The sequence below is a fragment of the Zalophus californianus genome, chromosome 14 (assembly GCF_009762305.2).
Source record: "Zalophus californianus isolate mZalCal1 chromosome 14, mZalCal1.pri.v2, whole genome shotgun sequence".
NCBI lineage: Eukaryota > Metazoa > Chordata > Mammalia > Carnivora > Otariidae > Zalophus > Zalophus californianus.
Genome location: NC_045608.1, coordinates 81520274 through 81592362, shown reverse-complemented (window position 1 = coordinate 81592362; position 72089 = coordinate 81520274). Strand labels below are relative to the sequence as shown.

The window sequence follows — 72089 nt, the reverse complement described above, 5'->3', positions numbered from 1 at the left end:
GAAATATGGAGCTGGATATATACATTTGGGTGTTACAAATATGTGATGGCAGTGGAAGCTAGCAGCAACATGAGATCACCTATAGAAAGAGATAATCAAGGGAGAGAATTCAGAACTCCAGTATTTAATGACTGGCTGTGGATTGCGTCTTGTCCCTGGTCCGTATCCAAGATTCTTGGTCTCTTATCTAAAATATTTTGTATTCTTCTTAGACGCTTTTCTCTCAAAGTTAGGTAAATTGTCCTTCCCTCAACATAAAGAAATATGTATCCACTGACTCACATTGGCTACTGAACTAAAACCTCTTCTCTTTTTTGAGCAAATATCAGGTCCTGTAATTTCTGTTGTATCTTTTGAAATATCTAGTATTGGGCTACCCATGAATTATATAATCTCTTTCTTCATTTCCATGGTAATACTAACATTTGTTTGATGTCAACTATTGCCAGACATTGCTCTGAGTTTTTTGTCACACTGATCTTAAAACACCATAGTGGCCATGGTCATCCCATGATGAATGCAGATATCAAGAAATAGAAAGCTTAAATAATTTTCCCAGGGCACCAACTGGTAGGTTGCAGAATAAAGATGCAAGTTCATATGTGCTTAGCCCCAGTGTTCATTTCTCGTACCAGTGTATAATATTGCCTCCCTCTTATCAAGATATATCCCCATTCCCGTAACAGTTCTACGTGGTTGTTTTTGTGAGTTTTTTTTTTACCTACAAAGGCCGTTATGTCATTGGTTTCAGTCCTTGGCCCTTTTTTCTTAAGTTTATATATTCTACTTACATGACTTCTTCCTGGGAGAAGGGTAATACCCAACTGCAACACATTCTAGCCATCCTGTTCCACTTAAGAGGTGCAGTACTGAGAAGCACATGTAAAGTTCATGGAAGGAGGCACAGGCTTGCCAAAAGGTGAAGACCCAATCATAATCTATAGAATGCTACCCCTACCATACACCTTACCACCCCATTACTGAAGGTCTATTTACGGTAGTTCCTGTTACACAAGACATCATCTCCAATTATCAAGAAAAAAATACAAGGCATTCTAAAATGCAAAAAACACACTCTGAAGAGTCAGAACAAGCATCAGAACCAGACTTAGATATAGCAGAGACAATGGAATGATCAGACTGGGAATTTAAGATAACTTTGATTAATATGTTAAGGCTTTTAGTGGATAAAGTAGACAGCATGCAAGAAAAGATAGGCAGTGTAAGCAAAGAGATGGAATTTCTAAGAAAGGACATAAAGGATGTGCTAGAGATCAAAAACACTATTACAGATATGAAGAATGCCTTTGATGGGCTTAATAATAGACTGGACACGGCTGAGGAAAAAAAAAACCTCTGGTCTTGAGGATATCTCAAGAGAAGTCTCAAAAACAAAAAAGCAAAGAACAAAGACAGAAAAACAAAAACCAGAATAGATTACCCAAGGACTGTGGGATGGCTACAAAAGCTACAACATACATGTAATGAAAATATGAGAAAGAGAAGAGAGAAAGGAACAGACTTAATACTTGAAATTATAATGGCTGAGAATTCCCCGAAACTAACGTCAGCCGCCAAACCACAAATCAGGAAACTCAATGAACACCAAGCAGATAAATGACAAAAAAAAATACACACAAGCATATAATTTTCAAGCTACAGAAAATGAAGATAAAGAAAAAATCTTGAAATAAGCCAGAGGAAAATAATGTCTTACCTACAGAGGAAAAAGAGAAGAATTATATCCATCTTTTTCTCAGAAATCATGGAAGCAAGAAAAGAGTAAAGTGAAATATATTTAAAGTGCTAAGAGAATAAAATCTAATAATAGGATTCTGTATCTTGAAAAATTATCCTTCAAAGGTGAAAGAGAAATAAAAATTTTCTCAGCAAACAAAAAATAAGGAAATTGTTACCACTAGACCTACCTTGCAAGAAATGTTAAAAGAACTCATTTAGAAAGAAAATGATATAGGTCAGAAACTGAGATCTATATAAAGAAAGGAAAAACATCAGGAAAGGAATAAGTGAAAATAAAAAATGTTTAACTTTCTTATTCTTAAATGATCTAACATATAACAGTTCGTTCAAAATAGTACTAGCAAAAATGTATTCAATTATACATGCTTGTGTACATATCTTATATGATGCAGTGAAAGTAGTGCTTAAAGAGAAATTTGTAACATTGAAGGCACATATTAGAAAAGAAGAAAGTTCTAAAATCAATAATCTAAGCTTCCACTTTGTAAAACTAGAGAAAAGGAGAGCAAATTAAATTCAAAGTAAAGAGGAAAAAAAGAAATAATAAGTGAAATTGAAAACAAGAAATCAATAGAGAAAAATCAACAAAACCAAAAGCTGGTTCTTTGAAAAGATTGATAACCCTCTAGCTAGGCTAAATAAGAAAAAAAGAGATAGGACACAAATTACTAAATTAGAAATGTAAAGGGGGACATTGCTACAGATTCCATGAGTTAAAAGGACAATAAAGAAATACTATGAATAGTTCTATAATCACAAATTTGATAACTAATATGAAATACACCAATCCCTTGAGAGACACAATTCGCCAAACTCTCAAAAAGAAATAGACAATGTTCAATAGGCATGTGCCTAGAAAAGAATTGAATCAATAATTAAAAATCTTCAAAAATAGAAAAGATTAGCATCAGATAGGTTCACTTGTGAATACTACTAAATGTTTAAGAAAAAATAAAAAATACACACACACACACCGATAATCTACAATCACTTTCAGAAGATAAAAGCAGAGGTAGTACTTCTAACTCATTCTATGAGGCCAGCATTACCACAACACCAAAGGTAGACAAAGACATTACAAGAAAAGAAAACTACAGACCAATATCTCTCATGAATATAGATGCAAAAATCCTCAACCAAATATTAGCAAATTGAATCCAACAAAGTATAAAAAGAATTATACACAACAACCAAGTGAAATTTATCTCAGCTATGCAAGACTGCTTTACACATTCAAAAATCAAATGTTATCCATCACACCAGTAGACTGAAAAAGAAAAATCACATGCTCATATCAATAGATGCCAAAGAGCATTCAACAATATCCAACACCCATTTCACAATAAAAAATATCAACAAACTAAGAATAGACTGGGAATTTCCTCTACTGGATTAAAAAAACAAACAAAAGAAAACCTTAGGGCTCACATCATACTTGGTACTGAGAAACCTGAAGTTTTCCCACTAAGATCAGGTAAAAGGAAAGGATGTCCCCACTTGCTACTGGTTTTCAACATTGTACTGGAAATTCTGACTAACTCAGTAAGACAAGAAAAGGAAATAAGAACTGTATAGGTTGGGAAAGAAGAAATGAAACTGACTTTGTATGCAGACAACATGAGTATATAAAAATGAAAAGAATAAACAACAACAAAAACCCTTCTGGAACCAATATGCAATTACAGCAAAGTATCAGGATACAAAGCTAATATACAAAAGTCAGTCACTATCCTATATGCCAGCAATGAACAAGTGGAACTTGAAATGAAGAACAGTATCTATAAAAGATACTGTTATATAACACCTAAAAAAATGAAGTAGGTATAAATCAAAAACAAGTACAAGATCTATATAATGAAAACTATGAAACTCAGATGAAAGAAACTAAAGAATTGAATAAATGGGAAGATATTCCATGTTCATGAGTGGGAAGACTTAACGCTGTCAAGATGTCAGTTTTTCCAATTTAATCTATACATCCGATATAAAACCAATCGAAATCACAGCAAGTTATTTTGTGGATAGTGGCAAACTGATTCTAAAATTGACATGGAGAGACAAAAGACCCAGAATAGCCACCACAATATTGAAGGAGGAGAACAAAGTCAGAGGACTGACACTACCCAACCTTAGGAATGAAGCCACAGTAATCAAGACTGTGTGATATTCGTGAAAGAATAGACAAATAGATCAAAAGAATAAAATAGGAAGCCCAGAAATAGATCCCCATAAATATAGTCAACTAATGTTTGGCAAAGGAACAAAGACAATGCAGTAGAGAAAGTGTAGTCTTTTCAACAAATTGTTCTTCTGGTAAAACTGAACATCCACATTAAAAAAAGTAAATAAAAAAGGGAATCTGGGCACAGAATTTACACACTTCACAAACATTACCTCAGAATGGATCAAAGACCTAAATGTAAAATACGAAACTATAGAACTCCTACAGTGACCTCAGGTTTGGTGATAAGTTTCCAAAAATAGCGTGAAAGACATGGTCTGTGAAAGAAAGAATTGATAAGCTGGACTTCACTGAAATTTAAAATTCCTGCTCTGCAAAAGACATTGTCAATAGAATGAAAAGAAAAGCCACAGACTAGAAGAAAATATTGCAAGAAAACATATCTGATAAAGAAGGATTATCCAAAATATGCAAAGAACTCATAAAACTTAACAATAGAAAAGCAAACAACCCAATTAACAAATGTGCCAAAGACCTTAACAGACACTTCACCAAAGGAGATTTCCAGATGGCAAATGAGCTTATGAAAAAAGATGCTCCACATCATATGTCATCAGGGAACTATAAACTAAAACAATGAGATACCACTACACACCTTTTGTGTGGTAAGCATATGGAGCAATAGGGATCCGAATTCATTCCTAGTGGAAATAAAACATGGTACAGCCACTTTGCAATAGAGTTTGGTGGTTTCTAACAAAACTAAACATACTCTTACCATATTGTTGCAGGATTGCAGGGTTCTTGTCTCACAGAGTCAAAGAATGAATCTCGCAGACACAAAAGGGTGAAGTGAAGTGAAAGTTTATTAAGCGAAGGTGAGAACAGAAGGGAAAGAAAAAGCTCTCTAGAGTGACAGGGGTCCTGAGTGGGTTGCAACTGAAGGTTTTTAAGCCAGTCTTTTATTGAAAACTTGACCAGGGAGCTTGGGGCCTTGAGATTCTTGTGCCATCTTGGTTTGAGCAAGGACTATTGATATCACCCTTAATGACTTACTTCTTTGAGGTTTGGTCATTTTCTGTGATTACACTGTAGCTGCCAAAGAAAAATACTCCTTAACATCCACGGCCAGGTGGTCTGGTCTATTTGCTTATCTCTTGTTCACTCTGGCTTAGTGCTCTTGCCTGCCAGGAATAGTTTCAGAGCCTAGTTAGGGGCTCCCTGCCTCTCCCTGCATATACTTTAACCCTTTCCTTATTCCAGCAAGCGGGCTCCCTGGTATTTTTCAAAAAGAGCTGAAAATGTACGTCCACAGAAAAACTTTCATGGGGATGTTTATAGCAGCTTTATTCATAATTTAAACTTGGTAACACCCAGCTGTCTTTTTTTAGATGAATGGAGAGATAAACTACAGTACATCCAGAAAATGGAATATTATCCTCTGCTAAAAGGAGATAAACTATCAAGTCACGAAATGGAATAGAAAAAAATTTGTATGTATGTTACTAAGTGAAACAAGCCTATCTGAAAAGGCTATATACTATATAATTCCAACTATACGACATCCTGGGAAAGGCAAATCTAAGGAAAGATTAGAAAGATCAATGGTTGCCTGAGAGAAGGAGGGTGGAGTAGTCAGAGTACAGACGTCAGACTACTCTGTGTGATAATATTGCAGCGTATACATGTCATGGATTTGACCCATAGAATGTACAACACCAAGAGTGTACCTAAGGTAAACTATGGACTTGGGTACTAATGAAAATGATGCATCAATGTAATTTCATCAGTTGTAGCCCACATCTAAAAGCTGGAAAACCACGAACAACAATGGTACAAGTCAGGCTGACACCAGGAGACCAGTGCTCCAGCTTAGTTGGGCAGAGAGAGTGAATTCTCCTTTCATTCACCTTTTTGTTCTATTCAAGCCCTGAATTGATAAGAAGGTACCCATTGACACTGGGGAAGACACTCTGCTTACTCAGTGATTCAAATACTAATCTCCTCCAGAAACATCCTTATAGACACACCCAGAAATAAGTATTTAGCCAACTATCTGGGCACCCCATGGCCACACATAACAAAGATCCTTTAGACTGAGAGCTGACTTCTCATTAGAAACCGTACGATGACACATTCAAAGTACTGAAAGAAAAATACCATCATTCAAGAATTCTATATCTGACAAAATTATTTTCAAAAAGAAAGGACCAAGGAAGATATTCCCAGACAAATAAAAATTGACAGAATTAGTCCTAGCAGGCCATGGCTCACAAAAAATACTAACAAGAGTACTTCAACTGAAATAAAAGAAAACAAGAGAGTAAAATCAATCTACAAACAAATAAAGAGTACCAGTAAAAGAAACTGCATAAATAAAAGTAAGAGAAAGAATAAATTCATTTTTATTTGTAACTCTTTTTCTCCAATCTGTTTTAAAAACCAGTCATCAAGACTGCGTGGTATGGACGTAAAGATAGACATACTGATCAATGGAATAAAACTGAGAATTTAAAATAAACTTTCACACTTGCAGTTAAGTGATTTTTACCATGGATGCCAAGAAATTTCAATGGGAAGAAAGAGTAGTCTTTTCAAGAAATGGTGCTGGGACAGCTGGATAGCATATTCAAAACAGTGGAGTTGGAGTCTTAGCTGACACTACATACAGTACACTATATACAGTAATTAATTAAAAATGGATCAAAACCTTAATATTAGCACTAAGCCTATAAACTCTAAGAAGAAAACATAGTAATAAATCTTTGTGAGTTTGGATAGGCAACAGATTCTTAGATATGACACCAAAAGCACAAGCAACAGAGGAAAAAATAATGCAATGGACTTCGTCAAAATTAACAGCTCTTGTGTATCAAAGGATACTCAAGAAAGTGAAAAGAAAACCCAAAGAATGGTTGAAAATATTTGCAAATCATGTGTTGGATAAGGTGTAGTATCCATAATGCATAAAAATGTTTACAACTCAGTAATAGAAAGTACAAACCACCCAATGAAGAAATGGGCAAATGACATGAATCGACATTTCTCCAAAAAAGATACACAAATGGCCAACAAGCGCAAGAGATGTTGCTCAACATCATTAGTCATTGGGAAAACACAAATCAAAACCACAATTAGATACCACTTCACACCCACCATAATGGTTATAATTAAAACTAACAAGTGTGGCGAGGATGTAGGCAAATTGGAACTGTCAATACATTATAAGTAGAAATATAAAGTGGTACAACCACTGTGAATAACCATTTGTCAAGTCATCAGAAAGTTATCATATGACCCAGCAATTCCACGTCTAGGTATATAACCAGAGTATTCAAAAGGTATATTCAAACAAAAACTTGTACACAAATGTTCTTGGCAACAGCAGTCCTAATAGCCAAAAAGTGGAAGCAATGCAAATGTCCATCAGTTGATGAGTGGATAACAAATGTAATATATCCATACTGCAGAATACTGCAGCTTGTCCTTTTGACAGTTCAAAAACTGCAGTATTGATATATGCTACAACATGGATGAACCTTGAAAACATACTTATAAAAGAAGCTTTTTACAAAAGACCACACATGTGATTCCATGGATAGGAAATGTGGAGAAGAGATAAATCTCTGGAGAGAGAATGAAGATTAGTTATTTCCAGGGGCTAGAAGAAGAGAATGGCGAGTGATCCCTAATGATTAGGTTTCTTTTGGGGGTGAGGAAAGTGAACTTAAATATTTGGATGTCTACACAACTCTGAGAATATACTAAGAAGCACTGAATTGTACATTTTCAAAGGTTGGATTTTTATAGTATGAGAATTGTAACTCAATAAATCTGTTATTTAAAAAGGTATCAGTAACATAAAAAAAAAGCCCTACATATGAATTAGATAGATTTTCTTTCCCCTCAACAACAACAAATGCAGCAGGAAAAATCCTCCTACCATCTGTAAGGAAAAACTAATTTCCATGAACATCACGCCTCTCATGTTTTGTTGTTTTTTTTTTTTTTAAACTGAGAGAGAACCTGCCAGGGGGAGGGGCAGAGGGAGAGAGGGAATCCCAAGCAGCCTCCACACTCAGCATGGAGCCCAACACAGGCCTCAATCTCAGAACCCTGAGATCATGACCTCAGCCAAAGTCAAGAGTCGGATGCTTAACCGACCGAGCCACCCAGGTGCCCCTCATGTTTTATCTTTTAAGACAAAAGCAAACATAGAGTAGTTGATGTGGACATTGAATAAAAAATAAAATGGAAACGCTCTGCTAAATGAAAGTCAAAAGAAAAAAATACATCAGACCATTTTTTAAAAGAATGAAAATAAACTGCTTAATAAATGTAAAAACAAAAATATTTCAGAGGATAGTACAATGTCAAAGTGGATCATCAACAATTTTTTCAACAACACCAAATTGTTGGAAATCTGGCAAGGACCCATTATCCTCTTCAGAACATACTAGTAATGTATGGCAGAATGTAACTGGGCCTGAGTACCCTTGAAAATGTATCATAATCTATGCTTGTTTAGCAGGTGAGATGCCATCTGTATAGTGCTCATGTATCATTAACTGCCATGCTGTAATAAATTACACAATTAAACAGTTTTGCCCAATGTATTTTTGCTAAAAAATGAATTCCACTGATGGTGCCTGAAGATGCTACAGGATGGATTTTGGCATTTGTCCTCAATGTTGATGAATACAGGCATAAAACTGTCCCCAGTCGCCACACGCTGGGCAGGCTGGAGTGAGGAAAACAAAAGCAAGGGCCAAGTCATCCCCTATGAAGACAAACAGGAGATTCCACACTCCTCTCTGTATACAGGTGTGCAAAATTACAGCCTCCTTACTTTCCTGTATCAATTCGCCTAGCCTCCAGACCTCTGTTCAGGTGTTAGCAGGATAAAAACAACAGTATCAACAACTGAAACTTGCCTAACTTTGCCATTACTGGCTTTAAATCTGCTCAAGTATGGATTTCAGTCCAGTTTTACCCCCGTTCCTGCCTCTTGTCCACATCTCTTCCTGTTCATGGTGCCAATTTCCACACTGGTGGGTTAGAAGAAATCTGACTTAGCATCATGGCCTTGAGTGTGCGTTGTCTGGTCTGAGTAACATCCTTGAGTCCTCACTGGTCTCCATGGAGATACAACTTTTCCCACCTAGTCCTGAGCATCTGACGGCTTTTGCCTCTACTGCCGATTTCTCAATTATCTGTCTTGTGGTCTGTTCTTTTAGAACAAGCAATTTGTTATTGCTTTTGGAAATATAATGGTCTGTCTGCATTGCCTCCTAGCACCACAGCCAGCACCAACACTGACCTGGTGAACCCTCCTTGGCTCTCCCTGGTATGGCTGGTTCTCTCAGAATCAGCTATGTGCTCCCACTTGCTCTGGATATGTATGTGCTGCCCAGTCCACAGCCTCTGCCGTGGGGCTCCCTTGCTCCCTCCTCCTCTCTAGAGCAACAACCTAAAAAAGCAGACAAGCACCAGAATTCTCATCTATATTCTTTGTGTCTCTTGTGTGTGTTTCTTGGATGGAGTGGGAGGGCAAAAGATTCAGAGAACATAAGATAGTTTTGTTTGGGTACATCTTTCCATTCTACAGAAACCAAGACGCTCATGGTGGTGAGCAGTGCTGTCCCAAGTCCCCTAAGCCACATGCAGCATGCTACCTTTTCTGTTCCAGCAACTGTCACAAATTAGCAAGGGAATATTCAGAAAGTCACCTCATCCTGGGATTCCCATTGAAATCACTTAATTGACTTAGATTATTCGTCACTATCCAGAAGGATAGGAGGAGCTCTCAGTGATGGCAAATGATGGAAGAAGAGTAATGCATAACTAAAATGTCTCATAGATTAACATAAAACTCTGATATATTCTATGACAAATATCACCTATCATTACCACTAGTATTACTGCCATCATTTTTTTTTTTATTACTCTTATTTTCTTCTACCTCCTTCCCAACATGGCCATTGTCGGGATGACGGCAGAGACTCACTGAGGATGCTATCAGCTCCCAGTATCACAGAATGGGAAAGGCCTAGGCCCACCTCCCCCTCCCTCTGGGACAACCCAGGTAGAGAGAGCAGAACATTCAGCTCCACACATGCACTGAAAAAATAACCCCATTAGAAGAGTAAGTTAAAATAGTAACACTTGGCTTACCTAAAGGTCACGTACTGAATGTAGATAAATTAGGGGGAAAAAAGTCTGTATGTGAAAAAAGTATTGTGGAGCCCACAAATTTTGCTCATAAGACAAACTGAAGTTCACCTGAGACAAGGGGATTTTCAGTTACTCACAATATAAGATGTCCTGTTTCCTAATTTTTTCCCGACTTTACAGAGGACAGTGGCATATAGGTCTTTATTTATCTTGGTACTCACAAGTCTCCAACACAGCAATTGAAATATATTAGGTATTTAGTAAAAGTTGCTGCTTCGGTTCTAATTGAAATGAATTGAAACTTAGCTGATAGAAACTAGCAAATTACGAGTAGACATAGAAAAGGATAGAAGAATCAGGAAAACCATTAGCGGGAAACATTTCGTCCGAAGCCTTTTAATGTTGGAGGAAAGATCTTCATGGACAATAACTACTGTATTACAGGACTGTACGATGATTCACATTGATAACGATAATTCTGAGTTGCCAAGAAAAAGCACAATCATGAGCAAAACTTTAAAAGGCAAGCGTGCATTAGAGAGTTTTAAAAGTTTTCGTTGTTGTCATTTCTTTGTTAAATATGCAGTGGTTGACAATAAGAAGTTCAGTTTCTGGAAGGCATGCTTTAGCTCTCTGGCAATTTTATTTGTGTGTGACAGTTCATTCTCTGAAAACACTAGACAGACAAAATCCTATTGTGCTTATCTGGAAGGTAATGCTAGTAAAAATGGGAAGTATTATTCTGGAGAAACTCCTGTTCATAAGAACCCTGATGACAATTGGTCCCGTGACATTTATAAACCAACTCCTGTAAGCAATATATTATCCTTTGCTCCTAATGAAGCAAAGTTCTGGTAGTTACATGTATGTGGGGGGAGGGAAAGTTCCTTTGATGTGACTGCACTTGGCAAATAAGGCTGGAGCTCTCCCATGCAAAGAGGAAGATGAATTATAAGGTTAAGTTGTGCTTTTAACAGACTCAAATATATTGAAGGTTAAGTTCCGATGTGAAATACAAAAGCTATATCACATATAAACTATCCAAAATGTTTTTAAATTATCAATACATTGATCGGTAGACTTAGAAACCAACCAGAATTTAACTGTGATCAACTGGAATATACGTGAAATGATGAGAAAAACCTGGGAGTTTTTCCTAAGATCGTTATTATAATTTAGCTTTATTTGCATATTAATTATTTTAATAAATGTCCATTTGATGTTGTCCTGTGATAGGCATTGTGTGTCCCGCTGCATATTAACAAGTCAACGAGCTGTAGCCATATGGCCACTGACTACATGAAGATATAGAATGTCTTGCTTTTCCAATGACATTTTTTTAGAGGTGCCCTGGACTTGAAAGTACAGGGGATACTCCATGAGAGGATTTTGGAGTTTTTTAGCAAGTTTCTTAATGACTTGAATTAGGGTTCAAATAAAGGAAAATGATCAATCCTGCAGATCAGTCCATGGGACAACACCTTCATCATCCTCTCAGGTGTCCACAAGTTAGTATGATTTCTTCTTCCCATGCAGCTTTGGCAAAACTGACTAATCCTTGAAGGCTCAAATCAGCTATAACCTTTTCTCTGAGGCTCTCTCTGAAATTCTCTTCATCAGGACAAATCACATCATAATATACTTCTTTACAGCATTCCACCCATGCCTTCTTTATTAAAAGCCCTTAACAGCTTTCAGTGATTGGTTATTAGTTTGAGTTCATGGAAGCTAACAACGGTGTCTTATTCATTTCCATGTCACCATCTTCCAGAACTATTTTAGCTTACAAGAAATTCCCCGTAATATGGAATTAATTATGAGAATGCACTCTGGACCGGGGGAGCATAAGGTTCTGCTCAAGTAAGGAAGTTCAAATTTCTTTTCCAAGGATGCTCCTTAAAAGAGCTGATGAGCACCAAGTTCTCATCAGAGGAATGAACAAAGCCTTGATTCTCTTTAACAGGTATTCAAGGGCTAAAACAAGGCTATTTTGCCCCGATGGGCCCATAGAAGTAAGAAGACCCATACAGAACCTCATTATATGATGGATGTCAGACAGAAAGAACTATTCAGCACTAACTCTCTAGACAGAGAGAGAGAGAGAGAGAGAGAGAGAGAGAGAGAGAGAGAAGCCCCCAGGCTGGAGAAGTGAGAAATGGCCTACGGGACTCAACAGGAGGATACTCTGGTTGAGGGGAGGAGTTTAGCCCCAGGTCCCACTGTATTGTATTTGAGTGAGCAGTAACACCGCAACTGTAGTCAGTTGAAAAAAAAAAAATTTAAACCTATTTCAAATCCTCATTTGTAAATTATTTTATAAGTAGTTTAGGGGAGATAATTTACCTCTCAGAGACTCCTTTTTCTCACTTAGAAATGCTGAAGATTTTCTTACATGATTTTTGTGAGGATTAAATTAATATATATGAAAGTTTTGGGTGCACATCCATAGTAATAATGCAGTGGATGTTGGTTGGATCTGAGTAATTTGGCAAGGATGAGAATTTTTTTAATCATTGCATGGAGGCCTTGTTGACATGGAAGAACCTAAAACCTAGCCAAGAATTCAAAATGCTTCCAGACACCTTGAAACAAGCTCCTCCCACCCAACAATAGTGGTTGGGTCTTCCAAAGTTAGGTTTAACATCACCAGAGGATGAAAACCAGAGCTGGGAGCAATCTTGAAGATGATTAACTGATGCTAACTAATCTTCTATTTTAAATATAACATAATTAAAGGAACACTTACTGAGAGCTTTGCAGTTCTTTGCAATGAACTGTGATCACCACTTTTCTACAATGAGACTACCCAGCCATGTCTTTCTATTTTTCATGCTGTTGGAAATCTTCCTAAAATACATTTGTCCTCTTTTCTGCCTTAGCAGATGCTGTCCTGCAAATATAATTGAATCTTTCTATGATGAGTGAGCATCTTGCACTGCCTTGGGGGGGATCATTTGGTGTCTCCAGAATTGCAGTATAGTGTTGTAGTTGTAAATATAAAGAATAAAGAAGATTGGTCTGTGTCTATTTGACCTCAGGACATACCTTGGTAGTCAGTCTTTTGAAAAAAAAAAATCCTTTCTTACAGCTTATTTTCTTGTGAATTTCCTCTTTACTAAAATTAAGCACAGAAGAAACACAATCTTAGTTAATTGAAGCTTTATGGGATTCCCATTGATGGGTGGTGTAATGTACCTTATTTTAGAATAATAGCTTTGGGATGGGAATGTGGGAAATGGTCTTGCAAATGCACCCCTGGGTTCTTTATCACAGAGAGGAATTTCATATAAATGTTTTCTATTAACTGTTCAAGGCTTGGAAACACTCAGGGAGTTGCTGGTGAGTTTTGATGAACATCTTTTTCAAATGTATTGATAAATGCCTGTGTCTTTCATAAGGGGCTGGCATCTTTTCCTTGTTCTTGTGAAAATCTTTGGATTCAGAATATGAAACTGCCATGCCATGCTTCATTTATTTCAGCCTATTGTCTACTAAGTGTGACTTGATAATTGGAAAGCCCTTGATCTTTAATGATTACTCTAATGCCTTCATGTGCTTCTCACAGCCCCTCTGCGCCACACAGCAGTCCAGAAAGCATTAAATATAAGCAGCAGGGCTATTTTAATAGAAATGCTTTGCTACAGTGGTTTTGTAATGTGAACACATTTTTACTTTAAAAACGAGGCTGTTCAGAAAGATTGCATTTGCTTCAAAATGAATCCAGCATGTGCAAGGTCTTTACACTAGGAAATGACCAAGTATAGGTGCTGCAATTAGTAAATAAAAGTTTAGAGTCTCTGCCATAGCGATAGGTAACCACTGATTTGATTGATTAATTGATTGATGATTTGCTACATAGAATCTAGATAAGCGGGTTAGAAACTACATTAACTTGAAGCACTGCTCCTCACCTCGCCCTCCTCATGAATCATTTAGTTTGCTAATGGTTATGTGCTTGATTAAATTACGCACTTGATTAAATGATTCTCTAGGTCTAAAGTTTTAATACAGAAGTGTTTAACTTGCTTGAATGCGGCTTACCCTAACAGAATGAAGGCTCCAATCTCTGCTATCACTCACTCATGTACAATCCTGTAGGGCTACATCTCTCTCTTTCACTAGCATTTGTAAAGGTTGCCTCTGTACTTAAAATTCTACTGAACATGATTTCACCTTCTACAGCATTTCACTCTTACCTCATAAGGGGAATGCATTTAACTCACATACCTGGAATCAGGGTTATTTTATTGGATTCTTGATTTCCCCCAAGGTAGGCCTGGCCTCAATTCCTTCTCCTGTGAGCTCAGAGGGAGCTTACAAACGGCTGATTATGTCCACACTTACGTACACTCCTTCACAGACTTTACACGCCAGCAGGACATCCCAGTTAGAGAGGCAGAAATCTGACCCACTTTGCAATCTCTTCTTTGTGACTCAATGCGTTAGCGTACCCAAGTGAGTTTGAAAGATCTGCGATTTCATAGAGTGGCCCCAAACTCTCTTCCTTCCCTAGTCCCTCACAAGTAGGATGTCATGGTGGGTTACTTCCCACATTCCCAGAGCAATCAAAGTAATTAGTAGCTCCTTTTCTGGGCTGTTGAAATTCTAGATTTTCCCACTATTCTCCACCTCATAAAATAGACACAATGGGGAAAAGTGGCATTCTTTAGATTTTTAGGCCACTCTTCTTAGAGTTTAGGATAGTGAGCAGTTGTATGAAAAATTGCCTTCTTTTACAGTAAGCTATTCAGAAAGGGAGTAGGCTTACAATTCAGAATCAAAGCTAAGGTAATCAAAGCAGGAAAAGACATTCTTCTTTTGGTAAGACTTCACTCACTATTTCAGATCCTGAGTTGACAAAGCACTCTTGCAGATTTTTATGAGGAAACCTGAAAAGTCACAGAGAAATTAAAAGAGAACTAATTGCCAATTGTAAAAATTATAATGCAAATTTGGCCTTCCAGGCAGCCTAGGGCAGTGGTTCTCAAAGTGTGACTTTCAATCATCAGCATTAGCATCACCTGGGAACTGGCTCCAGGCCCTACACCCCATGATTTTTGTGTGCTGTAGGTGAAACCTCCTAATCTGTGTTTAGCAAGTCCTCTGGGTGATTCCAAACCACCCAAAAGTCACAAAACCACAGCCTTTGTGAAAATGCCTTGCACTGTTCTGTAGCAAAGCTGCTCCTTTAGCTCTGGGGAAAACTGTCAGGATCCTTAGCTCCTTGAAGTGCACCACTGGGAAGATTCAAAGAGGCATCCTCTAACAGGTGAATTGTTTACAAGCTGTTGCCTTAAAGGGAATGAGGGGGTGGATTTAGGAAATAAAGTTCAATGTTTACAGGCAGGAGTAACTAACTGAAATTTTAGAACCATTCTTTTCTATAAGGATGAAAATGAGGTAGATGGAGATACCACACATTTGGAATTAAATTAAATACATTCTTTACATTGGAGTGTACCATAACTGTGCACCCTTTCTTCCAGTAGAGAAAGTTAGAAGCATGGCGAGCCAGGTGAGAAAATAAGTGTTTTTCTTTGAAATGTCCTTGCTAAGAATTTCACCCTGTAGGGTGATCCAGAAATGATTTCAGTGTAGGTAAAGTTTAATCCACCTCAGGAGTCTCTTCAGTGTTGTAATAGGGCCAAGAGAATGTGCTGGCTTTAGTCAGAGCCCATGAAGCAGAATTTTTAAGAAGTTATTTTATATCTTAAAACTTCAGAATCTTCCTTGAATTCATTTCATCTAGTGAAAAGCACTCTTCATAGCTCTCAGAAAGTGTTCCTTTGTAATAATCATAACACATCTAGATACAGTGAAACTTTGGGGAAAGAAAGGACCAATTACTATTAAATCTGCAAATTGCCTTAAAATTAAGAATTAAATCCTAGGGATTAGATCTTGTGTGGAATGTTGGGAACCTCTGCATATTGGAGGGAAAAACTGCATACAGCCTGAGTGTTCTAATTGTTTATGCATCCTCTAAGAAATGTTTATTGACCACTGACTTTAGGAAGCTATTTTGGTCCTTCGAGCATGGCAGTGAACAAAACAAATTCCCTGAGCTCCTGGAAGTTAATTTTAATGAAAGAGACAGACCAAAATGAATAAATACATAATATGATATCACGGAGTGATGAGCACAATGAAGGAATGTGAAGGAGGGTAAGGAGAGAGTAGCATTGTTCTTCTCATCTTGTAACAAAGATCATCTTCCTTGCGTCTGCCATTCTCAGATTCCTCCTTTAGAATTTGGCAATCTCGTTTTGGAAAATATTACAAAGCTTTTTTTTTTTTTAAGATTTTACTTATTTGACACAGAGAGAGAGACAGTGAGAGAGGGAACACAAGCAGGGGGAGTGGGAGAGGGAGAAGCAGGCTCCCTGCCGAGCAGGGAGCCCGACATGGGGCTCGATCCCAGGACCCTGGGATCATGACTTGAGCGGAAGGCAGACGCTTAACGACGGTGCCACCCAGACGCCCCACAAAGCCTTTTTTTCTTACTCCAGTAACTGGGTCAGAAATGGGCATCCCACCCAAACATAAAGCCCCATGGGCTGACAGGCAATGGTAGAATCGTCTGACATGAAAATTCTCTAAAGCAATCAGGCTCCTTTCTTTCCTCATGTTTCATACTAAAAATACTGTTGCAGGAACTCTCTGCCTTTAGGGCCTGTGGTTCTTGGTCCCGCCACTTGGAAGAATGAAGAGGTCGACGAGAGAAGACTGGTGGGCAGCAAAGCAAAGTTTATTGAGCAGGAGTATAATGCTCCCACAGAGAGAGGGGGACCCAAGAGGGCTGCCCCTGGAGTTTCTAAGTTTAAGGGTTTTTATGAGCTCTTTGCGGAACTGTCTTAAGCAATCAGGATGCGCTGAGCCATGCCAATCAGGGCTTTGGTCATGTATCTGTCTACCTATTAGGTTAATGTGTCTGTGCTGATGGTCTTTTTTTGCTGACATCCGGGGGCTTAGGTCTTAACTGCCCCTTGCCCGTGATACTGACAATACTGACAGATGCATTGTGGTTAATCATCTTATTTGAGGACGTTTTGCAGAAGTCATTTCTGCAAAGGCTGCAAAGCGGAATGTCAGTGCTGTCCTGTCTAAGCTGTGGCACAGGGTGTTAGCGCTGTATGACCTTAGCTGTCCTGACTCCATATTTTCTTGTTGGGGACCCCGGCCCTGACTGCCTACCTGTCCAACTCACTCCTAACAATATGAGAACTTGCCACTCTGGAGTTTAAGAGATAGCCAACCAGGAAGGGGCCTTTAACAGCTATACCTGGGGCCCAGTAGAGCCTCAGGAAACACGTGGAGGCTTTGTTACTGGTATGGATAATCAGGCCTGTTCCTGAGTAAATCTCCCCTAGGATAAGGCACTGCAAGGCATTTCCCCCACATACCCTCCACTGGGCCTGGAAGTATCTCAGCTGTAGAAGGAAGGTGGAGCAGCATATCAATCCGGGTTGCCCATAGATAGCTTCCCAAGAATGGAACTAGGATGCTTTCTTAACCCCTGGAATAGGTTAATTTCTTCTGTTCTGTGTTCTCGTAGCTCCTTAAACTTCACTGCCGTTTAACATCGCTGCAGAATGACTTGTTCTATGTCTGCACCCCCCCGCTCTACTGTAAACTTCACGAAGTCAAGTGCATTGCTCTGTCTTGTCAATCCCTATATTTCCTGTCCTCCATAGAATTCCTAGAAGATAGTAGGTACTCAATAAAGATGTCTTGAAATGTATTCAACTAAAATGAATTAAATGTGGAGCTTGTTATTGTTGTTATTGTTGTGATAAAGATTATCTCTTTACTTTTGTCCCTTTTTCTCTCAAAATGAACAATTGGAAGCGTTAGATTAGTATCTGAATGCACTGGCATGTCTAAGGTGTGGTTGGGGTATGGTTGGAATAAAAAAAAATTTTATGCTGTTCAGTGCACACTGTTGCCTAGCTTTTATATTCCTATCTATTGCTATGAATTCTTTATTTCTTCTGCCTCCTTCATGTACCTGCATATATGTTAAAGGTACTTACACTTTTCAAAAGATAGGCCCAGGTATTTATTCAGTGGATATGCTAAAATTAGGTTTAGAAAAAAATTCTCAATCAGAAATTCCCAATTGAAAAAATGTCTCAATTTCTACTAGAGTAGGCACCAGTGTATAAGGAGTCGAAATGAGAACCAGAACAAAAGATATGGCACTGCAATCATTGAAATTAGTGACCAGACAGCCCCCCCCAAATAAAAAGTACTGTAACTTCTCCTTGAAGAATACCCTCTTACATTCACTCCGTTGTTTAAATTTCAGAACAAAGGCGGTATAGCTTGCCCTTGTAATTTTCCCAAAAATTGTGTTTGGAGAAAAGCAGCCTGGGTAGTGTATGACAATCCTTTCTGGGGTCAATGTGCATTAGAAAACATGAAATAACAGAGGAGTTTTTCGTGACTACTTCTAGCTTCTTAGGGGACAAGTTGTTGGCGATATTCAGCATGCATCCCACATAATGCACATGTAGCAGGAGCAGAAAGCCAAAACACCACATCCCACAATTTCTGATTTGAGCTGGCACAAGGACAGAAGGCACCCAGAATGGCAATTGCAAGGCCTGCGTTTCACCTGCCCGTGGGATTCAGATTCATCCAGAAGGCATAGGGATTTCAATAAGCTCTGGGAGGGGAGGGTACATTAATATGTTTTTCAACTGAATGAGAAATATAATTCACAATAGGGGATTTCCCAGTACGGGTATCCCTCACTTTTCAAAAGTTTGCATGTGCCACTTCGCCTTTACAAAAGACCTGCATTGGTACCTTTCTTGCTAAGCAAAAGAACTCCCAAGATTTTTGCTTTAATGAAAAAAAAAAGGGGGGGGAAGCAAAAATAGCATGTGTTTCAAAGTGGGCCATGATAGAGGCAGTAGGCACCCTAGCAGCAAGAGGGGCACTGCCAACCTCCTTCCCTGGGAATGACACTGAGCATCTCAGCATCAAGCTGCTAGAGCTCTGAGCTGTGTCTGTGAGCATCTGTGCTTTCTCTGATTTACTTGGTGCATCTGTTAGCAAGATGTATCCTGAGGTATCAGAAAAGCCAAGGATAGGGTAATTTTTTTGCGTCTGGGAATGCCCCCAAATTTTTCCATATAAATTAATGGTAATTGCTTCTTTGGCTTATGAATGGTTTCATAGGAACACTCTACTTCCAGATGGGGGGGAAATCTGTATTGCCATATAGAAGTGATAACTCCCTCATGCCTATCTAAAAAGAGCTTGCAGGGATGCCTGGGTGGCTCAGTTGGTTAAGCGTCTGCCTTCAGCTCAGGTCATGATCCCAGGGTCCTGGGATTGAGTCCTGCATCAGGCTCCTTGTTCAGCAGGGAGTCGGCCCCTTTCTCTCTCTCTCTCTCTCTCGCTGACAAATAAATAAAATCTTTAAAATTTTTTTAAAAAAATAGAAAGAGCTTGCAGATTGTTCACACTACTAGCCTTTCTTAAAGGTTACATCTTACAAACACACAGGTGTGTTAAATCCACCTTCCCATGTGTGGCACCTGTGCTATGTGGTGGTGACCCAGAGGAAGGAAACATACCAGTCAGAAACTGCACATCTTTTGATAAAAACAACTTATGTGCTGTGGCTCTTTGATTAATTCTTTCATATAGAGCGAGTGATTGGAAAAGGCAAGAATGTGAAGATATGGTCCATGCTGGGCTCGGTGGTAGCAACAAACGTTGAGAGTTCCCTGGTTCTATCTGTCCGTCCCCCTCTCCAACTTCTGCTCCAGACATACATCAGAGCAATGCCTGCATTAAAGAGTCAATCTTTACAAATGCCATAACTACAATCATCAAACAAGCTAAATGAACTCTTTATACCCTGTTATGGACTGAATTGTGTCCCCCCAGTATCCATAGATTAAAGTTCTAACCCTCCAGAAGACTGGTTTTGGAGATGAGATCTTGAAGGCGGTAATTAAGGTTAACAGTAATTATAAGGGTAAGGCCCTAATCCCATAGGTCTTTATAAAAAGAGGAATCCCAGGAATGTATGTGCACAGAGAAAAAAGGTCGTTACTATACCCCTATGCTGCTCTGTTTGCTTTAGAAAATTCAAAACTTCCTGGCTCCTCCTTCCACTGGTCCACCTTTTTTTCCTTCAGAAAGAAGGAAAAGAAGAAGGTCCACCGTCTTTCTTCTCCCCAGGCAGAATCCACTCTACACTTCCCTTCCTAACCTGGTTCCTGATCTTTGCTACTAAGTTTGATCTGTAGACAAAGACCAGCAGGACTCTGAGTGGAACGCAGAGACGGAGCGATTATTTCCCAATGTCCAAGCTTCTATCCATTAGTGATGGCTTTCTCCATTCGCGATGACCATATACCCCCTAATGAAATGGATGAATCTTCATAGTATCTGTCCATGTGGGTCTCAGAGTCCTGAAATGATAATAACTAACATCTATTCAATTATGTCTGTGTTCACTGAAATATTTTTGTAGATTTACGTTTATTAGCTCAGTAAACACTTATAATCACCTCATGAGGTAAATTTATGATAAATGTGAAAATTAAGGCACAAAGAAGTTAAGTAACATGCCCAAGGTCAGAAAGCAAGGAGGTTGGGCGCCTGGGTGGTTCAGTTGGTTAAGCGACTGCCTTCGGCTCAGGTCATGATGCTGGAGTCCTGGGATTGGGTTCCGCATCATCGGACTCCCCGCCAACGGGGAGTCTGCTTCTACCTCAGACCTTCCCCCCCCATGCTCTGTCTGTCTCATTCTTTATCTCTCAAATAAATAGATAAAACCTAAAAAAAAAAAAAAAGAAAGCAAGGAAGTTGTCTGACCTTCAGGCAATCTGTGTTCAAGATCTGAACCTAGTGTGGAGCAGTGCTACCCTAGAGTCTAAATCTAGATTTTAACCACCACTTTTTACTTGCTCTAAGAAGCCATCTGGGACATACAGAAATAACAACAAGGTTTTCAGTCAAGAGGCTTAATTTCGAGTATCAGCTATATTCCTTATTATTTGTCAAATCTTAGGAAAAACACTTCACTTCAATTACCTCGTCTTTCTCAGGGAAATTACTATCTCTCTGATAAGGTTATCATGAGGATTAATTGAAATAACATGTGTGAAACATTTTGCGAACGCTAAGACCCAAATCTGAATGGTTATTAGAAAGTATTGTGCCAAGTTAAAGGAACATACAATTTGGAATTCAAAGACCTGAATTTGAGTTTTTATCCTTTCTAAACTTCACTGTACTTCACCTATTAAGTGGAAATAGTAAATGATGGGTTTCTTGAGGACACCACTGTGTTGTGGTTATGTTTCTATCCTCACAAGCTAGCCTAGTAATTTCCGTGGGATAAGTTAGTGCTTTATGCACATCTCTGTGATGAAATAATACATGGTATTTAGAATGCTGTTGTGAGGATTAAATGACAAATAGATTTTAATGTACTTTGAAAAACTTAAGGGATTATGGACATATTATTTGAAGGATGATCATATGACATCTAAAATAGGACAGCTAATCCCTTTGGGATGACCCTGACCATCAAGCTCTAAACTAAATCAAAGAAGAGAGGTGGGGTAGATGTGATCCACAAGAACGATATGTATGACATTCTTAAGTTATTCAGATTCTGAACAAGAGAAAGATTACTGCTACTGTTTCTCGATTCCTAGAAATAGCATTCAGGAGGTCATTCTTCAGGATGCCAAGCAAATTAATGATTGCCCTGAGAACACATTCAACCTTTTTTTTTTTTTTTTATAACAAACAGCTCTAAGAAACCAACTATCTTGCAAATAAGCCCGATGATGATTCTGCAAGATCAAGACTGTTTTTGATTAATGTGTTTGGCAACTTATAAACTCTCCACTAATGTTCTGGTCATCTATTGCTGTGTATCAAACTGCATAGTATTAGTTTAGTGTCTTAAAACAACCACTTTATGTACTTGTGATTTGGGGGTCAGGAACTTAAGAAGGACTCAGCTGAGTAGCTGGTCTTAGATCTGCGTGGGGCTAGTACAGCCAGAAGATCTGTTTGAAGATGGGTATTTCATTCACATATCTAGCACCTCAGTGTCCCTTGGCCTATGTCTCCACCTGATGCTTTATTTATAATCTGCCATCATCTCTTGGTCAAGGCAGACCCAGGGCCTTGGGTTCCAGGGGTACAGAAATGGATTCAATACATGGTAAAGGAGCAGCAAGACCAGATGACACAAGAGTGTGTGGGATAGGAGTTTGTTGAGGCCATCTTTGGAAATTAAAGTAGGCCACAACTACCATGAAAAGTTTAATTAAAAGAAACAACCCATATAACATCATTGTATGCTGACTATTGCTTTGAAGCATGTAATTACTGACTTGTAATCTAAAAAAAACAAATTTTCCGATATTGATTCATACATTTATTCATCAAATATTCATGGTATACCTGCTATGTAGCTATCACTAGACCAGCTCCTCAGGATAAAAATAAGACTCAGTCTCTGCCTAAGGAGGTTCAGAGTCCAGTGGGAATGCTGACCTATTCAAATCATAATACAGTATCACTTGCATAAATAGATGTATTTAAAACTTCCCTAGTAGTTACTAAATGATAAATAGTAAGAGTTTAAGAGTGAAAATGGGCTCTTTTCCATGATACTGAATTTCTACCCATACTGGTCTTTCTTTCTGAGTTACTCATAGCTACTAAAATCAGTACAGTAGAGTTAAATTTAACTTTCTAGTTACTGCATGTACTTTAGCTCTACCTAATAAATATAAATACATTTGAAGTCAAACACTGAGGCCCTGGATAACTCTATCATAATTATGGGCACATAAATTGTAATCAACAAATATTCACATTCTCAAAATCTGAGCTATTCTTTAATATTCGGATGTGTAGACACCTGGTTACATAAAGCTTGGTGAAAAATCTGATATCTATAAAATTTTTCTTTCTTTCTCTTTCTTCTTTCTTTCTTCTTTTCTTTCTTTCTTTCTCTTTCTTTCTTTCTTTCTTTCTTTCTTTCTTTCTTTCTTTCTTTCTTTCTTCTTTAACAAACTGTAATAAAGGTCACAACAGTGACAGAGAAGCACAGGAAATTTCTATCAAATCACACACACAAAGGGGAAAAGGTCTCAAGGATATTTCTAGCATTAAAAATACCCTCAAGGGGAAAGAGAACTCCGCTTTTATGTTTCAGAGTAAACACTCAAAGACAAAGCAAAATACACAAAAGTGTTTCAAATAATTACACACACACAACTAAAAAGTATTAGAAATGCGATTTAATGACAAATTTTCCAGGAGAAAAGTTATATTTTCAGGCACATTCCATTTGTGCATACTGATGGTAAATAGTTTCATCATTATTATAGTTTCATCATATATATTATATTAACATTTGACAAAATCATGGGTGACTAGACAGTGGGTCATGAGTTCAAGCTATTTTTTCTCCATAGGTACAAGTATCTATGTGAGAGTCAGGCAAGAAAATGGATTTAATTGAATATTAGTGTGTCCTTATTGTAAATTCATTTCCTTCTTTTTTGCAAACTAACAAAGCAATGAACTTCTTGTCCAAACAGTGATCTTAGTGGACACTCCTGGGGATGGTGTGCATTGTAGCATAACTGTAACAGTATCAGTCCTGTGGTTTTTGCTTTATCTTCCACAAAATATTTTATATAAATGTACATAAAATGATGTTATGAAACATCATATTTGCAATTCCATACAATGGAATCATTTACATAGCGTATTTTAAATATTTTGATAGTTTAACACTTTTTGTGCAGGTGCGTCTTCCTTTTTCCTTTGGAACACAGGGCCCTGGGAGGCTGAGATGTCCCCAACCAAGTTATACCTAAGATTTAGTACTTTATTCTTTTCTTTTGTACTAGAACAGTACACATATTTTTGAATATTAATTTCCTATTAAAAAAGCGTCAGAGTTTTGCACTTATAATTTATCTGCCTAAATTCAAGATGGCTTCCAACTTGTTTTGGAATTAATTTCACTCTCTTATGATATCGGAAAGGTCCTGACTTCAAGTCAGAATGAAAGGGGCCACCTTCAACTATGAGTGTATATAGCTATAGAGAGAACAGTCCATATGTTTGTTGGAGAGAATACAGTTTCTCCGAGAGAGAAAAATGTGTCTTCATATCTGAAATCTAATCAGTAAGAGAGCCCAGGGTATAAACAAACATCTCCCTCCATCTCCACCTGGCTCCTGTCTCCCTGGCGTTCGAAACCTCCCAGTTAGCCCCCCCTAAACAACACTGCCTTTACATCTGCCTTATTTTCTATTTCTCCACACACATATTTTTCTAAAATCAAGTGCTTTCCTGCCCCTGCCATAATTCCTCTGGTTTCAGCAGTTGAGGTTCTTCAGGACCCACACACTTTGGGGAGATGAGAGAGGTAAATCTTTGGAGGGAAGCCCTTTTTTTGTTTTGTTTTTATGATTCTCTTACAAGTTACAGTTTAATATCTGTAAATTAAATACATCCTCTCCCATGATCCCTGTAAAAATATGCCTTTTTACATCTGAAATCAAATAATTAAATTCCTTATATCAGTCCCTGCTGCATTCTGAAACTCAGTCCTCATGTTGGATATTATAAATTGAACTTCTAACTCCAAAATAAAATGACATAAAAACTTTATTAAATAATGTAATTTAAGATGCCTTGTTTGCCTTGAATATGGTGTCAAATATTTTCAGAAATGGAACACAGGAAACTTTTTGTTCAAGGACAGATTGACAATGGGGATGTGAGTATATATATTGGTGAATTGTGCATTGTCCCTCTATATATAAATTTACCAGCATATGTGTGTGTGTGTGTGTGTGTGTGTGTATATATATATATATATATATATATATATATATATATATATATACCTGTAAATAAATTGATGCCCAATAGTTGAATCTCTGCCAGACTTTACATCGACAGTGGGTGACTATCTTAGAATCTCCTTATGGCAGGGCTCCATCTGGTTGGAACAATGAGCTTGGAGGCTTGTCTAGAGCTATATTTGCTTAGTAGGTTCACTTTGTACTTCAAATTTATGTTTCTTTGGACTAGTTGGTGAGGGTCCAATGTAGACAACAGTAGGGAGCACACCACGAAAGTGCTGTTCTTGTCATCTTGATTCCTTGGTGATTAACCACTGATTAAGGTGGAAAGAACATCCCTTCACCAGCCTTACATTTGGTATCCACCGCCCTTTCTCTTCTGCAGGCATTTCTAAACTATTGATCCGATTGATGTTTGTTCCCATTCCTTCCCTCACCCCCCACCCAGCCGCCTAAGGAACCTCACTGTGAGCCAACGCATGGAGGATAAAGTGCCCAGTCACAGCCTTCTGCACTTCTTTCCCTCTCTTTTAGTGCTCTGGCTTCAGGAAACCATTCTGAACCACAGAAAAACCTGAATTGGTGAATCCAGTCAGGCAAGTAGATGAATGAAACTTCATTCCTTTGTCTAAGAAGCCCACCTGGGGTTGTCTCTGTCTTTCTTGACCCACAATTCTAAAGTCCTTACCTTCCAGGGCACTCTTTCAAGTCTGTTTCTCTGTGTCATTGGAGGAAGGGACCAAAACTCAGGAGATTCCAAGACACTGGTGTGCACATGCCTCTGAGGAAATAGGGTAAATAATGCAGCTCTTAGATTCTGTTCTTTCTCCATTGGCAAAATACAGACTGTTATTAAGTAGCAATAGGTGGTGCATGAGAAAAGATTATAGACCAATCCTTGTGATCCTTTGATAACAATGAAGTAGCCAATTAAGAATGAGTTTGGTTCAGGAAGTATCATAGAAAATTTACAACTGACAGTGCACCAAGCCTCCCTAGACTCAGTTCCTCTTTTCTGGTGCCTGTTGTTACATCTTCCTTCCTCTTTGTTCTCATTTTTCTTCCAATGAGTCACTGCCCAGTTGTGAGATCCACTGTCTTGGAGACTTTCACCTAGTAGACGTAGGAGGTCTAGGTGGCACCCTGTGAGAGCAAGACAGGGTTCCACGTCCATGGCTAGAGGTGTTGCCCTGTGCAGCCAAGACAAACCAGTGAGAAGTGGTAATGCACCAAGGAAATAATACTGACTTTGCACTCCAACAGACTTCAGTTCAAATCCTGGCTGCGTCTTCCAGGTTGTGTTCCTTTGATAAGTTTTCCAAATTTGTCTGGAGTTCAAAACTAGTCATCTGTAAAAGATGGGTAATAATATCTTTGTGGTGTTATTTTGAGAAGTATAATACTGGGTATGATGCTTTTGTGTATTATAGAAGCTCAGTCGCTACCATATTAAATAATGCTGTCATCATTTAATAAATATGACTATACTTGCTCTCTGTCCTTTATCTCTGTCCTTTCTAGTCTCTGATCTATTACTGCCATGGTCTGAAGAAAACAGAAGGTCAACCACAGAATTCTGTCCCAATTCATTTATGCTTTGAAATAGCAAAAGACACTATCAAAAGAGACTTCTTTGATCAGAGAGAATTCTGCCTTTGCCAGAAAAAAGCAAATATTAAATTACTGAAGAAAGAGATCTTCTTCATTAACCTCCATAGGGAAGAAGAGAGCTCTTCTGACCCAAATATCTACTTTCTTCTCTCTTTGTGTAGGGAAAGAGACAACGCTCCATTTCTGCCATCAGCCAGGTGTTTTGCTAAGGTGTTTTGCTATTTTGCTTTCATAAAATGCTCCGTTCTCCTCAATCTCCTACCTCTTCCAGGCTTCTTTTCTAGGTGGACCTTTCATCATCATACCTTCAATCCTATTATGTGACCAAGGGCTCTAACTCTGCTTTTTGTTCCCCCTTTCTCCTGGGAGCAAAGATTCATAAGTTTTAAATATGAAAAGAGAAACCTAAATGGGGAAAACAATGTATAAATTTCAATTTTTGTCACTGTAAAAATATTTTCCTTTCTCATTCACCCCTCTGCCAAATATATATTTTTCTGTTCCATTGTATTTCAAGTTAAATCCAAATAAATTATTGAAGAGAGAAATGTTAGAAAATGTGGATTCCTGGCTTCACTCTGGCACTGTTTGACTTGTCACAACTTTCTGTTGTTGGTCAGTAGAGATGAGAATCTTAAAAATTAATGAGAGCACAAGACCTGAATCTTCACTAGAACCTACTCTAATTTTGAGTAAAAATCAACAAGGAAACCTTTGATTAGTAAACTCCTATGTTCATGGAGCCAGTGCTGAGATCATCAAAAATGAGTTGTATATCCAGGACTCAGTTTGGGGAATAAAATATCCATCTCTAGAGCTCTTACTATGACGGTGTCTGGCTCAGTTTCATCCTGTTTATTGTTGACCTTCACAAGGACACCTACCTGTGTTAATACCAAAAATACAACTGAACCATAATATGGGGATCAAAATCATAAATACACCATTTTCTCGAAGAGCACCTGTTCCCTGGAGAACTGATATCAGACCAACATCAACCCCCATTGGGGGCTGATTCCCTGATGCCCAGGCGAGCCTGATACAGGGCCAAGGAACAATCTGCTAACTGTGAGGCTGGGCTTCTTTAGCATTCTCCTTATAGAGTGGATAATTCAGAATCTCTTGATGTATTTCATTACAACGGTCAGGCTGGAAAAATATTCCTTCCCATGGAAATTGAAACTCCTGACAAATAAAATGTATAAATTTAGCATTTTCACCAATGCAAGAGAATTCTTTCCTTATTATGAAATCAGATTCCACAAATGAAGGGAGATGCACTAGCCATTACTGAATGTAGAGGTGTCTTCTTTTCCTGACATTCTTATGCAGAGAGTTCTTAGTGGGCTGTCTGCCTGCTCTTAGCCATCAAAAATGTGCTAATATGGTGCAGGGTGGGGGGGTGGGGGGGCGGGGGAGATGGAATTGGAAACTAGGAAATATGGCAACAGTTTAAATCCACCCCAGGTTATTATGGGATGAAAAGTTTCATCATCTGACAACTGTTAAGGAGTTTACAAAGATCTAGTGGCTGCTTTGCAAGTGAAATATTCGTGAGAATATATACAGAGAAATGTCTGCCTCATGGGATCTCTAAAGACAATGTTGGTGCAAAATGGTTGCAGGCCAAGAGTACAGGTCCCTGATGACGAAATAATGGGAGCCTACAAGAGCTGTCCATCAAACTAGACCCCAGTTCCACTCACAGGGCTACCATTGAATCCCAGATCCAGCACCTTGGAAGCACTGGGAAACGCAAATGTCCTCACTTCCCAGCACGCTGCGGGTTGTAAGGAAGAGGTACCCATTCTCCTCCTCTAACCAACCTTATGAATGACTTGAAATGAGAAGGAAGCAGGGATGGGGACCAGTGGGGAGGCAGCTTTTCCAGCTGGCCTCTGGTACTACTCAGATATATAGGCAAAGAAGGAAAAATGCACAGACTTCAGAATCCTGGGCTCACAAATGAGCTCTAGATCATCGTTTGACTCCAAAGGTTTGGCCAGATTCCTCTAAAAAGTCTGGTTATAGAAGACCGTAAACCTTGCCGATCTCTGTGGTCAGGTGCCCATAATTTTTCGTGGTTTCTGACCTGATGAGCCATGCAGCTGCCCCCCAAACACCCATTCCAGTGCAAAAATATCCTAGTGAAGATACCAAAATGAGTCCTCTCTGCAAATAGTAGGAATCTTTGACCTCATGGAAAGTAATTTGGGGTTGCTTGCAAATGAATTCTCAAGCCCTAGAAGGCAGAGATATCATAATGTACATGTTTGAACCTTCCTAAACCCTCCTAGCACTTGGTACAGTGATCTGGGAAAATGGGTGTCTGATACATGAATCCCTGCTACACATATTTATTCAACCCAATAACCAAGTTCCAAAAAATTCTGGGGAAATATACCAAAACCAACATGAGATAAAATTAGGCAATAGTAAATATGGGGAAAGCAGGTTGCTACCCTAGACAATTTGAGGAAACAAATTAATTCATCCAGAAAAATAATCAGTCTTCACCTCACTCATATATGGAATTTAAGAAACAAAACAGAGGATCATAGAGGAAGAGAGGAAAAAATAAAACAAGATGAAATCAGAGAGGGAGACAAACCACAAGAGATTCTTAATCACAGGAAACAAACTGAGGGTTGCTAGAGTGGAAGGGGGTGGGGGATGGGGTAACTGGGTTAGGGGCATTAAGGAGGGCACACGATGTAATGAGCACTGGGTGTTATATAAGACTGATGAATCAAGTACCTCTACCTCTGAAACTAATAATACATTATAAGTTAATTAATTGAATTTAAATTTTAAAAATTCCAAAAAAAAAAAAATGATCAGTCTTCTGAAAACCAGAAGAGAACAATGGGTGATACTCCAGAGCAATCACAAAATACAAGATTTCATCATTTAGGCTTAAATGGAGGGCCCCATGGGGGCTTCAGCGCCAGCATCATAATTTTAAACCAAACTTCATATATCCTTCCAGATTGGACCATCTTCCTCCAGCATTATTGGAGAGGGGTATTCCTTCCTCTGCTTCCTAGGCCTTCTGATTAGTTCCCAGAGTAAGTGGCTCCAACCAAACCATCAATTTTAATCAGAGACTTTTGCCTTGAAACAAATAAGAGCTCCATCATTTTCACATATGACACCCAGCCAAGAGGAGATGAGAAGGGGTGGTGTGACTATGGAGCAAAATGTATGTATTATATGCTTTTTTCCAGTAACAAAGGGAAATTGAGCATAAAATAGTCATGAGTCGCTGATGATATATAACCCTGAAACTCCCATTACCTAGGAAAAAGAAGCATTGCACTGCATGTTATCATGAACGTCTGTTTTGTTCATCCGCATAGGAAAATGCTTCTGAATGCAGCATCATCAATGATTGGCAGAGAACAATTATATTGTTCCTGCATAGTTTTGAAAGATTAAAAGGTAGATTAAAAAATAATTTAAAGGTAATAGTGTACATAGTTATTTCTCTTCAATTTGTGTAAATCATCAGTAACCAGAATGGAAAAAAGAAAAAAAGCTCTCTTTGATAATACACATTGTTATGCAGAGTGTCTGTCATCTCAGCATAATCAGATGAATTTTTGTTTGCAAATTATAAATTATTCAGAAAGCTTCTTATTACAGTTATGTGGCTGTTTACTGTGGGAAGGAGGGAGAGCGTACTTCATTTTCCTGATGTACACTCAAAAAAACGGAGACAAAAATAAAGCGTTTGGCACATTTAGTGGGAGTGCCCGTTCCGAGCTAAATACAAAGGGAAGACAAATGCAATAATTGCACTGTGTTTGTGAAACCAAAATATAATTGCACTGGGGGCTTTTGCGGCCAGTTCTTCGCGTGTAACTGTCTCTGTACAACAGACTCCAGATAGTGTGCCCATAGACTTGCATTTGGAGGCGGGTCATCGTCCTTTCTGAAGGTTGCAACACAGAGCGGACAGGAACAAGTACAGTGTCCAAAGGCGAACTGCCACTTGGAGAAGCAATCACGCAGTTTCCACGGGGCTGATTGCCTCCACCTCCACCTCGAGGCAATTAACAAAGTAGCAGCCAGGTCTTGATTAATCAGCAGAGGCACTAATGAGCCAGCCTTGCCTGAGGTTTCCTGCGCTTTCCGATTCCTAACTGCCTCTTTAGTGAATGACTCGGGGCCTCAAGGGAGCCTCACGCCAGCAGCCCAATTCCGCCTGGGCACAGACTCTGATGACAGAGGAGAAAGTCCTGCTAAGTGGCACATTCGTGCTTGCTGTCTCTCAGAATGCTCCTCATATAAATATTTGACTTGGAAGAGTGAAATGCAGGGAGATGGGGTTAGGGTTTGGGCCGAGAACTTGATTTGTTCAGTGACTGAGTTCTTCGACAGAGGACCTATGAGAATCGCGAAGGCTATATAGCTAACTGACCCTTGAACAACGTGGGGGTGCGGGGTGCTGACCCCACGCACAGTAGAAAATTCATGTATGACTTTTTCTTTTTTAAAGATTTTATTTATTTATTTGACAGAGAGAGACCAAGCGAGAGAGGGAACACAAGCAGGGGGAGTGGGAGAGGGAGAAGCAGGCTTCCCGCTGAGCAGGGAGCCCGGCGCGGGGCTGGATCCCAGGACTCTGCGATCGTGACCTGAGCCGAAGGCAGACGCTTAACGACTGAGCCACCCAGGTGCCCCCATGTATGACTTTTGATACCCACACTAAATGTATACCTACATTTAAAAAGCATTGATCATCCCAATTGTCCCTAACCCCTTGGGTTAAAATCCATAGTGGTTTGTATCCCCTAAGCACTCCCTAAGTGGTAGCTGGATCCACAGCCCAAAAGCCTACTGAGTGGCAGGAACAAGTTGTTTGTGATTTTAAAATATCCGCCCCCCTCCCTAGAAAAGATAAATAAATAAATAAATAAATAAATAAATAAATAAATAAATAAAAAATAAATATTTAAAAATTTCCCTAGATAATCCACAAGGTAGACCCATGCATGCCTCTCGATATGTGAGATGGTTGGCAATTGTTTAATGTATGCTTGCAATAAATTTAATGGTGTTGGTACTGGCTATTATAGTAAATTTAATGGTATTGGTACTGGCTGTTACACGTAAATTTTACGGTAGCAGATCTTTGGCTAAGTCATACAGGCAAACAGGTTATCACAGATGGACCAAGACCTCTTGGCCTTTGCTTAGACCTGACAGTCTGGACACATATATAAGTTTCCATGGTGGACAGTCCTGATACACTCGTGGTCGCAGCCATGTTTGGCCCAACATATGCAAATCCAACCAAGTACAACCTCCCTATTCAAATTAACACTTCAAATATCAGTTATGAAGAGTCCCCCAGAATTCTCAGCTGGCATCCCATTGCTCACCAATTATGGTTTTTTTTTCACATAAATTATTTCTATTGAGTCCAGGAAAACAGTTCATAGGAAACCATTACTTTCTGTTATAAACCAATCATTTCATAGTATTTTCTACTGCATACAAACAAGGCTTATATTACATATTTAGCGTGTCCAAGCTGTCTGTGGAAATAAATTATGAAATTCACAGTGAACATCCAACTGATGTCAGTCATCAGAACTAAAAGAAACTATAATAAGCAATGCCTCTTACTTCTCATTAATTATTGCTTTTGCAGTTGGAATTGGACTCAGTGCCTTTCACTTCCTATTCTTAATTGTTGTTTAGAGATGCTGAGGGCAATTAAACAGCTCTTGCTTTTCATTCTAGAAGGGGCTAAATTTGGTGGCAGTTAAAATGTTAGGATCCCTTAAACAAATAGCTTCCTGTTTGTGTCCCATCAGGACGCAAGTGCAAGTCTGAATCTATAAAGATCTTGGTGGTCGGTATCCTAGCTGCCTAATTGACTCTCTCTCTCTCCATATGCTGCAAGCAAATAATTAGAACAAACAAAACATGTAACATTTTTACCTCCAAACCACCTGTGTCCTGAGCCTCCCTGAGCCTTCCTGGAACAGCTGGATAAAAGAAGCACTGAGAAGTTGAGGGACTTCCAGGATCAAACAGGTTAAAAAAGTTCCTGCCACAAAGTCTAAAAAGAGAAATAAGACCATTTTCTCAACAATTCAGATACCCCCTACCTCTGCCTAAATTGTCCATGTAAATTACTTACAAAATGTGATTGCTTTGAACTTCCTTGGAATTGTTTAGATAAAGGGTGGATTTCTCAGAAAAAAAAATTGTACCTCAAATGCTTCACTTCATATCTTAAAGAGTTGATGAGTATAAATGCGGTCACATACTCTGCAACTCCCCCAATCTGGATGCTCCGCACCCCTTCACATGAAATTCAGACTACTGCACATTTTCACTTCCTGAATGTTGTTATGGATTCCCAAGGAGGAGTCCTGAGCAGTAACTGAGTATCTTGAGGATACAGACGCTGTGAACGGTTGCAGAGAATGTAGACTGCTCACCTCCAGGGGAGCCATTTCTGGGTGTGGTCATGTTAGATTTATACACTTTCCTGCAGATAGAAGTACAGTGTTGTGATGGAAGAAGGGCTTTTTCTCACCAAGAAGCCCTTTGAACTACTAGTGAGATATTTACAACCAATTATGATGTGGGCTCTGGGTTTCCTGAAATGCTTGTTTGCCTAGTGCTGTGGCTGGATTCTAGGTCCCAGTTCTGGCCAAAGTAGTTTCAGCGAAAATTTTTTTGAACCAAAAAAGTCAGATTGTGAACCTTACTTGGAAATAAGATCTTCATAGAAACAATTGGTTGAAGAAAGATAGGAGATCATACTGGCTTAGAGTAAATCCTAAATCGAATGACTAGTATCCTTATAAGAAGAGGAGAAGACACATAGAAGGAAGAAGGCCATGTGAAGATGGGGAGTCTGGAGATGGGGGTGATACAGGTGCAAGCCAAGGAATGGCAGACACTGCTGGGAGCCACGTTAGAAGAGGCAAGGAAGGATTCTTCTTTCTAGGCTTCAGAAGGAGCATGACCAGGACAACACCCTGATTTTGAACTTCTGGCCTCTAGGATCTTCTCCGTTCTTGGGCATCTTTGGAAGATTCACTAATGATATAAAAGGGATTTGCCATAAATCGTATTGTCATGATTTCTTATGAGTAATATTTTGAAAAAGTAAGCAAATGCATAGAGATTTTAATAATTTAAAAGAGACAAATGATAAATTTTTAAATTTCAGTGGGAGCCAAATGTCCATATTTATTAAGGGTTATTAATAGAACATTGATGATTTGGTGAATTTGTTTTTATTTTCTTATTTGGGGGTACCATCCCTTCTCATATGTTCTATTGAATGGCCTTCCAGGTTTCAACTTTTGTGCTTCCCTTGCTCTTTCATTGGAAGAAATTAGCAGGCCTTTCACAGTTCTTGAAGGAAACATCAGCTAGGGTCCATAGGAAAAGTAATGGCATAGAAACCGTGATGAATGGCAGTTGTCCCAGGGTACAACAGCTCTCAGTGTGTCTGTGTGTGTGTGTGTGCGTGTGTGTGTGCATGCAGAAAATGGCAGATTTGAATAAACGTCCTGAAACATTTTGATAGAGTTCCAGAATCTGCCAGCTACCCACATTTATTGTGTGCTTTATTTGTTCCTGATCCAACTCTTCCAATAATGAAGTTAGCCCCTTCACTAATGGCATTAGGGACAAATGTTCTGTTAAAAATAGTCCAGTTGTATTCATTCAAAAATGACTTACTCAGCTCTTTGTGCAAAGCATGACATAGACATTGGGGTAGATGCAGAAATGATCTTCTGCTCTCAAGGACCTTATGTAGTAGCAAAACAGAAAGGTATGTAAACAATAAATCAGAATAGAATGTGAAAATGATCCTAAAGTAACCTTACAGGGCATCCCAACATTCATGGATAGTCTGGGCATAACTTGCAGAGGAGAGAGCCATTCTGCCAGGAATCCAGTTGCATGCATGGCTGAAAAGCATTTAGCATAATAATAATCTCGGGAAAAAGGGTCAAAACATACCAGCTTGGGGCAACTGAGTGGCCCAGTTGGTTAAACGTCTAACTTGATTTCATCTCAAGTCATGATATGAGTCATGAGATTGAGTCCCAGGGTGGGCTTCACATCCAGTGTGGAGCCTACTTAAGATTCTCTCTCTCCCTCTTCCCCTCCCCCACCTCTCTCTCTCTCCCCCCCCTCAAAAAACAAACAAAACAAAACAAAAAATGTACCAGCTTGATCTGGAAACAAAATCTCAGGATCAAGCTTTACTTATTATGAGTAAAGCTCAAGGAAGGTGGTTCAAATTATCACACAACCCAGAAATGTATGGACTGCTTATACAAAACATGAAATATTACAAAACAATGTGTATGGAATAATTCAATTTATTGAAGACTAGTATATACACATTTTGTCTGGCCCTCTGTTTTTACACTGTCCATCTGTCTGTCTCTTAGATATTACCCGTAGAAACAAAGAAGAGAAGTGGGTGGGATTGGAGATATTCTTTATGTTCTACTTTTGCATGTCTTTGTTGACATTTTTCCCATAAATATAATGTGTATCAAAAAGCAAAAACTTAAGCCATTAACATTTCATCTTAAACAAAAATTGTAACAATTGTTTAATAGCCCATTGTATGAATGTTTCACAATTTATGTCAATATTCCCCTGTTGAAGGCCTTTAGATTATGCCTTGTTCCTTTTGGCATTATTATCTCTATCAATTCTCTAATTTGGTGTCTTTTTGTATCACTTTCTTTTTTATTTGCTGTATTAGTTCCCCAGTGCCATAAATCGCTAGGCCAACTTCAACATAAGCCAGGACACTCAGTGTTCACTAGTGAAGAATTAACATTAATGAATAAGAAATCTCAGTACTGACCCCGAGGGCACCATTGAGAGAGAAGGCTTCAATAAGAGCTTCAGTAAGTCTATGATATATAAAGATCAAGTTGGACTAATGTCCATAAACAGGAAAAAGCTTTGAGTTTCATTTGTACTTACCACAAAGAATGGCCATTTATCAGCTTAAGTGAAAGGGTCTGTGACTTGCCAGATATTTTCTTCATGTGAACACGTTAAACATGGCAGGCTCTTGAAAATCGCTACCAAAAAAGAGTAAGCAATTCTTTTAACACGAATTTCCAAACCTTTATTTAGCATTTCTTTATACCAAGAAATAGGCTTCATGCAGAGGGGTTAGAGAAACACATGAACAAGACAGTCTCTCATCATAAGGGGCTCTTTGTCTAGCAAGGAAGATAAGAAAGCAATGTGCTGTGAAAAAAAATATGTTACTGGATTGTTGGTACTTTTCAGGCATTGTTCTACATGCTAAGGAGATTCAGCCATGTTCAATTTGATACAGGACCTTATCTTCAATGAGGAAACATATCCTCAATGTTAATACATAGCCACAAGTTAAAGTGGTACCCCTGATATGACATAATGAGAGGATCCTTTACCTTGTGAAAATTAGTAAAAGGAAACCTCATTTAAAATGGAGCTGGAGAAGAAGGTGGAGTTCTCACACTTTGCCACTCCTTGCAGCCCTTTGAAAAACCAACAGGAAGAGATCTATTGCAAGATGCCTATAGGGGACATCAAGAAGACACCTATAGGGGACTCCTGGTTGGCTCAGTCGGTTAAGTGGCTGCCTTCAGCTGGGGTCATGATCCCAGCGTCCTGGGACTGAGTCCCCACATCATGCTCCTTGCTTAGTGGGGAGTCTTCTTCTCCCTCTCCCTCTGCTACTCCACACTGATCCTATGCATGCTCTCTCTCTCTCTGACAAATAAATAAGATCTTAAGAAGAAGAAGAAGAAGAAGGAGAAGGAGAAGAAAGGAGGAGAAGAAGAAGAAGAAAAAGAGGAAGAAGAAGAAGGGAAGGGGAAGAGAATGGGGAAGGGGAGGGGGAGGGGTGGGGGAGGGAGCGGGAGAGGGAGAAGAAGACACCTATACTTGACTACCACAGCAGGAGGAGGAAAGATTTTCTCCTTGCCTGGCAACAGCCCGGCAATGAGAGACTGTCACATCTCAGCCAATGAAAAGCCACTACACTTCAAACTTCCAGTTTACTCCAATGGGCTTTTTGTTTATAACAATCCCTCCCAACTCCCTCCTTTCCCCTATAAAAGAGCATTCCTCTCCTTTGTTCTCCAGACTTGCCTATGGTTTTTTGTAGCTTGCATGTCCCAAATTGCAATTCTCTGCTATTCCAGAATAAGCCCATTTTGCTGATAAGATAATTGACAGTTTTACTTTTATTTTTTTTTATTTTTTATTGTTATGTTAATCACCATACATTACATCATTAGTTTTTGATGCAATTGACAGTTTTATTTTTAAATTCAACAAGCTTTATGGTACTTTTTTCCCAAATACCATAACCTTAGGCCAATCATGAAAAAAAAAAAAAAACATGGAAAGACAAACCCAAGCTGAGGACTAATCTACAAAATACCTGACTGTTCCTCCCCAAAAGTATTGAGTTCGTGTCACAGTTCAGAGAAGGCGAGAGAAACATGATGACAAAATGCAATACGGGATCCTGGATAGGCTGGAACATGGGGGGAAAAAAGACATTATTGGAAACCCTGATAAAATCAGAGTAAAATCTGAAGTTTCGTTAATAATAAAGGACTAATGTTGGTTTCTTAGATTTGACAGATGCATCTCAAAAATGCAAGAGAATAACATCAGGGGCAGCTGAAAACAATGAGGGGTTTGTAGGAACTCTCTATCTCTACAATTTTGCAGTAAGGAGAAAACCATTCCAAAATAAAAAGCTTATCAAAAAATAAATGTAGTGATAGTGTAAGGTATTTACAATGATAAGGTTTCTAGGTTTTATTCTTCACTTCTTTAAAGTTATATATAAAGAGCAAAGGGAAGATCAGTGTGACTAATTCCACCTGGGGATTCAGGAAAAACTTCACCAACGAGATAAAATTTGAGGTGAGGCTCCATGGTTGAGTAAGGATTTGCCACCTACTGAGAAGGGTACAAAGGAACAAAAAACAGATTAGCGAAAGAAAACTGCATGTTTGAGAGACCCAGAAGAAATCACATTGTCTGCAGCTTTAAGAGTTAGGGAGCTCAAAGCCAATTTACGCATCAGGCCCAGAACCAAGAGCCAAGGGTCCATGATACTTTTAGGGATCCATAAAATGTCCTAATTTCGTTGAAAATCCGAAGAAACCAAAAGAACTTTTAGATCGATGAACATGTTTTAATATATATTTTAACATAATTGCCTTCATAATAATGTAGTAAAAAATATTTTTATTATTATTTTTTAATTACAGAGGGACTTAGGAAATTCACGATGTGTCCTGGTGATATTTATTTGTATCATCTTATACTAAGAGGCCTGCCTTTTTCCAGAATAAAAAAAGCAACCCTTTAGGTCAATGAAAATGTTTTCATATATAATTTTAACACATTTGTCTTTAAAATAAGAGTCATAAGATATAATTTTCAATATTTTTTTGGAGGAAGGTGCCCATATCTGTGAAGTGCCAAGGGCCCACAAAAGCAAGACTGTGTTTTTGATGGTATTTCATGTGTTCCATCCTTTACTGAGAAGCCAACCTGGTAATATTAAATTCAGATTGAATTAAGTCAACCTAATGAGATATTTTAGTTGGTAACAGAAATATAAATGTAATACAATTAAATAAATTGTCTTTGATTTAGGGAAATCAGATCTAACAAACATCAAATATATATATATATATATACACATATATATATATATATATCTCAAACATATAGAGAGGCAAACATCAAATATATATAAATAAAATATGCATTTTAAGGCACTTCTCTATTCTTTATTTTATCCCCCTTTTCCTTTGACTATTCTTCTAGTCCTTATTTTAATTACTCTATGCCTCTTTCTTTACATAGCTGCCTTAAAAATAAGGAGGTAGTTAAGGATTTAAAATTAAATGAGTATGTGAGCAATTTGCTTGATTTAAACTAACTTGTATCTAATTTATTAATCAGTAAACACTAACACACTTAAATATGTATAAGGATTAAGAGAAGAATCTAAATTAGTTTACATAATTTAATCTTTCAATTTACTTGTTCATGTGCAGAAAGCTAATACTAACCCCAATTATGTAACTCCCTTCACTAAGGAAAGTAAAGACTATATATTCTTTGTTAATCACACATGCCCTTAAATTATGGTCTGAAGACATTGACACCTCCTAATGTATGTGTGAAGTGGAGAATTTTACCATACTGTTACTGGTTTCTGTGCTAGCTTATATAAAGCAGACTTCATTATTTTTAAATAACTTCATTTCTGTCTGACTTAGAACTTCTACCTCTCCTTATTTTTCTAAAATGAAATGCCTAGCACCTCAACGTTGGTCCTACAAATAGATTTAGCAGATAAAAATGTATGTGGAAGGTTCTATGGGGCCTTCCATCCCCTCTAAACATACACACACACACACACACACACACACACACACACACACACACACACTTCTTTTTGCTAAGCCATTGTCTCCAATTAAGATAAAAATACTACTCATAAGGGAAAATATCCAGCCTCAATATTTCAATCCCCCACTTTCAGTATAAATATATTCACACCTTTTCTTGTAAAAATGAGAAAAGAAGGAAGAGACACTAAAGTCACCTGATACCTGAAGGGTTTCATGTGAAAAAGAACAGGCTGAAAATTGTAACGAGTAGTGGGAAACCTTATTCCTATTCAAAGTTTTTTGGTGACTGACCCAAGGACGACATCAGATAATAAAAGATAAGAGGCATATTATGAAGAAATGAGCACAGAGTAAGTGCAGAACACAAGAATTTGAATCCTGGATCAGCCACTTACTAGATCGTGCCGCCTTTGGACAGACCACTTGGCCTCTCTGAGCCTCAGTCCCCACTTCTGAAAATGAACACAATTATAATTCCAACCTCAGAAGGGTCTTACGAGGGTTAAATAGATGAAGTAATATATATAGAAAGCTCTTTGAAAACAATACACACAGATAATTACTATTTTGATAATGTCTACAATGTGTGAATATGTGTACATATGTATAGGTACATACATCTGACATATTTGTTCTATGAATATTCTTTGAATATATGTGTACATAGATTACTTACATCCCTAAAACACATTATAAAACATCTACACCAAAACCAAACCCATTCACACATAATAATGGCGACCTGGCGTGTGACTGCCCCTCTCGTGGACTAGCTATGTCTAAGTAGGAAAAGGTAAGGGAAGAAAATGAGAAGGTCCCGGAACCAGCAGTAGTTTGGGATTTGTCGAGACCCTGCCGATTCTCCACTGTGCTTGGTCATCGCTCTTCTCACGCCTCATTAGCCTTCCCGTCTGAAGGAAAAGCAGCTGTTTCCAAGGCTTGCAGTAGGTTCCAAAATGTTTTCACCCTGCCCTACTTTGAGACACTCCAAAATCTATTTCTCTCTGAAAACTCTACTGGGCAAAGTACAACCACAATTCGAAGTCTGGTTTGCATTCTGTTTACATGTTCAGTCAGCGCTTAAACTGACAGAAAGGAGAGTCTACGGAGGCTTCCCATTCTCGCCCTTCATCAGTTAACAGCTCCCCCTCAACAACTGTGCGGGCTGGGAAGCATTGATCCTATCCCATGATGACTTGCACTCCCCTTTTTCTCATTCACAATGTTGGAGATCATTTATGCAAGTGTTCACAGATTTAATGAATAAAAATTTGAGTGCTCTAGCTATAGTCTCATTTGTGTTCCCCTGGAATTCGTATTTGGAAATCCTAATGCCCAATGTAATGTATCAGAAGGTGGGGCCTTTGGGAGGTGATGAGGATGAAAGAGCAGAGCCCCCATGAATGGGATGAATCCTTTTATAAAAGAGACCCTACAGAGCTCCTTTGCCCCTTCCGCCGTGGAAGGACATAGCAAAGACACCCGGAAGCAGGTTCTCACCAGACAGCGAATCGGCTAGAGCTTTGTTCTTGGGCTTTCCAGGTCCCAAACTGTAAGAAATAAATGTTCTTTACAAGCCACCCAGTCTATGGTATTTTTGTTACAGCAGCCCGAATGGGCTAAGACAGGAATGAGTTCACATTTGTCTAGGATTGGCACTGAGCTTCAGAAATATTTTAAACATTTGATTATCTTTTTTTGCCCTCTGGTCATTCGCTTTTCACATTTTCCCCAAGACAGAAAAACAAAGGAGGAAAGAAGGAAGAGCCTTTCTATTCTACAGTTGGAGGGAGAGAATGAAGAATGAGTGATCAAAATGACAAGCATTCCTATTTTCTGATCTAGAATTTAATCAAACTTGACTGATTATTTGAATCATCTGTGATCATCATTAGGACAGCTGACCCCAGCCCCCCTTCCCGGCAAAATAACCTAATATCATCACCTCCAGGGGATGAGAGCCTGGACTTGGGTGTCAAGTTTGTTACAATTTTTAACATGTATCTTAGGTGATTTTTTAGTTAGGCAACTTAGGGAAACTGCCTTAGTCTGAAGGAGGAAGGGCTGCTCAAATTTGTTGCCTGTGATGGACAATTTTGACGGTATTGTATACATATTTGTAACTAATCTGGAGCCAACAAGTACTGTTTGCTTTTCTAACTTCGCGCAGTGGGAGAGGGAAGGAAGAGGAGTGAGATATCCAGGATTATTGCTGAAACTCAAGTTCCTGAGTCCTGTGGGCAGAGACACGGGGAATCGCAGTGGGAGCCTCTCTTGATGTCTGCGTTTAGACGGTGCCAGAAGAGAGGGACGGGCTCCACATTTTATGGTGTGTAGAGCACTCCCTCAGAGAGGCCACCCTCCACCCACACTGGACAGAAGAGCGAGATCGGAATGTGGCTGTGTGTTGTGCTATTACACTCATTGCTCCCCCTCTAACACTTTCCTGAAAGGCAAGATTTTGGAAAAAAAAAAAAAAAAAAAAGACTTACTTTGGAAAAAGCCAGATCTTCCCTCAAGGAACACTGAACTCTGCTGACTGAATGTAGCCACAAGCTTTGTGAGGCAGGGAGCAATCCTGGAGGGACACCAGAAACAACATACGTTTTAAGTAGGAATTTCTTGGAACAGTCACCATTATCAGCCCAAGATATTCCAAGATGTTGCTGCCAATAGAAGTGAGAGAAACTGCTGAGAGGAACCCCCCAGGCTCTGAGCAACTGCCAAGGGAGGGGTCAATGCTTCCAGTGTGTTGCGCTTTGGAGTCATTGGCAGGAGCCTGTGCCCAGCACAGTCACAGTTCCCAAGCACAAAGGACATCAGAGCCAGACGGTAAGAACTGGTATAATCGGGTCTCTCCCATATTATCCCCAGTAACACTGGACATCCTGGAGGAAATGAAAGATTCAAGATAAACCTTACATAACGGCATAATTCCACGCATCAGCCATCCATCATTCTTCAGTGGTCAAATACTTCTAGAGCCCCTAGCTGTTGCCAGAGCATTGTCTGGATGCTGGAGATAAGGTGGCAGGAAAGGAGTTGATAGTTGCATTTCTACCAGGATGGAGCTTCTTCTAGACAAGCACAGGAGAGAGGAGAGACGGTGAGGAGCGATTTTAAGTATGGACCATGCCATAGAGGTAACAAATGATTAGGGAAAAAAAAAAAAAAAAAAACAAGGAGCAATAAGCTGAAGGTGTTTTGGAATGAGGAAATTAGAGCAGGATGGATAGAAGATGGTGGTCAGTGAGTGGGATTCTTAAAATCAAGGTCTAGAAGTCATGAATTTATTGTGATGAACAAGGATGTGACCACAGCTGAGGGAGGCAGAGTAGAAAAATAACTTACCAAAAGTAAGAATGTCAAAGAATGAAGAAACCGGAATCCCAGATATATTGTTCACGTAGATACTAAATATGCCTCCTTCACTCCACCCGAATGGGTCTGAAGGTTCTAGAATTCTCAGTTACAGTCTCAGTCCGGGTCTGTAATACCTGAGTTCCTAGTGATGGATGTGGAAAAATCGTGTCTAGAAATGAATGAGCAATAGTCTGGAAATTGTTATAAGGTTCGTTAATACACACATTAGAAATGTGCAAATGCCTGCCTCTTGAAATACATTCTCAATCCATCCAAAGAAAGGAGCACTGAAATTCTCACCATGGAGTTTCTGCTTTAGATAAAGATACCCGGTCTCCTCCGGAGGACTTGTTGCAAAAATAAATGTATTATGTAGCATGGGGAAGTGTGTATTAAGACATTAACATTCATAGGACATTAAGTCATGACAATTTAACAGATTGACTAGTTGTCACATTGTCTAGAGCAAGGCTAAAGAAAATGAAGTAACTGGAAAACAACAAGAAGAAGGCAAAAGGAGCAGCTCACCCCCAGGGAGCCCTGATTATCCCATCACGTGCAGGGTAGGAGGAAGCTCTGGGAGGCAGCAGGGTTTGGCAAGGAGTACATGGGAGGTAATACCACTTGGAGTATGAGGTTTAAGTGAAAGAATATATGTCAAACATCTGGTGCACATTAGGTGGTCTGTAAATATCAGCTCTCTCGCACAGAAGGCATGTTTGTGTTCCAAGATGATTTTCCCCATAAACCGCGTGCACGCGCGCGCGCGCGCGCGCACACACACACACACACACACACACACACACACACACACACACAGAGGAATGTTCCTCTGAAAACAAAGACAAAAGAATCTTTATCATTCCATTGCCATGCATGTAACTATTCATTTGACTGGGTCTATATTAATCATTTGGTTTCCTTTTGAAAGCTCTGTCTTCAAATAAGATATTTTGCAACAATGTGTTTCAGGGAAGGAACCTTAAACAAATGAGAAGATAGTTCATGATTCCATTTAAAGATTTCTTTATTTGTTTTAGAGAGAGAGGGAGCACAAATAGGAGGGGCTGAGCACGGAGCCCGACACAGGGCTCGATCTTACCACCCTGAGATCATGACCTGAGATGATACCAAGAGTCAGTCGCTTAACTGACTATGCCATCCAGGCGCCCCTGCATGGTTCCGTTTATACAAAATTCTAAAACAAGTTAAGCCAATCTATGATGGAAAATATCAGAACTGCAGTTACTCTGAGGTGAGAGTGAAGAATGAATGGAAAAGAGCACACGGGAACTTTCTGAGTCGGTGGTAATGTCTACATCTTGGTAAGGTTTAGGTTGTAAAATTCAGTCAATGCACATTTAAGACTTAGATTTGTGAATTTCATTTGTGTATAAATCCAAAGAAAAACTGTAAGCAAATATTCAACTGTAGTTGGTGGTATACAGGCTCAAGTAGTTAGGAGGAAACTAACAACTTACTTTGAAATGCATCAAAAAAAATGGATAGAAGGGTGTATAAATATGTGATAAAATAATTACAGTAAAAATTTATTGGTAAAATCCAGGTGGTGGATATAAGAGTGTCCACATAAAATTCTTTTAACTTTTCTGTATACTTGTACGTTTTCGTGATAAAATAGGAAATATATATAGTAATTTCTCACTTGACCCTTCCTGGTTTATATCCCGTTTTTTGAGCAAAATGTTGAAATTCTTTCTTTACAATATTTAGCGATGAGCATTTTAGAAATGGCTACATTTGAGTTGAAACAAATGCATTTTCATCAATAGAGAAGCATGCATTCAGCCCTTAGGTAGTATGTGTGAAAAAATGCTTAATATTTCAGGGCTTCTTGTCACTTCTTGATAGCTGTCAGCTCCACATCCCAGGTGCTCAGCAAACTGTAATTTCCAGGGCTCTCTGACTGAGGGCATAGAGAGCTATACCGCAGACCTCACAGAAATATTATAGAAACCTGCCTTCCTTGAAAAAAAAAAAAAAAAAGAAAAACTAAACAGATCTAAGAAGACCAATATTTTAGTTGTTTAGGTGGTCAGGCTCCCACAAATACATTTTTATAAATATGGAATCCCTTCTCCATCCAGTGTGTACACAAAGGAGTCTTGTGTCACAAATATTCAAAATATTCCATGTAATAATCTCAGTTCCCAAAAGACGTTTTTAATTGAACACCCTAACTTTTAAAGGTCAAGAGAAAAGAAATGATGTGTGACACCAGTGTAGAGTTCATAACTCCTTCTTCCTGGAAACATACCTTCCACTCCCCTCCCCCTGGTTTCTGTCCTTATCCCTCCCAGTCTCTTACTTTGGGAGTGTGCCAAGGCCCAGTTTTGGGGTCTCTTCCTTTTCCTGCTTATAGGTACACATAGTTTCCTAACATCTTAATGTCATCTAAGTGCTGATGGTCAACATAGATCTTTTAGCCCAGACCTCTATCCTGATTTCCAGATATGTATACTCAATTGTCTACTTGGTGCATCCAATGGCAAGTCTAATAGTCACATTGAACTTAATACGGGAAACTAAGCCCCTGATCTGCCCCCCGAAATCTGCTTCTCCTCAGATCTCTTCCACATTTACAGTAACTGCAACTGCAGCCTCCCAGATGCTCAGGCAAACACCTGTCCGTGAGCAGTTTGGTCTTGCCTGACCTTTTTAAAACTACATGTGTCTGTCTCAATGGTGAATCATGGAACACTACATCAAAAACTAATGATGTAATGTATGGTGACTAACATAACAAAATAAAATAAAATTAAATTAAATTAAATTAATAAAATAAAAAAATAAAATAAAAAAAAAAATAAAATAAAATAAAATAAAATAATAAAATAAAATAAAATAATAAAATAAAATAAAATAAAATAAATAAAATAAAATAAATAAAATAAAATAAAATAAAATAAAATAAAAAAATAAAATAAAATAAAATAATAAAATAAAATAAAATAAAATAAAATAAAATAAAATAATAAATAAAATAAAATAAAATAAATAAAATAAAATAAAATAAATAAAATAAAATAAAATAAAATAAAATAAAATAAAATAATAAAATAAAATAAAATAATAAAATAAAATAAAATAAAATAAAATAAAATAAATAAAATAAAATAAAATAAAATAAAATAAAATAATAAATAAAATAAAATAAAATAAAATAAAATAAAATAAATAAAATAAAATAAAATAAATAAAATAAAATAATAAAATAAAATAAAATAAAATAATAAAATAAAATAAAAAAATAAAATAAAATAAAATAATAAAATAAAATAAAATAAAATAAAATAAATAAAATAAAATAAAATAAAATAATAAATAAAATAAAATAAAATAAAATAAAATAAATAAAATAAAATAAAATAAATAAAATAAAATAAAAAACTACATGTGTCTGTCTCCTCCTCCCCAGTGCTTCCTACCACCTTTTCTGCTCTGTTTTTCTCCGTGGCACTTGACGTCAGCTAATTTATTACTGTCAACAAACCTATTTTCTGCCTTCACTGCCACCTTAGAGTACAAGGTTCACAAGGGCAGGCATTTTTGCCTATTTCATTCCCTGCTATAAAGCAATGGGTTGAGAACTTAACTTTACAAACAGGATATCATTTTAAATTTGTCAAGAATAATCAAGGGCACCTGGGTGGCTCAGTTGGTTAAGCGTCTGCCTTCAGCTGAGGTCATGATCCTGGGGTCCTGGGATCAAGCCCCAAGTCGGGCTCCTTGCTCAGTGGAAAGCCTGCTTCTCCCTCTCACTTGTGCTCTCTCTCTCTCACTCTCATTCTCAAATAAATAAAATCTTTAAAAAAAAAGAATAATCAAAAATAGGATGGAAGACCACAAATCTCTTTCTATTTCAGCCCGGTCAAATCTATCCTGATAATTTAATTTAGTACCGCTTTGTTCTGAATAAGAAATGATCAAGAAGAGAAGGTTATTCACACACATTCCTCAACTCCCTATCTTTCTTTATCTTTTTTTATTAGTGATACCACTGGTAACAGTTTATCTTGTTTATCTATCCAAGGAAATATCTGGCCTCTGTTTCCCTTCATTCTAAACTTAGGTGATCATATGCAACTCCAAATTCTCCAGATAGTTGATTTGGCTGTGCCACTGTCTGAAACTGACCTAACCCAATTGGATGGTCAGTATCTTTGGTAAATATCAGGAGCCTTCTATGGAAAAGGTAGTTCATAGCAACACACCTGATTCTCACATTGCTACCAGGTGGTGTCTGACGATGAAAATAAGTCTCATGCAACAGAATTGTGTAATAAACCCAATACAAAGACTTTTATTAGCAAGAAGGCCCAGCCCTGCAACCTGTTTGTGTCCAGAAAAGGTCTCTTTCATTGATGACACATCAACTCGCAGCTTATACCAAGTCTTATCTGACTGGCCAGTATCTTTGTCATCTCCAAATTTTTTCAAAAAATGTCGTGTTTACATAGTTTAAGGAAAATATTCCCCCAGTGATTTACACCTGTGTAATTAATAACTTCATATCCAGAAGGACAAAAATCTTCCATTTTATTTACAAACCCAACCATTTAGAAATCAAAGCTCTCATGCTGCATGTTCTTTACAAGGTTGAAGAAGAGCTGGTTTCCAGCTAACTTACGGACCATCTGACTTGCCTCTTAGAATATCTTTTACTTCCTAATGGCGGCTTCAGTTTTCTTGGTGGAATCCATCTGTGAGGCTTATTCCAGCTTCTTCCCTGTTGGCAGATTTCAGCCTGGCCTCTCCTAAACTCACATTGGAAATGAGAATTCCCACTGTGTTGCAAAGTTGCTTTCCACGTGAGTTTCTCTCTTCCAGTATCTAGGTCCTTAGGAATTCTCTGGGGGGAAAGAAGGTGGCATGGAAGTCTACCTTCCACATATAAAACATGTTGTATTTAGTTACTCCCAGATACTAAAGGTCACTCAAGGACAAAATGGGGAAATGTATAGCAAATTTTTCCTTGTCTTCAGAATTAGGAAATGTCTTGCCCTTCAGCCTAGGAACATTGAAGTAAAAAAGATAGAATCACAGAGCAGAGCAGCAAAGGAGCCTCAGGAGACCCTGTGATGTGTTTGCTCTTCAGATAAGCAAAATAGTTTCCCTGAAACCCAAGAGATGTAGGCTTGTTGAAGGCTACATGGGCACTGCACAATCAAGGTGAATTTGAACCTGCATCTCCTGGCTCTTAATATCTTTTGGCTTGTAACATTATTTCCACCCTCCATTCTATGCCCATGTGACAGATTTTATACTCGCTTTAGCATATGATCTCTCCAAAGGGATATAAATTAATCACTCACAGTAGCTATCCCTATGTCAGTCATGTCAGTAAACAGTTTACTACATCGTTAAGTACCGGCACTTTTTCTGCCTTTAATTGGCAATGAGTTCCAACGGTTTATGGACACTTTTAAGAAAAAGCTTTCCATTGCTACTCCCTGAAATAACAAATCTTAAAAATGTTTTGTTGCTAAAATATTTTTGAAATCGTCAACAGTTAAAAAGTCATTTCAAGGGGGTTGGGAGACAAAAGGCCATGATCCTCAAAGAACAGATTCAGAGTTCATGAAGTCCTTTAAACGGCTCTGAGAATTCCTTCTGCCCATGTTTTATTGGTGATCTTGGAGGCAGATTTGTTTCTTTACTTCAGACGGCTTATTGCTATTCTGGGTTAACATACAGGTGATATAAACTAATCTCTACCTGCCCAGTGAAATACACTGGAGATGTATATGTATAAAATTTTGCAGTATATGCTTCGATTTTCATCTAGGGATATTGCCATTATTACCGTCATCACCATCATCATCTTTATTATGTTTAGGGGAACTTTGTAACCTATAACAAAGTACACATAAGAAGTTCCAGAAATGAAAAGGAAAAAATGATATGTTTTTATATTTCTAAAAATAAAGTTTCATTGTTAGACAAAGTACCTTGGGCCATTTGTGTACATTTCCCACTTTGTTTCTTTTTCTTATATGTACTATTTATTCTTTAGATGAAACCTAAGTTCCTTCTTTATTTTCAAAGTCTGTAAGCTTTAAAATATTTCCACGTATGCTTACTTTTTATTGAACATCTAAAATCTATGCCATCCACTTTAGTTTTCTAACATAGAAGTTATACCTGTGGAAAAAAATCATTTGTACATTATCTGCTGCTTTAAATATTCTCCTTTTATTACACTTTTTGATATATTGTTAATATTTAACTCAAAATACTTAATATTCTGCTTTGACCTTGCTTTTTATGAGTTCAAACAAATATGTGATTATTCTATTTTTACAAGGATGTTTTGCACTATCCAGAATAAAGTGCAATTATAATGATAAAAGTATTGAACTTTCACTTCCATTTGTTAGTCAAAATCCCTCTCATGACATCCTGACACAATTTGAACGAATAAAAGTTAAAAATACAAGTGTATATCCAACAATAACCTCTGGACACATCATAGAAAAATCAAGCATGGAAGACTTCAGAGACAGGAAACCTGCGTTCCAATCATTGTTGGGGTTTTATATCATTTTAATATTTCTTCTAAAAAATCTCAAAAACCACCCATGGTCTCCACTTTCTATTCTATCGGGTGCTGATGATAATGCTTGTCTTAATCCTCACAGAATTTGTAAATTTAATGTATTAGATGCTGCTGATATTCCTGGTATATACCAGATCCTTCTTTATATTCATTCAAATATGTATTAATCAGAAGTAGCTTGTTTTATCTCTGCATTATAGAGGAAGGGACTGAGCTTCAGAGAAGCTAAATAGTTTTACTGGTAAGTGGCAGAATCAAGACTTATCTTGACTGATCATAAGTCCTGGTCCAGCTTATACTGAAGGGAAAAAAAAAATAACACGAGTGTTTTGGCTTTATCTTTTTTTTTAAAGATTTTATTTAGAAAAAAAAGATTTTATTTATCCATCAGAGAGAGAGAGAGAGAGAGCACAAGCAGGGGGAGCAGCAGAGGGAGAGGGAGAAGCAGACTCCCCACTGAGCAGGGAGCCCGATGCAGTACTCGATCCCAGGACCCCGGGATCATCGCCTGAGCTGAAGGCAGACGTTTAACCGACTGAGCCACCCAGACATCCCAAGGCTTTATCTTTTTTTTAGTCTTACCAAAAAAATTAAGTTTCCCGAATATGAATAAGAATTTTCTGAAAATATTCCTCATGCATTGAAAGACATTGACCCACATTTGAACATCAGTAGGTATTTCTTATCCTACAGTTTGAGGTTCTGACGTAATTTCGAAGGATCAAAATTTACCATGCAATTGAGCAAGCATGTCAAGAACAGGTCTTCTCAAGGAAGAATTTCTGTTCAATATCCATTCATTATGCACTAAACATTTCCTTCATACCTACTATGCGCAATGCATGCTGGAGCTGTTTAAAACATGGTCGTAAGATGGAAAGTTTGAGAACTAGAATGTTCCATAGTGATCATTGAGCTTAACTGTTTCATTCAACAAATGACAACCATGTTTTTTTAATTTTTTAATGTTTTATTCAGTCTTCAAGATTCTAAGTCTCCTACATCTAGTTCAGAAGTGCTGCCACAGGAAAAGTCTACGTGTTTTCAAAATATTTGTTGTTTCATATGTCTCCTTTATAACGTGCACACCAGCAGGCCACCATACCACATGTTCAATTTAAAGGTAAATAATCCTGTGTTCAGCCAGGTGATTTTTCAGGTATGAAGTCCACGGAGGGGCATTTTCACTCAACTGTAGAAGGAACATCTTTCTTAACACATAACTTTCTTTACACAAATGCATGAGGATATTAGTAAATCTAAGAAAACGCGAATGACCATTTTCCTTTTTTATCTTATTTATTTATGCCCTTACTCTTTTACTATCCTTAGTATTTTTTAAAAAATACCAATCGCATGCACTTCACATTCCCCATGCTTCACGGGGAGACACATTCTCCACTGATGCACACTACTTTCACATTGCCCAGGCGGCCTCCTACGCTGTTCCTTGGCGAGTGTATTATCATATGTAAAAAGAATATATAATCACTTAGTGCCCACAAATAATGAGGTATTGGCCTCTTACCAAAGTGTATAGGGGATACACTTACTTCTCTGTCCTTTACAAAAGCCTCTTTCTTAGACTTACTGCTGAAATAGCGAACTTTTGTTAAAAAGCCAAATTATTGGGGTGCCTGGGTGGCTCATTTGTTAAGTGTCTGCCTTCAGGTCAGGTCCTGGTCTCAGGGTCCCGTGATGGAGCCCCGAATAGTCAGTAGGGCTCCCTGCTCCCGGGGCAAGTCTGCTTTTCCCTCTGCCCCTCCCTGCGCTCATGTTCTCTCTCTTTCTCTCTCTCTCTCTCTCAAATAAATAAATAAAATCTTTAACAAAAAACGAATATTCTCTGGGAAAAGTTTTCTTGTTTGAAAGTTAAATAAATTTCTTTAAAAATTAAAGGTAACCAGTCACAGGTTAGTTATTTTTATTGTATGTTATTCTGAGTTTTGTTTTTACATCTTTGACATTTGAAGACGGCACCCAGCAAACTGGCAGTAGCTTTGAAATGCACTGCTGTTCCTTTATGTTTTAGGATTTTAGTTATTGCTAAGTCTCGCTTCCATTATGCTTATTCTTGTCCTGCATATGGCTCTCTTATGACCAAGGTGATTTCATCTTCTTCATTTCCCTGAAATGCAAAACTGTGTGTATTAGATATCCCCCTTTTTTTAAAGAAATGGGACATTCTGGAATCATTAAATGACTGATGGAAACTTAAAAATTTCATTAGTGGCAAAGTTCAGATCAGATAGAATTCTCTCGCTTTCATAATTAATATCCCACCTGCTCATGAGATGAGCCTTTTATTCCCCTTAATTTCCACCCTTAAATCTCCCTTTCTGTAGACAATCTTATTTGGGTCATTATCTTTATCTTACTTTATCATTGATCCTGCTTGTTCTAGGGAGAGTGGAAGCATAGTTTAAAAAAAGAGAAAATCCTGTGTCTTGCACAAAGGCAATATGATCCCATGCAAAAGATCTTTCTGAATTCATTAATTGAGAATCGGTGAGATGTTATGACCAATTCAAAGCGCATTTGGGAAGCTGGGCTTTTTGTGGGATGCTTAAGATTCCCAGATTAGATACAAAACTGATACACGTCCCATAGGGCCATAAACTCTTGGGCTGATCTGTTCCATCACAGATGATGTCTATGTCCACTTGCCAAAATTTTGCAAGTTAGTGTTCAGCTGCATTAAGTCTGGGGCCTTTTGTCAAGAGTAAACAGTAGGTTAAACTGTCTATAAACAACCCTTGGGTAGCCTCCGCCTCTGTGAGACACTTAAAGCACATGCCACGCATCCTTTTTGCTTTATTTTCCACTTTTGCACACTTTTTCTGCCAGAGCGAATTTCAAAGGGACACAGTTAACTGGCAAAATGTAGGAACAAAATATTGTGTATGGTCACAATAGTGTAGATTTCTAATCTGAAACTAATGCTATTCATTTCAAACTCAGATTCCCCATCCTTTTGGTCAATTTCTTTCAGAATCTGTAAAAATAGGGTGGGCAAGGGGCACCTGGGTGGCTCAGTCATTAAGCCTCTGTCTTCAGCTCAGGTCATGATCCCAGGGTCCTGGGATCGAGCCCCGCATCAGGCTCCCTGTTCGGCGGGAAGCCTGCTTCTCCCTCTCCCACTCTCCCTGCTTGGGTTCCCTCTCTCGCTGTGTCTCTCTGTCAAATAAATAAATAAAATCTTTAAAAAAAAATAAGGTGGGAAAACTGATGGAATAAAAGTAATTATTGGATTTTGCAGGAATGTCATCGGAATGAAGTTAAAAATATATGTAGCAATACATATTTGACAAGTGGTAGTAAAAACAAAAGTTCGGTTTGTGTTTTTTGAAATGTCAGTCCACTTTGTGCCACTAACACTGTGATGTATCAAAGAGCTGTTTGAATGCCTTTTAATGTTGCGTTTTGTACTTTGGAATCACATGGAAATTTTGATTTCTAATTTCAATAATACATATTTTAAATGTATTGTGTCTTACGTAGTTTGTCCCCCCTTTAGAAGGGATTTCTTTTTTTTTTTTAAAGATTTTATTTATTTATTTGAGAGAGAGAATGAGAGGGAGAGAGAGAGCATGAGAGGGGGTTGGGTCAGAGGGAGAAGCAGACTCCCTGCTGAGCAGGGAGCCCGAGGCGGGACTCGATCCTGGGACTCCAGGATCATGACCTGAGCCGAAGGCAGTCGCTTAACCAACTGAGCCACCCAGGCACCCAGGGATTTCTTTTCAAAAGAGATTTTGGCTGGAATACAGGTTAGTTTTGTAAATCCAAAATATATATATATATATGTAGCTGATAAATCACACCTTCTCCGTAAAACATCACGATGCAGAAGAGACAAGTAGGGAGACTTAGTCTCTGTCAACAAAGAGGAATACTTCCCTTAGAATGCCCATGGGTGGAGTAGCAGGTCTAACTACATGTGAATACTTTGGCCCGGAGGTGGGTTTCTTTAAAGGCCAAAAGATGGCTCAAGACTGTTTACAATCATTTGTAGTTCTCTGATAAAGTTCAATTCCAAGAAAAGTTAGAGGTAATTGCTTCCACATTTGAAATTTGTGTAATGAATTGCTGATTGAAATTCAATGACTTTTGCGTGTCTGATTTTTTTTCCCCATGCCAGTTTCTTTGAAGATGTATTGATGTTGAGAAAATGATTCAAAGCTTTGAATGCAATTCAACATAGTATATGCAATTTTCAGTTCATTGAAGCAGAATTGAGCTCAAATATGTGGATTAGTATTTGTGTCTATAGGCAGGGGAATGTGTTTCCTTCTCTTTCAGGTTTTAAGGTACAAAGTAGTTTGACTACTTAGATGCATCCCTTGTCATCAGCTTTGAAGATAAATAAAATCAGAAATATTTGTTCAAATTATTGGAAACTTTTTTTTTAACCACTTCTGATAAAGAACTTGACTTTCTAGTGGACATCATCAGAGTAATAGAGAATACTAGGATTCTTTGGGGAAAACGTGGGAAATATATTTGTAAACAACCACTCTTAATAAAGTTTAAAATACAGCGTAAAAATATATTGTGGACATATGTGAAAGAGTTTTATTCCCAGTAAAAAAGGGTCTGGGAGAAAAACCCTCAATGACTTTTCTACAATCCTGCAGAAAAATGCCATGAGTGGGTGAGGGGGAACATGAATATTATATAATAAGATGTCATTAGAAACAACAGCCTCATTACTACCCCCCTCAAATGGGTGGTTGTGACTCCCCAACAATCTTCTGCTCACTTCCAAATCCCCCCCGTCACACTCCCCGAAATGCTCACCCACCCAGACTCTCACCTGCTTTGCTCTTCCCTCAGTCTTTCTAGATCTTGTTTCTCCTTCTGACAGTTCTCAACGTGCTGGTTACCTGTGTCCATAATGAGGCTAAGAGCCAGAGGAAGGGGAGTTGCTGGTGGGCAGTGTTAGGACGCCCCTTAAAGAGAGGAGAAGGGGTGAGTTATTATTAAATTATATATCGTATTATACTGTATTCTACTATATTATATTTTTCTCCCTGTTACCCATGGAACATTTCAAGTCCATTTTTTTCTTTTTTTTTTTCTTCATGACGATTACAACAGAAGGAATCAGAAAATTTAAATTACTTTCCTCCACGTTTCCTACTTTAGTAATCATGAATTATCTTTACTTCCTCCCATGCTACATGTTGTCTCATGGCCCCTGTCTTTGCTCATGTTACTTCTTGTGCCTAGAAAATCTTTCTACTTTTTTTCTTGCACCTAGCTAACTCAAACTTATTCTTCAAGCCTCTCCTAAATTACTTCCTCCAGAAGCCTGCTTTGGTTCCAGATTTGGGTTGAGTGACTATTCTGGAGTCTTCCAATATTAAATAAATGAAGACCCATTTTTGGCTAAGAGTACAGCCAATGATCTCTACAAAAAATAATAGCATTTTGTTAAAATTAAGTAATGACAATGCAAACACCACATTCTGGAATTATCAGTTATAGCCAAAGGTTAAAAAAAAAAAAGATACATGCATGCTAACATTAGTCATTTTTTTGAAAGATTTTTTTATTTATTTATTTGAGAGAGAGAGAGAGAGAGCACAATTTAGGGGGAGGGGCAGAGGGAGAAGCAGACTTACTGCTGAGCAGGGATCCCAACACGGGGGCTCAATCCCAGGATCCTGGCATCATGACCTGAGCTGAAGGCAGACGCTTAACTGGCTGAGCCACCCAGGCTCCCCAAATTCTAACATTATTCAAAAAAGAAACCCAAAAAACATAAGATAGAGAAAAGAACATGGACCATGTCCATAATCACGACTTCCACTCAGCTCCACCATTTGCCAACTGCATGATGCTAAGGGCATATTGTGCATCATTACAGTTTTTTTCAACTTTTCAATAGGGAAAGTAATATACATCATATAACGACAGATGTTGGTGGGGATGCAAAGAAAGGAGAACCGTCCTACACTGTTGGTGGGAATGCAAGCTGGTGCAGGCACTCTGGAAAACAGTATGGAGGTTCCTCAAACAGTTAAAAATAGAGCTACCGTACGATCCAGCAAGTGCACTACTGGGTATTTACCCCAAAGATACAAATGTAGTGATCCGAAGGGGTATGTGCACCATGTTTATAGCAGCAATGTCCACAATAGCCAAACTATAGAAAGAGCCAAGTTGTCCATCGACAGATGAATGGATAAAGAAAATGTGGTATATATACACAATGGAATATTATGCAGCCATCAAAAGGAATGAAATCTTGCCATTTGCAACAATGTGGTTGGAATTAGAGGGTATTATGCTGAGCAAAATAAGTCAATCAGAGAAAGACATGTATCACATGACCTCACTGATATGAGGAATTCTTAATCTCAGGAAACAAACGGAGGGTTGCTGGAGTGGTGAGGGGTGGGAGGGATGGGGTGACTGGGTGATGGACCTTGGGGAGGGTAAGTGTTATGGTGAGCGCTGTGAATTGTGCAAGACTGTTGAATCACAGACCTGTTCCTCTGAAACAAATTATACATTATATGTTAAAAAAAAAAAAAGAAGAAGAAGATAGCAGGAAGGGAAAAACGAAGGGGGGGGAATCGGAGGGGGGAGCGAACCATGAAAGACTATGGACTCTGAGAAACAAACTGAGGATTCTAGAGGGGAGGGGGTGGGGGGATGTGTTAGCCTGGTGATGGATATTAAGGAGGGCATGTATTGAATGGAGCACTGGGTGTTATTCACAAACAGTGAATCATGGAACACGACATCAAAAACTAATGACGTAATGTATGGTGATTAACATAACATATATTCACATATATTTATCATCACATGTATTAACCATTTTTAATTCTGTTGAAATTATTTTAAGGTGAATAAATTGGTGAAATTAGAAAAAAAAAAGAATGGCCATAAAGAGTAAACGCTACTCCACCTATAAAGCAAATTGCTCTTTTCCTGACACAGGTGGGGTATCAGGTAAAGATTGCTTCCTCCCGTGACACCCCAAGATCAGGAGGGGTTTCAATAGCTGTCCATATCATGCCAAAGTAATCCACATCCATTTAGAGAAATACTTCTCCAATTCAGATTTTTAAAAAATTATCAGCGGTATGTCATTGTTTGGGGGGAAAATCAAAGCCCAATTGTCATCCTAAATGTTTTCCGTTCCAGCCATTTGTCCATTATTATGTGGATGCCACTGCCATGACATTCGCGTGGTTATCCTTGACCTACAGTTACACACACACATCTTCAGTAGGATGCTAAAATAATAAAAGCAAAGATATGATTTTCTTCCGAGGGACCTAATTTTAATAAAAATGTGGACTGAGTTTTATATCTGCATCTTGTCATCTGCAATCGCCTTTATTTCCTTGAGGACTGTCTGGAGTGCCCTCAGCTGTCCCCATGGTGCCATAACATTTCCTCGCTGGCTCACACAGGGGACCTTTATTTCTGAATCACTCATCAAGGAGTTAACTAAATGCAACCCAGTGTGTTTGTGACACTTTGAAGTAAATGTTTACTGTGTTAGATGCCAGCTGCCCAAGCAGATATTTGCCTCAAATTAATTTCGACGACAACGTTAGGTTTGGATTTGTGTTATTTTTCCTGGAATTTCCTTATATAATTCAGTATTTGTTCGAATGAAAAGAAGGGTGACCGAATTACTTATTTTTCTTATAGATGTCTCTCAGTCTTTCGAAGATAAAAAACACTCTCACTTATTCCCCTGTAAATATTCTAATTTAAATGTTTATTGGCAAGAAAATTTTCCAGGCAATTTTCTTGTTAATCCATTAATGAATATGCTTCTGACAGATGGCGCTTTTCTTGTAATTAATGTTATTTTTTGCCTACAGATAATATCAAGTCCTTTCGCAAAGCTAAATGTTCTTGTCGCCGACTCAGGCTACTACTTCGTGACTTCATTTCATCACCAGATTTCTTAGAAGACTAATTTCCAGTCGCTTCCTTGCCCTTGGATCCAGTCTTCAGCCTAAAGATGTTTTACCTTCATCTAGGTTAACTGTGCATGGGATCCAGAAGGATTTGTAGGATTAAAGGAAAGGTTTCCGGTTGCTTTAGCACAAAATAATAATACATTTCAAGGAGAGATGAGTGTGTGGCTCTGCTCCCGACCCTGGAATGTTCCTACTCTGAACCGGGCGTACCTCACACCACACTTTGTACAAATGTTCCACTGACATCTCAGGAAGGCTCTCCCGGCCCCAGTGGGCACCAGATAAGTGAAGAGAAATGTATTCTTCTCTCCTTGTCTTTTTCATTGTGAAACATTTTAAGCATACCGAAAATGTATAGACAAATAAAAGAAGTACCCAAATGCTTATAATCCAGCTTTATTGAATCTTAACACTGTCCCATATTTTATTTTGTTTTCAAGGAACTAACACGTTTGGATATCGATGAAGCCCTCCGTGTGCCTTTCCCAGATCTCATTCCCCTCCCTTCACCTGCTATGCTCTGATTCCTGAATTTGGTGAGTATTTGTCTTCCATGTTTCATGTGTGTGCAATATAGATAGAAAGACAAATATATATAATTATTTTGTATGTCTTAAAACTTCATATAAATTGTATGGTTCTAAAGGTGTCATTTTAACTTTTTCTTAGCGCTATGTATTTTTAGACTTATCCACATAGCTCATTTTAAATGCTGTATGGTATTTTACGGTATGAAAACACCAGAATTCATATGCCCATTCTCGTGTTGCTGCGGATTTGGTAACTTCACATTTCTGTTATACTAACAATGCTGCAGTGAACTTTTTGTTCATGTCTCCATGCGTGTGGAATGTGAGGATTTCTCTGGGTTATATTCCTAGAAAGGAGATTTCTACCATACATTGTGCACAACTACAGTTTCTAAGAACTAAGGAATTCTTGAGCGCAGTCATGTAAATTTCCCCCAGTACCCCACAATATTTGATTTCTATGCTTCCTCAACTATAAGTCTGATTGTCTAATTTTTCTGTTTTTTTTTTCAATTTTATGTTTATGAACTGGTAGCTCATTATATTTGCAATGATCATTTCTCTGATTATTAATGATGTTCAGCATCTTTATTATTAATTGATGTAAATTTCTTTCATATCCTTTGTCCATTTTTCCAGAAGTTTCTTTAAATATTGATTTTTAAGATGTCTTGATATTTTCTGAACACTAACTCTAATCTGAGGCTCGTCTGCTTTTCTGTTGCCCTTGGGAAAATTGCCACTATTGGGAGTGGTAACAAAAAGAGTATGTTTTGTCCTATTTTCCCTGTTGCTCTTCACTGTTTCTGCTATTTATTATTTTAAGAGAAGTGCACATGGACAGAGAGAGGATGATTAGAATAAAATCACCAACTGGTATTTGCTAGCCTTGTCGTTGCCTTCTTTCTGACTCCTGAAAATTAAGAATATTTCCAAGGTCATGTAATACCCTTTTGGCTGAACATAGTGATTACAAACGACTGAAAAGCTCTCAAGTGAACAAACTCTCTTTTCCCCACTACACCATGGAATCAGAAAATTATATAGCAAGAAAGGACCTTTGAGTTCATTTAGGCTGAATGAGTTTGAGTTGAGGTTGTTTCAATAAAACAAACTTCCAATCTGCCTTCTTCCTTCACTCTCCACCACTTCTCTCTGTTTGCTTTTCATTGTAGTGCTTATAATTCTAATTATTCAAAATGTGCTCACTATTTTAGCATATATTAAATCTTCTTGGTTCTTTTCTGCCTCTTCCACTGTAATGCAAGCTTTATGAGGACAAGGACACTATCTTGTTTTGTGCTGAATTCCCCACAACAAAGAACATTAGTAGGTGCTCACCACATATTTGTTTCATGGACTGACTGCCCATGTGCCAGTTACTATAAGAAAAATTCTTGCCCTTAAAGAATTATTGGTAACTGGTCTATGTTCACAGTTGGTTACAGTTTGAAGATGAGAGTTTAGTTCTCCTATTTCCATATTTAAGAGAGTACCACAGTGAAGGGACAAAGGCAAGAATCTATAAATGATAGGGGTTGAGAAAGTAGGACAAGGTATTAAAGCTTTACATGTATTCAGAAATTAATGATACTGAGACAGTCAAGATCAGAATTTGGGGATTGCATTAGGTGGGGATAAAGGTAGGAGTAGATTTTCAACTGAAGATGGCCCACTGGGGTGAGCCTAAGTGACGGCTTCACAAGTAATTTGTGTGAAATTTGCAAAAGTCAATCAGTTCAGACCAACGCCTCTTTCCCCTCCTTCCTGTCACCCTTTCCTTCCTCTTGGTAAACTGGTAGAAGCCACAGGAATTCTTGGAATCTACTAAGGGAATGTTGAGTTCTGGATTTTTTCACTTGTGCAAGATATTTATAAGGTTTGCCACTTTAACGTATTGCTCTAAAGTATAAGTTCTCTGTACATCCTTACCTGACATGCACGCAGCCTCAGTAGAACGCATCAGAGCCCCACAATGATGATGTCCGTGAGTCTCATCGTTTCAACCGGGATTTAAATTCTGACCCTGAATAAGAAAACTTGGAATAGCCTGAAATAATACAGCTTAGACATAGAATAAACATGACACACGTCTTCCTAAATGTGATACCAATCTTAAAAATTTACATGGCAACACCAACAAGGAATTGTGAAACTAAAATAACTTTTCAAACCATTAAAAATTGAAATAAAAAATAAACTATTCTAGAAAAAGTACCCAACTCTATTTCTATTCTCTCTGTAGAAAATGATATGAGAGAAGCACTGTCCTAGGAAGCCACAAACAGAACCCAGGTGAAAAAAAATACAGAGAAATGTATTATGAGTGTTTCAGAGGGATAGATGAGAAAACTAGAGTGCTGATCTTCTGGTTGTCTGATGTTTGTTATACTCAGGTTTGTTGTTGGCTTTTTTAATTTGTAACTTCTCATGCTAATTAAATATTTACCCTTAATCTAATTCTGTATTTGTAATTTTGCAATCTTTTTTTCTTAAGGACTCCTCCCTCCCCCATCCTGAGCCTCTGCCACCCCTAGGTGATCATCTGCCTGGTCAGGGCTGTGCCCACTACATTCTGCCTCCAGTCTGACGGAAGGGAATGAGGCATATCTAGTGGCTTAAGGGCACAGCCCAGAAGTGGAATATGTTAGTTCTAATCTCATGCCATTGTTAAGAAATTTCTCCAAGTAGTCTTTTCTGTAAGACCACATACTCAGCTATGACCCTCTTTCCACGAGAAGGGATTTTGATAGATAATTAGCCACCCCACCACATATGACCCATTAGAAAGGGATGACAGGGACAATCTCCCTGATGTCCTACCCTTTTTCCCTGCCACATTTCACATCCCACAGAGGGGTACCTCAACACAGCCAGACAAGTGGGCATCCAGCCTTCCCTGGTTATGAAAGAGTCACTAACCCTCAAGAAAACCTCCTTCATCTACCAAGCCTAATTGTGAGAAAATTATCTCTGTATTTATAGGTCTGATTCTGATTGTTGTTTGGGTACTCATTGTTTTGTTTTTTAGATCCCACACATGAATGAAATCATATACACGTAAGTCTTTTTCATAAGTAAAATGAAATGCCATGAAACTTGCTCCCTGACCAAGTTCTACTTCTCTGAGTGTAGAGTTCCTTCAAATATTTCTCATGAGGTAGCTCCAGAATTGTTACTTCCATGGATATTCAACTCCTTTCTGAATAGAATTCATTCTTTCAATCCCCCTCTTGAAATGTGAACGTGGTCTGAGAGTATATACACAGTGGATAGCTCCCCCATGCTGGGTGCTTTTATTCTCTTTATATTGCCCAAGTGGTTTCCTTTTCTTTCTTTCTTTTTTTTTTTTTTTTTTGTCAACCCTCATCATAGTAGGTTCCTTCTAAGATTGTAGCAGCAACTGAAGTGCTATGATCTTTCCTCACAAAAAATTCTGGTGAGCTAGCATCCCCACCATATGCAATTACCATTAGCCCAAGTACAATGACTGATAATGTATTCTTGTTAAATTTCATTTTACCAGATTTAGCCCATTGTTTCATCCTGCTGATATGTTTTCATGTCAGGATTTGGAAACCAAGGACATTAAATCTCAGAAGAGGAAAGGTATTATTGCACTAAATTGTCTCTATAATCCAACTTCACAGCGTTGCCTTCTCTGGCACTTACTGTCAATGTTCCCCTCCTGCACCTGTACATCTGCAAGGACACAGAAGACCTGAGCAGTACTATCAACCAACTAGACTTCACAGATCCCCATGAAACATCCAGCCAACAGCGCACTCCTCTCCAGTATACCTGAAACATTCTCCAGGAAAGACCATATTAGGCAATAAAACAACTCCTGATACATTTGAAATGATAGAAATTATACAAAGCATATTCTCTGACCACATTAGAATAAAATGAGAAATCAACAATGAACAGAAATTCAGGAAAATAACACATATGACAGATTCTTAAATAAAAGAGCAAAAAGAAATCACAAGGTAAATTAAAATTACTTTTAGGTGAATGAAAACAATAACACAACATACCAAAACTTACAGGACTCAGTGAAAGCCTGGCATAAAGGGAAATTTATAGGGGAGCCTGGGTGGCTCAGTCATTAAGCGTCTGCCTTCGGCTCAGGTCATGATCCCAGCATCCTGGGATCGAGCCCCACATCGGACTCCCTGCTCAGCGGGAGGCCTGCTTCTCCCTCTCCCACTCCCCCTGCCTGTGTTCTCTCTCTCTCTCTTTGTCTCTCCCTGTCAAATAAATAAATAAAACCTTTTTTTTTCTTTTCTAATTAGAGTTTTTTTTATTATGTTAATCACTATATATTACATCATTTGTTTTGGTGTAGTGTTCCATGATTCATTGTTTGTTCATAACACCCAGTGCTCCATGCAGAATGTGCCCTCTTTAATACCCATCACCAGGCTAACCCATCCCCCTACCCTCCTCCCTTCTAGAACCCTCAGTTTGTTTTTCAGAGTCCATCATCTCTCCTGGTTCGTCTCCCCCTCTGACTTACTTTTTTAAAAAAAAGGGAAATTTATAGCTATACATACAAGTTTCAAAAAGAAGAAAGCTCTCAAATTGATAACCTACCCTTCCACCCTAAGAAACAAGAAAAAGAAGAGCAAACTGCATACAAAAAAAAAAAAAAAAAATAGCAGAGGAAAGTAAATAATGAAGATTAGAGTGGAAATTAATGAAAGAAAGAATAGTAAAACAATAGAGAAAAGTCAAAAAATCCAAAAGCTGAGTCTTTGAAAAGATTAGCAAAATTGACAAAACTTTACCTGGACTGATGAGAAAGAGAAAGAAAGAAAGAGAGAGAGAAGGCTCAAATCACTAAAATAAAAAATGAAACATGAAGCATTACTATTGACTTTACAGAAATCAAAAGGATTACAAGGAAATCCTATGCACAATCGCACACCAACGAATTAGATAAAATATAGGAAAGGACAAGTTCTAAAGAAGACACCAACTACTCAAACTGACTCAAGAAGAAATCTTTTAACAATCTCTCTGAACTTGTCATGTCACTGTCAAAGAAAAGCACACCTGGCGGTAAGAGAGACATTATCCCAGAGGATTACCTTTGAGTAATGGTTGGGAGGCCCGTTGCCACGGGGAGATCACTCTGACCAGGAGAACTGCAAGGGTCTCTAAAGTCAGGCAGAAAAGAGCTTTTCTTGTCTAAGGGGAAGTAAACAAGGCCAGAAACAACCAGTGTGGGAAAGTGTGATGAATCAGCTGGCAGATCAGAAAGTGTTTTACCCTGAGCTCAGCTTATTCCTGGATGGACCTTTAAGGAGGGTCGGTAAGCAGCTCAGGCTCAGGTGAAGTTCAGGGACCAGGAGAAGGAGCTCAACCAACGTTTCCTTAATAAGCTTCTTATTCAATTTGGTCATGGGGATAAAACAGTTCAGCCAATCGTTTAGGAGGCAAGAAATGGGAATTTGGAGGGTTTGTGTTTGACCTTGTCATAGGGGAACCAGGGTCTTATCTAAATCATATGTTTAAGGGTGGTTTCTTGCACCAAGCCAACTCCTGAACACCAAGGGATTCCTGAACACAAATCCTCACTGTTTTCCAGGATTGAAAGTCCTCTGCTCTGATGGAAGAGGGAGGTGGGAGCCTCTCCGGCTGACACAGCAAGCAATGTGCTCCAGGCCCTGCACCCTGGGTCCCTGCAAGGGGCCTAGAACTTGGTCAGTTAGCTTGACTTAACTTGAGACAGGCTCCCTCCTGACTCTCGGCCTTGACCTCCCTTTTCTTGGAACACTGCCTTTAGACAGCTTGGAATCCTGTCTTTCTTCTCAGCCTTTTTAAAGTGTAGACAGATCTCCCATCCTTTATACTTGGGTTTGCAACCCAGGGATGTCTTTCTCAAAGAGCTGGGAGTCATCCCTTTGAAATGTAATTACTGAAGAAGACATTGCCCCTTACCAGGATCTGGTAAGGTAGGAATCTAACTTCAGTAAACGCCAATTAGCAAACACAGATGGTCTGATCCATTGACTAACCCCACCCCTACTGTCCTCCAGTACTTTTCCACTAGTTCACCCTGGCACTGAAAAGCCCTCCCATCTTTCCTTTCAAAGCAGGTGAACTCACTCTCTCTCCACTACTACAATAATCTTGAATAAATTCTCCCTTGCCTGTGTAACTGTCCAGGGCAATTTTTCTTTGACACAACTCCTAGATTAAATTATTGGCATGTTTTTTTGCTGTACTGAAAAATCAGTAATGGGTCTGAGTTCTGGATTCAGGAAAACCTGGAAATAAAGATTGTAAATTAGTTTTGCTCATTAAAAAAAGAAAGAACACGGTAACTAGAATCTGGTGAAGAGATCTTAAAGTGACCAGAGAATCAAGATGATACTCTCTTCCCTTCTTTTACTTCTGAGATTCCTAGGAGCCCAAAAATCCATGCTAGTTTTTTGTTGCAATCTCTGCAGATAAGCCTCATGGTTCCACTTGTGTCTTGCTACCCTGCGTTGAAACAGGGAGGCCCAGATGCTCACTGTAATGTTCTGTCCCCACATGCAGGATGAAGTTCAGAAAACTCCTCTTGAAGGTTACTTTAAAAATAGGAACATCTGCTAAGCCATACATAACCCTCTTTCAACAGCCATATTTGGGGCTGCAAGTCCAGTCCTGGGGCACTAAAAATGAATGCATATATAAATAAAGCAAAACAAACAAACCAAATCAACCTGCAGCTCCAGCAAAAGGCCCACTCAAGTCCTAGAAGGAAAAACAAAATCATCTTTTCAAGTCTATTTAAAACAATGCTATTTATTTAGTATTCATTCCTTTCTGCCTCTCAACTCCCCTTCACCATCTTTGAGATTTGCATATAAATGGCACTCTTTTTATTTCTCCAGAGTTCATCAACCCCTGGTTGCTTATTCCCCACCTGAAGTCTAATCCTTGCTTTGCAACTTCACAATTGGTTGCTGTGGAAATGATTATGTTGTCACAAACAGAGGATTAGGACTTCAGGTGGAGAAGGAGCAGCAGAGAGCAGATGAACTCCTAATAAATAAAGGTTCTGGTATCATGTAAATGCACCAAAATAACAAAAAGAACTGTCATAGGTGGGAAGGGGAGAAAAATGGGGAAAAAATCAAAATAAGATTGTGAGGCACTTCTAAACTAGAAAATTGTTAGCATTTACTCGCAAGAAATCATTTTGCCATGAAATCACAAGTCCAGGGTTAAAATAAAAACACTCCGCCCATCAGTAGGGAAAGATTGAGTTCCTCTGGATTCAGGGACTCTAAATATAAGTGAAAGATGTAGAGGAAAAATAAAGGAAAGAAACTGAGACTGATTCATAAAAATGATAGCAGTTCTGATCCCCGAGATAATTTACACACTCACAAAATGTCAGCATTAGCATCAAGATTGTCACTGTCATTTAACAACATTACCTAGAAAAGTCATTGCCAAGGTCAGGCAACATCTGATTAGATAATTGCAGCGCATTTATATAGGTTTAGAGTCGCACCCTCAACCAGTGAAAATATGGAAGGCAAGTGTTTCTTCACTCTACTAACCAGACCAACCAACCAGAGAAGCTGGAGAGGAAAGCATCTGGGGAGCTTGATTGGCTGGTGAATGGGATAAGGTCAACCAAACAAGTGGGTTTGCGAATTGTAAACCTGCAGGTGCCCTCAGTCTCCACTGGAGGTCACAGAGAAGTTCTTGAAGAGATTGAGGGCAGCATATAGCATTTGGAGTTGCTTTCCCTTTCCCTATTACTTTCCTTAACAGTAGTGCTTTCTCTCATTTTCCACTAAGTTTGTAAAGAGGATAAATACCTGCATCGTATAATTGCTTTTGTACCTTTATGCAGGAGTCCTTCCAAGGGACCAGCACTGTTTGCACTTGATCCACAGTGGATAGGAGCACATTTCCCCATAAGCATAGCTGTTTGCCTGGAATATTCATCTCTTTCCATTAACCAGTGTAAAATAGCTCTTGTTTTCTCCGCTTTGAATAAGACGACAACACTGCCATCCAAAGAAAATTTTTCAATACTTACTGGAATGTTCAAAAGCATCAGTGAAGCTGTATGTGCAGCCATAAAATGACATTGAGAGCCGTCCACAGATATTGGCAATCACAGATCCAAGGACTAGACAATTACAGTCATTATTGGCCCTTGTGCTTGAAAACATCAATTCTCTTTTTCTCGCCTGAAATTGTATGATCTCTTTACATGTGAGATTTCTAGGATGCATTAAAGAGAGGAGCTCTTTGTTAGTAAGCAGATAATATTCCTTTTAAAAGTGGGTAGAAGGGGACAGAGAAAGAGAGAATGAGGAAATAAGCCCTTTCTCTTAGCAGCCTTAAAAGAAAATGCCTCTGGTATATGCTGGCCTTCCAAGTGGTCCTCTCTTGAGACCTGAGTGCTGGACAGAAATAAAGCTATGAGCTTTGACCTTTGGTTCTGGGCACCAGAAGCCAGTGTCTCCAGGTCTGGGCTTCTGGCACCTTCTACAGGATCAGGCCTAAGCCTCAGGGAGAAAAGACTGTCAGTCACAGGGCTACAGCTGGGACAAGAGAAGGAAGGAGGGCAGAAGGCAGATGCCCCCAACTTGACATCAGCCCATGACCTTGGAGTTGTAACCCACTGCTGCTGACGTCTTGCCTTCATAGAGGTATTCCGATGCAGTTTTCCAACAGATTCGGATATGTTATTGTCCCTCCAACCCAGGTGGCCTATCCTGACAACTCTGAGTATAGCTACACTCTGAACAATGACAAATGTAGAGAGGAAGCAGGCTCAAGCTTCCCATTTCTTGAGGAAATTAAGGACATTTAAAACGAAGCAAGAAGGCAAGGACCTTGGCAGCGAGCTAAAGGCACAGAGGGGAAGAAGGAGCCTGGTTTGGTGTAGATCACGGTGGCGTCTTTCTAAGGAAAGGAAAAGGTCCTTCCTGAGGTTGTATGAAATCAGAAAAAAACACAACTCTGTCACCCAACACAGAACAGGAAGAGCGACTCAGGGCAGCTTAGATGACAGAAAACTGACAGTTTCTATCCATGTGAAAAGGCAAGTTAAACTCATTTACAAGGGTCAGTCCACTCCTTTTCAAACCAATTCAGGAACTGTATCAAGGAGTGGAGTCACCACCCTAGTTTATTAGCATTTTTAGCAGGAATGTCAGTCAAATGTAGAGCCGGGCTTTTTGTCTCCATGCTTTCCTCTTTGTACCCTCCCTGCCAAACATGAGTTGGAAACCGAGGCCCTTTTCAATAAGAAAGTCCAAAAGAGTCTGGTTAAAGCGTAGCTCCAAAATTAGGTTCCTCTCTAAGACGTTTAGGATACAAAACCTTTCACGGGTTAAGCCAAACCATCAGCAATAGGTATTGAAGCCCTTCACTCACCCAGCAAATATTTATGGAGAGCCCACCAGGCTGAGGGAGCACAGATGAGAAAAATGGAGCCAGCCTTTGTGGGTCTTCATCTGAGTACAGGACGCCAAACAGTACCACGCAGATGCACAGGTAGTTAGCAGACGAGAGTTTAATCACGTCATATGAAAACTCTATGTACTAACTCAGGACCAGCTGTTGGCATCATTCAAGCCCCAAGTGCTCTCAGAGGCAAGGGTTCACCCAACTAGAACAGATCAGGAGCCCACTGTCCTGGTTACCACAATTTCAGCAGCACAGTGTGTAGGAAAGTGCTCACACCTTGGAGCCAGACTCCAGGATCCAAGTCCTGATTCTGTTACTCAGTAGCTATATGATATTGGATGGTGTATGCAGACTTTCTGGGCCTCTGTTTCTTCATCTGTAAAATGGGTAGAATCATAGCTCTACTTTCTCCCCATAGGGTTGAAAGACTTATTATAAGAACTTTGTCCAACGCATGATAGATCCCACAAGTATTCATTATTGTGATGAGAACTTACAAAGTTCAAAACGTAGACATTCTGATTCTTTCCATGGAACATGAGGAAACCAGAGTCCCAAAAGATCAAGATGAAACATATTTCTTATGCCTCTGGCCACCTCACTCTTCCACCGCATGTTTCCACAATCACCCCACTTCTTCAGGTCATTATCTTTTTCAGGAACTGCATGCTTCCCTTTTTCCCAGCCATGTGCTGTTTTATTTAACATTTGGTGCTTTTCTGAGAAAGTAAAGAAAACAAAAAGGACCAGTTAGTTAATTTGACTTTAAAATTCCATTTAAGCTATGAGATACACCTTAGAATGTTTGGATAATTAATGCTCACTGCTTTAAACTTCACTCACATGAAGTCCTATGCGCTCTAGAGCATGGGAAGTTTTGCAGATTATCATGTTCTACTGAGGGTCTCTCCAAATTATTTATCATCCAAGGATAGTTATGATTACATTCAGGGAAATGGAAGGCAGGAGGAAACACTTTAGGGGAAAATAAAGCACTTCTCAAATGATTTCCTAGTTTCATCGTGTTCTGTTCTGTTTACCTCTGTCAGTGAGGGCTAACTGTGCCCTCCCAGAGCTTGTCACCTGCATCATAAGGGATTTGTCCTTCAGATGGAACAAAATGATATCCCCTAGTTTTAAAGGGGATGAGTATCTCTTCTGGTAGAGGACCCCTCTTCCTGCTTCTATAAATAAGCTGTAAGGACTCTGGCAACTTTCTCTGGAGAGCCCAAGGGAACCAATTCCTTTGCTGAGACTTCTGCCACCATCTGCACCTTTAACACCTGGCTACAGATTAATCTGCTAATATTAAGACATACTTTTGACAGTCTGTGTTTCCCTCTTCAAGTCAAAAAGAAATAATTTCGTTATGCACTCCCTTTATTCTTCCTATCCAAAGAATTGAAGTGATTTCTTCTCCCTCATCATCTCTACGGTGTGATGTCCTTCCTTAAGACAAGACAGGGCGTTATTGTGCTTCAGGATGGTGTTGAAGATCTGTGTGGGTGCGTGCGCGCGCGCGCGCGTGTGTGTGTGTGTGTGTGTGTGTGAGAGAGAGAGAGAGAGAGAGAGAGAGAGAGAGAGAGAGATCTTGCACATTCACATATGGCTAAGATTTCATATATAATTATATCTTTACAAAGCGCTTAAGAAACAAGGACAAGAAATAGCCAGAAAAAATATTCCATTTGGGTGAAAAAAAAAATCTTACAATAAACAACACTTTCTCTTCCTCTTCTTTTGTTCTTTGTAACTGAAGTCATTAACAGAACAACCAGATCTTTCTTTCACAGTGAATCTGCTCCAGCTGTAGTTCCCTCATGGACGGTTGTCTTTCTGTGCCTCACACTCCTGACTAGAATCTGTGTGGATGGCCTGTTTTCCAACACCGCCCCTTCCTCAGGATGACCCCAGAGCACCAGCCACGCAGGACGCTGCACACTCTAGGGACATACATGCCAGGTAGGAATAAGTGCAGTGAGCAGGCTCGCTTATCCTGAGTTATCACAGAACCCTGCAAATCTTTGAGCCAGTCCAAGCTTGGAATGAGATTTGTTGGCTCCTCGCTCCACACTGACAGGGTAGGCACCAGCCAATTCCTGAAATTCGAAAGTTCGCTCCTGTGACCTCAGTCACTGCACAACTTTGGGCGCCATTCACATAGACTAGGAGGTACACCACAATCTATGGGGGTCCAGCCAGCCCAGCGTCCTCTTTGACACAAAAGGTGTCATGTCTACCCCACATCCCTCTGCTCTCTTTCCTTGACCTGTTCTTGAGGAAGGATCTGATACTAGAATTTTACTACAGCAAAAATGTAAGCTGATGCCAAATTACGCAGAGACATTTCTAAAGCCCTGTAATTGAGACTAAAAGCTGTCATTCTCTCAATAAACATTACTGCATTCCTCCTAAGCATCAGTCACCATGCTCCATTCTGGAATTAGAAAAACTACATTTGTAGAGTGCTTCACATATTTACAAAAACCTTTTCGTAGTTCAGTTCAGAATACCAAGAGTCACCAGCTAATACATGTGCTGTCCTTGCTTTGTTCCTTATATAATTTGAGGACAATGATCACTGTTTTATATTTCATAAGGAAGGTGAGAATCACAAGATTGCTTCAATCAGATTTCCAAAGCAAAGAGACTTGAAATGGCCAAAAATTAATACTCCAACTTAACGGTGACTCTGAGAACTAGAAACAACCATCAGATCAACTGTTCTCCAATGAGTGAAATAAGGAAGGAAAAAGTTGGTGTTTTCCATCAGTACAAAAAAAGCTGAATTTTATGTGAAAGATTTTTTTTTTGCAATTGGCAATTCTACATACAATTTTATCATATTGGAAAGCCGTTTTTCAAGAACAAATGGGGTTTGCTATTTTCCAAGCACTGCGATCAGCACCATGAATGGCAACTTAAAACCATCATTCGGGATTGTGAGAAATTTAGTATATATTGTTATTTAATTTTGCAATAACATATAACATAGATTGACAGAAACATGTATAGAGTATGTTAAAATAACTCCCCAAATATCACCACAGGAGAAGTGAGGAAACCCCCACTGGCCATCTCAGGATTGTCTCAGAAGAGAGAATTCAGAAGTGGGATAGTTACTGAGCCTTGGGTTCTGGTCTCAGGTCATTTGAAGGCAGATCTCTTAACACAGGACATTAATTGGGAGTAAGCACAATTTCTGACATAATTTAGGATTGGAGGACACAAGACCAAGGAAGCTGTTTGCTCAGGTGAAGAGTATTGTCTCCAAATAGTTGATCCGTAGGCATATCCTGAAGCAAACACTGAAGATATTTACTGGTTTGTGGTCTTCTGTTTCCTAGGAAAATATTCCTGAAGCAAACAACAAAGTTATACTTATCTAGGTGTTCTACAGTCTCATTGACATTATATTAACACAGGTGATCTCAGTTCACAGGTGTCTTTTGGTTTGCAAAGATACAGCTGTTAAAGCAATAGACACTCTTTTTTGTAACATATTTATTCGTACCCTCAAAAATTATTAAGTTCTGAGACATCAAAGTCCTTGTCTGTAACTTAGGGAATGCCAAGATAAACTATGAGTCCTAACACTGAGAAGGTTAAGCAATAAGAAATATAAAATTTAAAAAATTTTTTAAAAAATTAAAATATATATATATAATTAGATAAAATACAGATAAAAATTTGGTGCCATAAAATAAAAAAAAAAAAAGATGAATTCCTGAGGGAGAGTTCTGAAAAGCAAAAGATTTTATCATCTGGGAGATTTGGAGATAGTTTTGCAGAAGAGGTGATAAACTCTGAAGGAAGCGAGAATGGGGCATGCAGAGATGAGGAGAGAGACCCACCCCCAAGTGGATGGATGAGCCTGAGCAAGGAAAACGGACATTAGTGAGAAATGAACAAATTTGCCTAATGCAAAAATGGGTGGGAAATAAAATCTTAGACAAATCTGGGGATTATATACTGGAGGAAGTTGAAAGCTAGGCTAAATTATTTTTTGTGCTTTTATTTGATGGCAAATAAGAAACATGTGATGGTTGGATAATAATACATAATTTTATACAGGCCTGTGTTCCAAGGAGATTCATCTAGGAGCTGTATGAAATATGAAACGCCTTCTGTTTCTAGAAAAGTACATAGTAGATAATCTGCAAACTTTTCTTCTGCAAAATATCCAAACATGTTGACTAAAACACAACAAACATTCTCTCAAATATCCAGCTTGCAAGAAAGTAAGGGAAATCTACAGGGTCCAAAAGTAGATAAAGCTGAATCAGCAATCATTTACCCCCGGCGGGGGTTGATTCACCACAGGTATTCCGAGGTCAGGATGAAGCCTTGCAACCCTTGCAAGCTGGTTCCACACGTGTATGGAAAGCCTGAAGAATTTAAAGCTAATCTTTCAGTAAAAAAGCAGAGTAACGAAGAAAATCCATCTACCAGTGAAGGGAGACAATAAAAGCAGAACTGAGAATCCAGAATGTGGAACCATACCTACGTAAACCCTGATTTATACAATTGCACACCATGAGATCTTCACTTATATTTGTAAAGTAACTTGTTAAGTTAGGTGACGTGTATATTGCTGATCATTAAATTATTATTCCTACCTGCTTGTACGCCTGAGTTCTTTAATTACAGAAAATTCTGAACATGTCAAAAATAGACAAAATAGAATAACAAACCCCCATAAAGCCATTGCCAAGTTTCAACAATAATCAATACATAGTAAATCTTGCTTCTTCTAAAACTGTTCTCACTCTCTTCAATCTTAGATTATTTTCAGGCAAATCTCAGATACTCTTTACTTTTATTCCATGAAAACTTCAGGACGTGTATCTAGAAGGAGAAGACTTTTAAACTGTCAATATTACTATTATAAAACAATAAAAAGTTAACAATTATTTCTTGGTATTATGAAATCAATGATCAAAATTACCCAACCATTCCACAATTTTGTTTGGTTTTGTTTTTGCCTGAAGTTTGCTTGATCATGCTGGAATGCATTTGATTGATATGCCTCTCAAGTTTTTAATCTATGGTTTCTGCTCTTTTTTTATGGAAATTTACTTTTTGAAGTGGAATATTTGTCCTTCAGAGTTTCTCACATTCTAAATTTTGCTGATTACATTTGATTGATGTTGTTTAAGGTTAGCTTGTTTGTTTC

At 38.6% G+C, this 72089-nt stretch overlaps 1 long non-coding RNA gene across 5 annotated transcripts; it reads right to left on the bottom strand.

The window, feature by feature from the left end:
- Positions 1-31174: 31174 nt before the first annotated feature.
- Positions 31175-61677, bottom strand: LOC113912741. Of its 5 annotated transcripts, none has more exons than XR_003516944.2 (9): positions 59411-61677; positions 53810-53945; positions 42405-42558; positions 41976-42130; positions 41546-41631; positions 39449-39505; positions 37052-37147; positions 35593-35693; positions 31175-33669 (listed from the first exon to the last, which is right to left on the bottom strand). It is a non-coding gene; the product is annotated as an uncharacterized LOC113912741 (long non-coding RNA). The 5 variants fall into 5 exon arrangements; XR_003516946.2 differs by lacking the exon at positions 39449-39505 and adding an exon at positions 34321-34390; XR_003516947.2 differs by lacking the exon at positions 39449-39505 and having other exon boundaries at positions 31175-32677; positions 32832-33669.
- Positions 61678-72089: the final 10412 nt, after the last annotated feature.